Below are 72089 nucleotides of genomic sequence, written 5' to 3'. Positions count from 1 at the left end.
CAGCACATCCTGGACTATCCCAAACTGAAGCATCCATGTCAAAGGCACTTTCAACCTCTTCTCCCAACATTGTCCTCTCCACTTCCAATCTGACTACTAACACTACAACCTCTGATACCTCTCACCCGGTCCCTGTCAACAAGCCTTCTGTCTCCCTCCATCCCCCAACAACTTCAGTCATTTCTTCTGTAACTCATCTTGTCTCGTCCCGAGCCCGTTCAGCAACCCGTTGTCTTACTCCCACCTCCCGCTGTAAATATCCTACAATTCCTACCACCATCCTCCAAGATGCACCCTCCTCAATAACTGCCCAACTCATTGAATCACGCAACCCTCATGCTCTTGTACATGCACAAAACCCCACCAGCACCCCATCAAAACCTAAAAATTCATAAAGATCATACAGTTTAATGTGCGGGCATATTTCAACATTAGACACATGGTGTCAGATTTTATTGAGATCGAGAGACCTGATGTGCTATTATTAAATAGCACATACATCACGAACTCATATAAAATCAAACATTATGGCTACACCTCTTACCAGTCACCAGATGAAGCACATGAAGGAGTTGCAATACTCATCCGTTCTTCATACAAACACGAACTCTTACACACTCATTGGCTTCACAAACATTTCCTAGCCATTAAAGTTCATACACAAATGGGGTCTCTCATCATCTGCACAACCTACACCCGTCCTAACACCGACATTCCCATGCAAGATTTCATAACTCTCTTCAACAACTCTCACTTGCCTGTTTTTCTGCTTGCAGACCTCAATGCACAACACCCTACATTCCACCACAATACCACAAATCAGCATGGCAGACAGCTTCACCAAATATACACCCAAAAACATCTATTCTTTCTTGGCCCTGATTTCCCCACTTGTTTCACACATACAGGTTCTGGCCGGCCTGATCTCATATTCACCAACAGACACGGCAGCAACTTGCAACACTTCATTTCACCAGGGCCCATTACGGGCTCTGATCATATTCCCTTAATTCTCACAGTCTCCACAAATCCTATTCTCATCCCCAGCACTCCTCAATTCTCATACCATAGGGCAAACTGGGACATGTTCAAACAACACATTGATGACACTGATCTCACTTATGAATACAATGACAAACATCACACTGACATCGACACACAAGCACTCAACATACAAGACACCATCATTCATGCAGCAAACATCTCCATTCCTAAAACAGCACACAAACCACATTTCACTTTCACCCCCTCCATTCGCTCCAAACGCCTCTTAGCTTGCTATCACACTAGATTCTTACAAAACATACATCGACATGGACAAATACTATGGGACCTAACAGCATTAAAAAACCATATCCTTAACAGCCTAGATGAAGATCACACAAAACATTGGAAACACCTTATAGAACAAGCAGAACAATACAGAAAACTGACACCTCAAGAATTCTGGAAACGAATCAAACGATTACAAGGATCAACTCACACACCGTTTAAATACCTTCTACATAATAACAACAAAATCACTGATCCTGAAGCAGTTCTCAACATTTTTAAACACCACTGGGAACAAATCTTTCACCCACATCCTCCTGAACCATTTGCACGCCCCAACATTGAAATAGTCGAAGACTGGATACACCAAAATAGACAAGCAACTACACCAGACGACCTCATTCACCTTGAAAATCTCAATTCAAACACTGAACTACAGACTCCCCTAACTCTAGCTGATGTCAAGACAGCTCTCATGGGCACTCGTCGTAGAGCCCCTGGTGCGTCTGGCATTGGACATATCCTTCTTAGACAACTCCCTGCCTCTATCATTACTGCTATCACTAACCTATTCAACGCCTCCCTTGCCTCTGGATACTTTCCACTCAACTTTAAGTCTGCCACAGCCGTTCTTATTCCAAAACCTGGGAAACCCCACACTGACCCAAAGAACTATAGACCCATCAGCCTTCTAGAGACACTTGGCAAAGTCTTTGAAAGGCTGATCAACCAGAGACTTAGAACCCACCTTGAACACAATGACTTACTCACTAACAAACAGTTTGGATTTCGGCCTCACCGGTCCACTCACGACGCCTTAAACATCATGACTAACTACCTCAGTATCAATCAGCACCAAAGACTTAAGACTGCACTCATCACTAAGGACGTTGAGAAGGCCTTTGACACTGTTTGGCATGACGGCTTAAAATTCAAACTATGCAACAACTTTAATCTTCCTCTTATCACCACCAAACTTCTTTCGAACTACTTAGACAATAGGACAATGCGAATTAAGTTCCTCCAACAACACTCTGACTACTTCAACTTACACGCCGGTGTTCCCCAAGGTTCTGTTCTTGCCCCAACACTCTACATCCTATACATAAACGACATTCCTGACCCTGTTCATCACACTTCATTAACCATATGTTATGCTGATGATGTCTCTCACCTTGTCACCAGCAACACCATTGATACACTAACAAACAGAGCACAAACAGAACTTGATGTTGTCACTGAGTGGGAGTACAAATGGCGTATAAAAACCAACTCCAGCAAATCTAAAATCACCTACTTTTTCTGTAAAAGAACTATTCGCCCAATTCCTCTCAAACTCTATTCATACACTCAAAATCCTACTTACATCTCTGTATCTCCCTCCTCCACAGTCCTGGGACTCACATTTGATCGACAACTACTCTTTCACACACACATAACACAGAAACATGCAATAGCTCTTCAAGCCATGAAGAAACTATACAGACTTAGATTTGCAAAACCTGACACAAAAATGCACCTTTACAAAGCACTTATTAGACCTCTCCTAACATACGCTCCACTAGCTCTTTCTCTATCTGCACGCACTAACAAAATAAAACTTCAAAGAATACAGAACAGAGCACTAAGATGGGTACTCAACACCCGATGGCAAGAGTTAAATACCAGTCAAAGTCTCCATGAAAGTACTAACATTCCTGCCCTAAATACCTACTGGAAAACTCTATCAGACAAACAAATCGATAGACTACTCACTCATCATGAACAACACATTGATTTTCTCCTACACACTCTCAGACTACCACGAAACAATCATGACCTCTTCTCTACCATCCATGATCCTCTTCCTAACTCTGTATTTCGTTAAACTTTAGCTCTCAACACCCAGCATCCACTATCATTACATATTCAGCTCTCAACAACCAGCACAAACAATCCGTAAAAAAGTTCAGCCCTGACGCTCTTGAGCCAATCACTGTGATGTTGTGAGTTTGTGATGTCCCGTGTTGTCACTGAAAACACCCGACTGAGTCCCTGCCTCGAAAGCCGCAACCTAACGACACGCAGCTGGGTTTAGCCCTGGCACTTTTTCTCTTACAAATCTTCTTCCTCTCACCCCCCCTTATCTTCTTCTGTCCCCACTTCCAAGCTCGCCCCTATGGGCATCTTCTCCTGTATTATTCTGATTCTGATTCTGAGACTCGTCAGAGAGTACTTTGCTTTAAGAGGTCAGACCCCACCCTGATCCGGTGCATTAAACCGGTAAGAGACGGGAGACCTCTTAAGGAAAGTGCAACCCTCTAGATCAGGCTCTCCTGCACCCAGCACTGCCGGGTGGGTAAACATTAGGCAGCAACGATTAGAGCCATGATCTACCGAATCAAGGTACGATTCAGAGGGAACCAGGTTCCTACTCGATCAGAGATATCGGATTTGATCACCACTACAACCAATGTTGCACCCCTGGACGTCGTACTCAACGATGATGGACTCCCTCAACTGCTGTTCAGCAGTGCCGAGGCCGTACAACGCCTCTTTAACCCCATTCACCTCACTGCTCTCGAGGAGGCGCACATGTTCCTCACCCCACCACGACACTACCTCGCAGCCAGGACTGTTTTCGTAAGGAGAGTGAGCTCCCTCATCTCCGAAAAAGCTACCACCGACGTCGCCACCAGCATAACCGAAGACAACCCTTCCTTGACTGCAGTCACCGTAAAATTCATCCCTGTGCAGGACAGCCACCTCTCCACTATGAAGGTCACCTTCACCTCGCCTGAGGAAGCTACCTCTGCTACCACCAACGGCTTCCGGTGCTTCGGCCTCGCTTGTACACCCCGACAAATAACAAGAGAACATTACTACCAGCTACGACAGTGTTTTAAGTGCTATAGTTATGAGCACTTCACTAAAAATTGCCCATCTCAGGACCAACGGTGCAGCAAGTGCGCCGAGAGTCACCACTTCAAACAATGCACCAGCGACTTCCTCAAATGCCTTCTCTGCCAAGATCACCATACTGCCGTCTCTGCTGAGTGTCCAAAAAGACGTCAAGAAATACAGAAGATGACCGAAGCCAGGCAAGCCAACACCACACGACGAGAACCGTCAACATTCAACGTGCAAGCCGCCAACTTTCCTCTGCTTCCGGGAGGGGGCGGAGCTTCTGCACAGACTGCATCCCATTGGGGCCCTGGGTCCCAGCCCGCCAACCAATCATCGACGCAGCAGCAACAGCCACAACTTTACTCTGCTGAATCAACAAGCCAGCCCTCACCACACCAGATGCTGCTCCCTAACAGGAACCATAACGTCATAATGGGACTCATCCGCACTGCTGAAATGATTGCAGGCACGAACACCAAGGAATTTGTACGAATTCTGAACATTATGTACGCTGACAACGGTTTACCAACATTTACTGTTCGTGACGAGCTCTTCACAACAACAGCCTCAGCCAACACCAATACTACGACTTCAGCAACGAATACCACTTCTGCTTCTAACATCAACATCACCATCTCTTCAACTGCATTAGCAGATATCCTGTCTGCTGACGCCCACCCTGTGCAACCTGCTACAGACTCTGCAACATCCTTGCACACTGCTACTACTCCAGACGAACCATCTACTTCTCCAGTGGTACCTGAGACTGCACCAACTTCACCAGCTTCACCAGAAAATACACCAGCCGCACCCGAGACTACACCAGCTTCACAGGTACCTACACCTGATGCTTCTGAAAACCAACACTTGTTTTCCGATGATGACTCTACTGCCTCGATTGACGTTGAAACACAATCACCATCTCCAGCAACACAGGAGTCTCCAAGAGTCTCCGCACTATATGATCAACGTGAACAACTTACACTTGGAACTCCCGAATACAGACGCCTCTCCAGCAAAATACTCAACACAAGGTATGCGGAATGCCTGCTGAATGATCCAAACTCAAAGTACACACTAAGGAACGAAGTAATCTTCGTTGAATGCGACGAAACCACATTGTCAAAGGACCTTTTCCCACCAGACTACGCCGATTACAAACATCAAATGATTACTCGAAGCAAGAAGAAGAAGAAACACCAAATTGAAGAAGAAGAAGACACCACATGAAGACTGATTGTTTCCACCTTGAATGCTGAAGCACTGCCACCGCCGCCTTCCAGACCCGCCTCCAAGCCTAGCCAGTTGTTGGGTTGTTTGCAGCATCGACGTATTGCCACGCAGCTGGGTTTAGCCCTGGCACTTTTTCTTCAACTTCAGCATTTCCTCTCACCGACTACTCTTCAGCTGTCCCCACTTCAAGGCTCGCCCCAATGGGCATCTTCTCCTGTATTATTCAGTTCAGTTCAGACTCGTCGTAGAGCCCCTGGTGCGTCTGGCATTGGACATATCCTTCTTAGACAACTCCCTGCTTCTATCATTACTGCTATCACTAACCTATTCAACGCCTCCCTTGCCTCTGGATACTTTCCACTCAACTTTAAGTCTGCCACAGCCGTTCTTATTCCAAAACCTGGGAAACCCCACACTGACCCAAAGAACTATAGACCCATCAGCCTTCTAGAGACACTTGGCAAAGTCTTTGAAAGGCTGATCAACCAGAGACTTAGAACCCACCTTGAACACAATGACTTACTCACTAACAAACAGTTTGGATTTCGGCCTCACCGGTCCACTCACGACGCCTTAAACATCATGACTAACTACCTCAGTATCAATCAGCACCAAAGACTTAAGACTGCACTCATCACTAAGGACGTTGAGAAGGCCTTTGACACTGTTTGGCATGACGGCTTAAAATTCAAACTATGCAACAACTTTAATCTTCCTCTTATCACCACCAAACTTCTTTCGAACTACTTAGACAATAGGACAATGAGAATTAAGTTCCTCCAACAACACTCTGACTACTTCAACTTACACGCCGGTGTTCCCCAAGGCTCTGTTCTTGCCCCAACACTCTACATCCTATACATAAACGACATTCCTGACCCTGTTCATCACACTTCATTAACCATATGTTATGCTGATGATGTCTCTCACCTTGTCACCAGCAACACCATTGATACACTAACAAACAGAGCACAAACAGAACTTGATGTTGTCACTGAGTGGGAGTACAAATGGCGTATAAAAACCAACTCCAGCAAATCTAAAATCACCTACTTTTTCTGTAAAAGAACTATTCGCCCAATTCCTCTCAAACTCTATTCATACACTCAAAATCCTACTTATATCTCTGTATCTCCCTCCTCCACAGTCCTGGGACTCACATTTGATCGACAACTACTCTTTCACACACACATAACACAGAAACATGCAATAGCTCTTCAAGCCATGAAGAAACTATACAGACTTAGATTTGCAAAACCTGACACAAAAATGCACCTTTACAAAGCACTTATTAGACCTCTCCTAACATACGCTCCACTAGCTCTTTCTCTATCTGCACGCACTAACAAAATAAAACTTCAAAGAATACAGAACAGAGCACTAAGATGGGTACTCAACACCCGATGGCAAGAGTTAAATACCAGTCAAAGTCTCCATGAAAGTACTAACATTCCAGCCCTAAATACCTACTGGAAAACTCTATCAGACAAACAAATCGATAGACTACTCACTCATCATGAACAACACATTGATTTTCTCCTACACACTCTCAGACTACCACGAAACAATCATGACCTCTTCTCTACCATCCATGATCCTCTTCCTAACTCTGTATTTCGTTAAACTTTAGCTCTCAACACCCAGCATCCACAATCATTACATATTCAGCTCTCAACAACCAGCACAAACAATCCGTAAAAAAGTTCAGCCCTGACGCTCTTGAGCTAATCACTGTGATGTTGTGAGTTTGTGATGTCCCGATGTTGTCACTGAAAACACCCGACTGAGTCCCTGCCTCGAAAGCCGCAACCTAACGACACGCAGCTGGGTTTAGCCCTGGCACTTTTTCTCTTACAAATCTTCTTCCTCTCACCCCCCTTATCTTCTTCTGTCCCCACTTCCAAGCTCGCCCCTATGGGCATCTTCTCCTGTATTATTCTGATTCTTCTGATTCTGAGAGTACTTTGCTTTAAGAGGTCAGACCCACCCTGATCCGGTGCATTAAACCGGTAAGAGACGGGAGACCTCTTAAGGAAAGTGCAACCCTCTAGATCAGGCTCTCCTGCACCCAGCACTGCCGGGTGGGTAAACATTAGGCAGCAACGATTAGAGCCATGATCTACCGAATCAAGGTACGATTCAGAGGGAACCAGATCCCTACTCGATCAGAGATATCGGATTTGATCACCACTACAACCAATGTTGCACCCCTGGACGTCGTACTCAACGATGATGGACTCCCTCAACTACTGTTCAGAAGTGCCGAGGCCGTACAACGCCTCTTTAACCCCATTCACCTCACTGCTCTCGAGGAGGCGCACATGTTCCTCACCCCACCACGACACTACCTCGCAGCCAGGACTGTTTTCGTAAGGAGAGTGAGCTCCCTCATCTCCGAAAAAGCTACCACCGACGTCGCCACCAGCATAACCGAAGACAACCCTTCCTTGACTGCAGTCACCGTAAAATTCATCCCTGTGCAGGACAGCCACCTCTCCACTATGAAGGTCACCTTCACCTCGCCTGAGGAAGCTACCTCTGCTACCACCAACGGCTTCCGGTGCTTCGGCCTCGCTTGTACACCCCGACAAATAACAAGAGAACATTACTACCAGCTACGACAGTGTTTTAAGTGCTATAGTTATGAGCACTTCACTAAAAATTGCCCATCTCAGGACCAACGGTGCAGCAAGTGCGCCGAGAGTCACCACTTCAAACAATGCACCAGCGACTTCCTCAAATGCCTTCTCTGCCAAGGTCACCATACTGCCGTCTCTGCTGAGTGTACAAAAAGACGTCAAGAAATACAGAAGATGACCGAAGCCAGGCAAGCCAACACCACACGACGAGAACCGTCAACATTCAACGTGCAAGCCGCCAACTTTCCTCTGCTTCCGGGAGGGGGCGGAGCTTCTGCACAGACTGCATCCCATTGGGGCCCTGGGTCCCAGCCCGCCAACCAATCATCGACGCAGCAGCAACAGCCACAACTTTACTCTGCTGAATCAACAAGCCAGCCCTCACCACACCAGATGCTGCTCCCTAACAGAAACCATAACGTCATAATGGGACTCATCCGCACTGCTGAAATGATTGCAGGCACGAACACCAAGGAATTTGTACGAATTCTGAACATTATGTACGCTGACAACGGTTTACCAACATTTACTGTTCGTGACGAGCTCTTCACAACAACAGCCTCAGCCAACACCAATACTACGACTTCAGCAACAAATACCACTTCTGCTTCTAACATCAACATCACCATCTCTTCAACTGCATTGGCAGATATCCTGTCTGCTGACGCCCACCCTGTGCAACCTGCTACAGACTCTGCAACATCCTTGCACACTGCTACTACTCCAGACGAACCATCTACTTCTCCAGTGGTACCTGAGACTGCACCAACTTCACCAGCTTCACCAGAAAATACACCAGCCGCACCCGAGACTACACCAGCTTCACAGGTACCTACACCTGATGCTTCTGAAAACCAACACTTGTTTTCCGATGATGACTCTACTGCCTCGATTGACGTTGAAGCACAATCACCATCTCCAGCAACACAGGAGTCTCCAAGAGTCTCCGCACTATATGATCAACGTGAACAACTTACACTTGGAACTCCCGAATACAGACGCCTCTCCAGCAAAATACTCAACACAAGGTATGCGGAATGCCTGCTGAATGATCCAAACTCAAAGTACACACTAAGGAACGAAGTAATCTTCGTTGAATGCGACGAAACCACATTGTCAAAGGACCTTTTCCCACCAGACTACGCCGATTACAAACATCAAATGATTACTCGAAGCAAGAAGAAAGAAGAAACACCAAATTGAAGAAGAAGAAGAAGACACCACATGAAGACTGATTGTTTCCACCTTGAATGCTGAAGCACTGCCACCGCCGCCTTCCAGACCCGCCTCCAAGCCTAGCCAGTTGTTGGGATGTTTGCAGCATCGACGTATTGCCACGCAGCTGGGTTTAGCCCTGGCACTTTTTCTTCAACTTCAGCATTTCCTCTCACCGACTACTCTTCAGCTGTCCCCACTTCAAGGCTCGCCCCAATGGGCATCTTCTCCTGTATTATTCAGTTCAGTTCAGTTCAGTTCGCAAAAGCAATCAGCATCGTTGCAAGAGTAGCATCGTCTCGCTCGCAGTGTGACTTACGCGGCCCTCTCCTTGAGCGCTACGCACCTCACTCTACCAACGTCTGATTCCTTAGAGTGCGTGAGTGGATGGATCGATCAGCTCGCCAGCCATAAAGCAAGCCAGCATCGTCTCGCTGTCACTACAGCAGCTGTTATCTCCAGCCTCGACGAGCACTTCGGTGCAGCCAAAAACCAGTTCCAGCCAGCAGTTATTGGAGCAGAACCAGGCGCTTCCCAGCCAGCATCTAGTCCTAAGCAGTGACATCTTCCTCGTGGCATCTTCTGTGTGTTGTCCAATGTGCTTGTGTCCAGGTCGGACTGCATTTAGGTGAACAGCCCCACTTCGAGCCAGAACAGGCCCAGGTGAGAAGACGGAAGTTCACCTTTTGCAGTTGCGTCATGGCATAGGTGCATTCTTTTTCTCCTCTCCTAAAATTCTTCCGTTTCTGACACTGCCGAGCCAGTTGTGGAATCTCGTGATCGTGCGAGCCCACCATAACTGGGGGTGCAACCTTCCGGAACACGGTGTTTGTTCGTGGTGAGACCCTTAGGCCAGGTCCTTAGACCAGGCCTACACACTGACCCCCACTGAGCTATGGAATCACAGTGATTGGCACAAGACACGGGACTGTCAGTAGATAGTGAGTCACAATGGCTCACTGTCTACGGATGACCTACACTGGGAATACACCCATAGACACTATTGACTGCATCACCTACCTTCTACAATGCCACTGGCACACCAGCCACTAACCATATCAAACACGCCAACACAAACACCATCAAATTTCTCATTGCCTCATGAAGACGGCCTTTTTGCCTGTTTCAAGGAACCTACTTTCAGAAAACTCACACAAGCTTCACTTACTCCTGTTCTCACTATTGAACAAAAAACTAAATGCTCTGTACTTGTAAGAAATGTCGACAGCTCTGTCCTTTCAGCACCTAATACTATCAATCTCTCTCAAGACATCTCTCACAGGAATGCTATTACTGTAATGGAGATATACCCAGTGCCCAATACAAAACACCTCAAGATCCAATGTTCCTCCCCTACAGAAGCTCAAAAACTCTTGCACCATGGAATTAAAATCCTCAACACCAGCACTCCTCCCTATCTCATTAGTCCAGTTGACTATCTTCCTTTACTACAATGTTTCAAGTGTTATAAGTATAAGTCACGAAACCAGAAATGTAAAAGCCCACAAATTTGCTTCAAAATGCTCTGCTGAAGGTCATTTCTATACTCAGTGCTCTGCCCACTATCTTAAAATGCACCAATTGCCAAGGTGCTCACTCAGCAGTTGACAAATCTTGCCCTTTGAGAAAGCAAACCCTAAAATCTCTTCGCAATAACCAACCTCGCACTCAAGCACACCCTCATTCTTCTTCTTCAACCTCCCATAACCTATCTCATCATCAAACAGCATCAGCCACCTCAATGTCCTATGCCAGTGTCCTTAATGCTTCACCTTCACCAGCAACATCATCATAACACTGCACAACAAACTCAGTCCTCTCCACCTCTCTTCCCTCACCCACCACCTCCACCTTATTCTCCTCTTCAGAACCTTGCATATGAACGAGTCACTGCCTGTGTACAAGCTGCTTACTTGAAGGCCAAGGACGATGGCCGTGACTTTGCTGACTATCTTCCAATCTTTCTCACTCATAACGGCCTTCCTAGTATTTCTGTTCCTCCTACTCAACTATTGCGCTCTGCTCCATTCTCGCCTACAGTCCTCACTCCACAAAACACCATGACTTCAGCTGAAGAAAATACTACAGTTCCCCCACAATCTCCTACCAACCCACTCCTGACTGCTACAGAAAACGGTGCCACTGACCAAACAGCACATCCTGGACTATCCCAAACTGAAGCATCCATGTCAAAGGCACTTTCAACCTCTTCTCCCAACATTGTCCTCTCCACTTCCAATCTGACTACTAACACTACAACCTCTGATACCTCTCACCCGGTCCCTGTCAACAAGCCTTCTGTCCTCCCTCCATCCCCAACAACTTCAGTCATTTCTTCTGTAACTCATCTTCGTCTCGTCCCGAGCCCGTTCAGCAACCCGTTGTCTTACTCCCACCTCCCGCTGTAAATATCCTACAATTCCTACCACCATCCTCCAAGATGCACCCTCCTCAATAACTGCCCAACTCATTGAATCACGCAACCCTCATGCTCTTGTACATGCACAAAACCCCACCAGCACCCCATTAAAACCTAAAAATTCATAAAGATCATACAGTTTAATGTGCGGGCATATTTCAACATTAGACACATGGTGTCAGATTTTATTGAGATCGAGAGACCTGATGTGCTATTATTAATAGCACATACATTACGAACTCATATAAAATCAAACATTATGGCTACTCCTCTTACCAGTCACCAGATGAAGCACATGAAGGAGTTGCAATACTCATCCGTTCTTCATACAAACACGAACTCTTACACACTCATTGGCTTCACAAACATTTCCTAGCCATTAAAGTTCATACACAAATGGGGTCTCTCATCATCTGCACAACCTACACCCGTCCTAACACCGACATTCCCATGCAAGATTTCATAACTCTCTTCAACAACTCTCACTTGCCTGTTTTTCTGCTTGCAGACCTCAATGCACAACACCCTACATTCCACCACAATACCACAAATCAGCATGGCAGACAGCTTCACCAAATATACACCCAAAAACATCTATTCTTTCTTGGCCCTGATTTCCCCACTTGTTTCACACATACAGGTTCTGGCCGGCCTGATCTCATATTCACCAACAGACACGGCAGCAACTTGCAACACTTCATTTCACCAGGGCCCATTACGGGCTCTGATCATATTCCCTTAATTCTCACAGTCTCCACAAATCCTATTCTCATCCCCAGCACTCCTCAATTCTCATACCATAGGGCAAACTGGGACATGTTCAAACAACACATTGATGACACTGATCTCACTTATGAATACAATGACAAACATCACACTGACATCGACACACAAGCACGCAACATACAAGACACCATCATTCATGCAGCAAACATCTCCATTCCTAAAACAGCACACAAACCACTTTTCACTTTCACCCCCTCCATTCGCTCCAAACGCCTCTTAGCTTGCTATCACACTAGATTCTTACAAAACATACATCGTCATGGACAAATACTATGGGACCTAACAGCATTAAAAAACCATATCCTTAACAGCCTAGACTGAAGATCACACAAAACATTGGAAACACCTTATAGAACAAGCAGAACAATACAGAAAACTGACACCTCAAGAATTCTGGAAACGAATCAAACGATTACAAGGATCAACTACACACACCGTTTAAATACCTTCTACATAATAACAACAAAATCACTGATCCTGAAGCAGTTCTCAACATTTTTAAACACCACTGGGAACAAATCTTTCACCCACATCCTCCTGAACCATTTGCACGCCCCAACATTGAAATAGTCGAAGGATACACCAAAATAGACAAGCAACTACACCAGACGACCTCATTCACCTTGAAAATCTCAATTCAAACACTGAACTACAGACTCCCCTAACTCTAGCTGATGTCAAGACAGCTCTCATGGGCACTCGTCGTAGAGCCCCTGGTGCGTCTGGCATTGGACATATCCTTCTTAGACAACTCCCTGCTTCTATCATTACTGCTATCACTAACCTATTCAACGCCTCCCTTGCCTCTGGATACTTTCCACTCAACTTTAAGTCTGCCACAGCCGTTCTTATTCCAAAACCTGGGAAACCCCACACTGACCCAAAGAACTATAGACCCATCAGCCTTCTAGAGACACTTGGCAAAGTCTTTGAAAGGCTGATCAACCAGAGACTTAGAACCCACCTTGAACACAACGACTTACTCACTAACAAACAGTTTGGATTTCGGCCTCACCGGTCCACTCACGACGCCTTAAACATCATGACTAACTACCTCAGTATCAATCAGCACCAAAGACTTAAGGACTGCACTCATCACTAAGGACGTTGAGAAGGCCTTTGACACTGTTTGGCATGACGGCTTAAAATTCAAACTATGCAACAACTTTAATCTTCCTCTTATCACCACCAAACTTCTTTCGAACTACTTAGACAATAGGACAATGAGAATTAAGTTCCTCCAACAACACTCTAACTACTTCAACTTACACGCCGGTGTTCCCCAAGGTTCTGTTCTTGCCCCAACACTCTACATCCTATACATAAACGACATTCCTGACCCTGTTCATCACACTTCATTAACCATATGTTATGCTGATGATGTCTCTCACCTTGTCACCAGCAACACCATTGATACACTAACAAACAGAGCACAAACAGAACTTGATGTTGTCACTGAGTGGGAGTACAAATGGCGTATAAAAACCAACTCCAGCAAATCTAAAATCACCTACTTTTTCTGTAAAAGAACTATTCGCCCAATTCCTCTCAAACTCTATTCATACACTCAAAATCCTACTTATATCTCTGTATCTCCCTCCTCCACAGTCCTGGGACTCACATTTGATCGACAACTACTCTTTCACACACACATAACACAGAAACATGCAATAGCTCTACAAGCCATGAAGAAACTATACAGACTTAGATTTGCAAAACCTGACACAAAAATGCACCTTTACAAAGCACTTATTAGACCTCTCCTAACATACGCTCCACTAGCTCTTTCTCTATCTGCACGTACTAACAAAATAAAACTTCAAAGAATACAGAATAGAGCACTAAGATGGGTACTCAACACCCGATGGCAAGAGTTAAGTACCAGTCAAAGTCTCCATGAAAGTACTAACATTCCTGCCCTAAATACCTACTGGAAAACTCTATCAGACAAACAAATTGATAGACTACTCACTCATTATGAACAACACATTGATTTTCTCCTACACACTCTCAGACTACCACGAAACAATCATGACCTCTTCTCTACCATCCATGATCCTCTTCCTAACTCTGTATTTCGTTAAACTTTAGCTCTCAACACCCAGTATCCACTATCATTACATATTCAGCTCTCAACAACCAGCACAAACAATCCGTAAAAAGTTCAGCCCTGACGCTCTTGAGCCAATCACTGTGATGTTGTGAGTTTGTGATGTCCCGATGTTGTCACTGAAAACACCCGACTGAGTCCCTGCTCCAAAGCCGCAACCTAACGACACGCAGCTGGGTTTAGCCCTGGCACTTTTTCTCCTACAAATCTTCTTCCTCTCACCCCCCCTTATCTTCTTCTGTCCCCACTTCCAAGCTCGCCCCTATGGGCATCTTCTCCTGTATTATTCTGATTCTTCTGAAGCGCCCATCATCATCATTGGCAACGGAAGCAGTAGCACGTCGCGCTCGCAGTGAGATCTAGGCGATACGCTGTTTGAGCGCCCCCGCACCTGCAACCACCTGCCTCTGCATTATTGCAGTTACATGGGACCACCGTTTTGAGGCATCTGACATCACAACTACCACAGTGATCCAACAGCATCGGATTCAACAACAGCCAGAGATGCAGAGCGCTAGTAGCACCTGTTGCTAACTTGCAAGGTCAGGGCCGCTTGGTCGGCCCAGACGAGCATACTCTCGTGGTAACCCTACCTGGGGCCACATCCTTATCACAGCCATCTTCCATCCAAGGCAACACCCAGGCAAACTGGCACACACCTTCTTTCAGGCAACGACGGCTCTTCCTCTCGGCGTGTTCACGGTTTAGGTTACAGCTTTATCAGTGATATAGCGTGCAAAGATACATTACCCTAGTGGGCCAACCCGTACTGCCACCCTGAATAAAACCAGGGACAGCTGGATGGCCTAACTTACGTAATGTGTATTGCCGTGTATAGCACTCTTTCTCTCCTCTGCTAAACATTTCTTCCTCTTCAGGCCGGGACCTATCCCCTGTGCGGTGAAAGTGCAGTGGGGTATTCGTCCTTTCCTCCCAGGTGGGGTCCACAGCACGTGCTTGCGCCCTGTGTCTCCCTGCCTGGCTTGTTTGCTATGCCGATCCACTGCTAGAACCTCGTGATAGTGCGAGTCAACTAGCAGTGGGGGTTGCCCTTGAGTAACACCTTCAGGACTCACGAATACTTTGTATTTGTGCCGAACCGGGTTCAATTAGCCTGCTAGGACCCGGAATTACGCCTCTGACAACCGAGCTCCAACCCACAGCTCACGAGCACACTGACCCCCCCACTGAGCTTATGGAATCGCAGTGATTGGCACAAGACACGGGACTGTCAGTAGATCAGTGAGTCACAATGGCTCACTGTCTACGGATGACCTACACTGGGAATACACCCATAGACACTAGTTGACTGCATCACTACCTTTTACAATGCCACTGGCACACCAGCCACTAACCATATAAAACATGCCAACACAAACACCATCAAATTTCTCATTGCCTCAGAAGACGACCTTTTTGCCTGTTTCAGGGAACCTGCTTTATCAAAACTCTACACAAGCTTCACTGACTCCTGTCCTCACAATTGAACAAAAAACTAAATGCTCCATCCTTGTAAGAAATGTCGACAGCTCTGTCCTATCAGCACCTAACACTATCAATCTCTCCCAAGACATCTCACACAGGAATGCTATTACTGTCATGGAGATATACCCAGTGCCCAATACAAAACACCTTAAGATCCAGTGTTCCTCCCCTACAGAAGCTCAAAAACTCTTGCATCATGGGATAAAAATCCTCAACACCAGCACTCCTCCCTATCTCATTAGTCCAGTTGACTATCTTCCTTTGCTGCAATGCTTTAAATGCTACAAATACAGTCATGAAACCCGAAATGCAAAAGCCCACAAATTTGTTCAAAATGTTCTGCAGAAGGCCATTTTTACACTCAGTGCTCTGCCAACACTTTAAAATGCATCAATTGCCAAGGAGGTCATTCAGCAGTTGACAAATCTTGCCCTTTGAGAAAACAAACTCCTAAAATCTCTTCGCAATAACCTACCTCGCACTCAAGCACACCCTCATTCTCTTCTTCAACCTCCCATAACCTATCTCATCACCAAGCAGCATCAGCCACCTCCATGTCCTATGCCAGTGTCCTTAATACTTCACCACACCAGCAACATCATCTCCGCAATACTGCACAACAAACTCAGTCCTCTCCACCTCTCTTCCCTCACCCACCACCTCCACCTTATTCTCCTCTTCAGAACCTTGCATATGAACGAGTCACTGCCTGTGTACAAGCTGCTTACTTGAAGGCCAAGGATGATGGCCGTGACTTTGCTGACTATCTTCCAATCTTTCTCACTCATAACGGCTTCCTAGTATCTCTGTTCCTCCTACTCAACTATTGCGCTCTGCTCCATTCTCGCCTACAGTCCTCACTCCACAAAACTACCATGACTTCAGCTGAAGAAAATACTACAGTTCCCCCACAATCGTCCTACCAACCCACTCCTGACTGCTACAGAAAACGGATGCCACTGACCAAACAGCACATCCTGGACTATCCCAAACTGAAGCATCCATGTCAAAGGCACTTTCAACCTCTTCTCCCAACATTGTCCTCTCCACTTCCAATCTGACTACTAACACTACAACCTCTGATACCTCTCACCCGGTCCCTGTCAACAAGCCTTCTGTCCTCCCTCCATCCCCCAACAACTTCAGTCATTTCTTCTGTAACTCATCTCGTCTCGTCCCGAGCCCGTTCAGCAACCCGTTGTCTTACTCCCACCTCCCGCTGTAAATATCCTACAATTCCTACCACCATCCTCCAAGATGCACCCTCCTCAATAACTGCCCAACTCATTGAATCACGCAACCCTCATGCTCTTGTACATGCACAAAACCCCACCAGCACCCCATCAAAACCTAAAAATTCATAAAGATCATACAGTTTAATGTGCGGGCATATTTCAACATTAGACACATGGTGTCAGATTTTATTGAGATCGAGAGACCTGATGTGCTATTATTAAATAGCACATACATCACGAACTCATATAAAATCAAACATTATGGCTACACCTCTTACCAGTCACCAGATGAAGCACATGAAGGAGTTGCAATACTCATCCGTTCTTCATACAAACACGAACTCTTACACACTCATTGGCTTCACAAACATTTCCTAGCCATTAAAGTTCATACACAAATGGGGTCTCTCATCATCTGCACAACCTACACCCGTCCTAACACCGACATTCCCATGCAAGATTTCATAACTCTCTTCAACAACTCTCACTTGCCTGTTTTTCTGCTTGCAGACCTCAATGCACTAACACCCTACATTCCACCACAATACCACAAATCAGCATGGCAGACAGCTTCACCAAATATACACCCAAAAACATCTATTCTTTCTTGGCCCTGATTTCCCCACTTGTTTCACACATTACAGGTTCTGGCCGGCCTGATCTCATATTCACCAACAGACACGGCAGCAACCTTGCAACACTTCATTTCACCAGGGCCCATTACGGGCTCTGATCATATTCCCTTAATTCTCACAGTCTCCACAAATCCTATTCTCATCCCCAGCACTCCTCAATTCTCATACCATAGGGCAAACTGGGACATGTTCAAACAACACATTGATGACACTGATCTCACTTATGAATACAATGACAAACATCACACTGACATCGACACACAAGCACGCAACATACAAGACACCATCATTCATGCAGCAAACATCTCCATTCCTAAAACAGCACACAAACCACATTTCACTTTCACCCCCTCCATTCGCTCCAAACGCCTCTTAGCTTGCTATCACACTAGATTCTTACAAAACATACATCGTCATGGACAAATACTATGGGACCTAACAGCATTAAAAAACCATATCCTTAACAGCCTAGATGAAGATCACACAAAACATTGGAAACACCTTATAGAACAAGCAGAACAATACAGAAAACTGACACCTCAAGAATTCTGGAAACGAATCAAACGATTACAAGGATCAACTCACACACCGTTTAAATACCTTCTACATAATAACAACAAAATCACTGATCCTGAAGCAGTTCTCAACATTTTTAAACACCACTGGGAACAAATCTTTCACCCACATCCTCCTGAACCATTTGCACGCCCCAACATTGAAATAGTCGAAGACTGGATACACCAAAATAGACAAGCAACTACACCAGACGACCTCATTCACCTTGAAAATCTCAATTCAAACACTGAACTACAGACTCCCCTAACTCTAGCTGATGTCAAGACAGCTCTCATGGGCACTCGTCGTAGAGCCCCTGGTGCGTCTGGCATTGGACATATCCTTCTTAGACAACTCCCTGCTTCTATCATTACTGCTATCACTAACCTATTCAACGCCTCCCTTGCCTCTGGATACTTTCCACTCTAACTTTAAGTCTGCCACAGCCGTTCTTATTCCAAAACCTGGGAAACCCCACACTGACCCAAAGAACTATAGACCCATCAGCCTTCTAGAGACACTTGGCAAAGTCTTTGAAAGGCTGATCAACCAGAGACTTAGAACCCACCTTGAACACAATGACTTACTCACTAACAAACAGTTTGGATTTCGGCCTCACCGGTCCACTCACGACGCCTTAAACATCATGACTAACTACCTCAGTATCAATCAGCACCAAAGACTTAAGACTGCACTCATCACTAAGGACGTTGAGAAGGCCTTTGACACTGTTTGGCATGACGGCTTAAAATTCAAACTATGCAACAACTTTAATCTTCCTCTATCACCACCAAACTTCTTTCGAACTACTTAGACAATAGGACAATGAGAATTAAGTTCCTCCAACAACACTCTGACTACTTCAACTTACACGCCGGTGTTCCCCAAGGCTCTGTTCTTGCCCCAACACTCTACATCCTATACATAAACGACATTCCTGACCCTGTTCATCACACTTCATTAACCATATGTTATGCTGATGATGTCTCTCACCTTGTCACCAGCAACACCATTGATACACTAACAAACAGAGCACAAACAGAACTTGATGTTGTCACTGAGTGGGAGTACAAATGGCGTATAAAAACCAACTCCAGCAAATCTAAAATCACCTACTTTTTCTGTAAAAGAACTATTCGCCCAATTCCTCTCAAACTCTATTCATACACTCAAAATCCTACTTATATCTCTGTATCTCCCTCCTCCACAGTCCTGGGACTCACATTTGATCGACAACTACTCTTTCACACACACATAACACAGAAACATGCAATAGCTCTTCAAGCCATGAAGAAACTATACAGACTTAGATTTGCAAAACCTGACACAAAAATGCACCTTTACAAAGCACTTATTAGACCTCTCCTAACATACGCTCCACTAGCTCTTTCTCTATCTGCACGCACTAACAAAATAAAACTTCAAAGAATACAGAATAGAGCACTAAGATGGGTACTCAACACCCGATGGCAAGAGTTAAATACCAGTCAAAGTCTCCATGAAAGTACTAACATTCCTGCCCTAAATACCTACTGGAAAACTCTATCAGACAAACAAATCGATAGACTACTCACTCATCATGAACAACACATTGATTTTCTCCTACACACTCTCAGACTACCACGAAACAATCATGACCTCTTCTCTACCATCCATGATCCTCTTCCTAACTCTGTATTTCGTTAAACTTTAGCTCTCAACACCCAGCATCCACTATCATTACATATTCAGCTCTCAACAACCAGCACAAACAATCCGTAAAAAAGTTCAGCCCTGACGCTCTTGAGCCTAATCACTGTGATGTTGTGAGTTTGTGATGTCCCGATGTTGTCACTGAAAACACCCGACTGAGTCCCTGCCTCGAAAGCCGCAACCTAACGACACGCAGCTGGGTTTAGCCCTGGCACTTTTTCTCTTACAAATCTTCTTCCTCTCACCCCCCCTTATCTTCTTCTGTCCCCACTTCCAAACTCGCCCCTATGGGCATCTTCTCCTGTATTATTGTGATTCTGATTCGGCTACATCATACAGAGTACTTTGCTTTAAGAGGTCAGACCCCACCCTGATCCGGTGCATTAAACCGGTAAGAGACGGGAGACCTCTTAAGGAAAGTGCAACCCTCTAGATCAGGCTCTCCTGCACCCAGCACTGCCGGGTGGGTAAACATTAGGCAGCAACGATTAGAGCCATGATCTACCGAATCAAGGTACGATTCAGAGGGAACCAGACCCCTACTCGATCAGAGATATCGGATTTGATCACCACTACAACCAATGTTGCACCCCTGGACGTCGTACTCAACGATGATGGACTCCCTCAACTGCTGTTCAGCAGTGCCGAGGCCGTACAACGCCTCTTTAACCCCATTCACCTCACTGCTCTCGAGGAGGCGCACATGTTCCTCACCCCACCACGACACTACCTCGCAGCCAGGACTGTTTTCGTAAGGAGAGTGAGCTCCCTCATCTCCGAAAAAGCTACCACTGACGTCGCCACCAGCATAACCGAAGATAACCCTTCCTTGACTGCAGTCACCGTAAAATTCATCCCTGTGCAGGACAGCCACCTCTCCACTATGAAGGTCACCTTCACCTCGCCTGAGGAAGCTACCTCTGCTACCACCAACGGCTTCCGGTGCTTCGGCCTCGCTTGTACACCCCGACAAATAACAAGAGAACATTACTACCAGCTACGACAGTGTTTTAAGTGCTATAGTTATGAGCACTTCACTAAAAATTGCCCATCTCAGGACCAACGGTGCAGCAAGTGCGCCGAGAGTCACCACTTCAAACAATGCACCAGCGACTTCCTCAAATGCCTTCTCTGCCAAGGTCACCATACTGCCGTCTCTGCTGAGTGTCCACAAAGACGTCAAGAAATACAGAAGATGACCGAAGCCAGGCAAGCCAACACCACACGACGAGAACCGTCAACATTCAACGTGCAAGCCGCCAACTTTCCTCTGCTTCCGGGAGGGGGCGGAGCTTCTGCACAGACTGCATCCCATTGGGGCCCTGGGTCCCAGCCCGCCAACCAATCATCGACGCAGCAGCGACAGCCACAAGTTTACTCTGCTGAATCAACAAGCCAGCCCTCACCACACCAGATGCTGCTCCCTAACAGGAACCATAACGTCATAATGGGACTCATCCGCACTGCTGAAATGATTGCAGGCACGAACACCAAGGAATTTGTACGAATTCTGAACATTATGTACGCTGACAACGGTTTACCAACATTTACTGTTCGTGACGAGCTCTTCACAACAACAGCCTCAGCCAACACCAATGCTACGACTTCAGCAACAAATACCACTTCTGCTTCTAACATCAGCATCACCATCTCTTCAACTGCATTGGCAGATATCCTGTCTGCTGACGCCCACCCTGTGCAACCTGATACAGACTCTGCAACATCCTTGCACACTGCTACTACTCCAGACGAACCAGCTACTTCTCCAGTGGTACCTGAGAATGCACCAACTTCACCAGCTTCACCAGAAAATACACCAGCCGCACCTGAGACTACACCAGCTTCACAGGTACCTACACCTGATGCTTCTGAAAACCAACACTTGTTTTCCGATGATGACTCTACTGCCTCGATTGACGTTGAAGCACAATCACCATCTCCAGCAACACAGGAGTCTCCAAGAGTCTCCGCACTATATGATCAACGTGAACAACTTACACTTGGAACTCCCGAATACAGACGCCTCTCCAGCAAAATACTCAACACAAGGTATGCGGAATGCCTGCTAAATGATCCAAACTTAAAGTACACACTAAAGAACGAAGTAATCTTCGTTGAATGCGACGAAACCACATTGTCAAAGGACCTTTTCCCATCAGACTACGCCGATTACAAACATCAAATGATTACTCGAAGCAAGAAGAAAGAAGAAACACCAAATTGAAGAAGAAGAAGACACCACATGAAGAAAGATTGTTTCCACCTTGAATGCTGAAGCACTGCCACCGCCGCCTTCCAGACCCGCCTCCAAGCCTAGCCAGTTGTTGGGTTGTTTGCAGCATCGACGTATTGCCACGCAGCTGGGTTTAGCCCTGGCACTTTTTCTTCAACTTCAGCATTTCCTCTCACCGACTACTCTTCAGCTGTCCCCACTTCCAGGCTCGCCCCAATGGGCATCTTCTCCTGTATTATTCAGATTCAGCGCAAAAGTCAATCAGCATCGTTGCAAGAGTAGCATCGTCTCGCTCGCAGTGTGACTTAGGCGGCCCTCTGCTTGAGCGCTACGCACCTCACTCTACCAACGTCTGATTCCTTAGAGTGCGTGAGTGGATGGATCGATCAGCTCGCCAGCCATAAAGCAAGCCAGCATCGTCTCGCTGTCACTACAGCAGCTGTTATCTCCAGCCTCGACGAGTACTTCGGTGCAGCCAAAAACCAGTTCCAGCCAGCAGTTATTGGAGCAGAACCAGGCGCTTCCCAGCCAGCATCTAGTCCTAAGCAGTGACATCTTCCTCGTGGCATCTTCTGTGTGTTGTCCAATGTGCTTGTGTCCAGGTCGGACTGCATTTAGGTGAACAGCCCCACTTCGAGCCAGAACAGGCCCAGGTGAGAAGACGGAAGTTCACCTTTTGCAGTTGCGTCATGGCATAGGTGCATTCTTTTTCTCCTCTCCTAAAATTCTTCCGTTTCTGACACTGCCGAGCCAGTTGTGGAATCTCGTGATCGTGCGAGCCCACCATAACTGGGGGTGCAACCTTCCGGAACACGGTGTTTGTTCGTGGTGAGACCCTTAGGCCAGGTCTTAGACCTGGCCTACACACTGACCCCCACTGAGCTGATGGAATCACAGTGATTGGCACAAGACACGGGACTGTCAGTAGATAGTGAGTCACAATGGCTCACTGTCTACGGATGACCTACACTGGGAATACACCCATAGACACTATTGACTGCATCACTACCTTCTACAATGCCACTGGCACACCAGCCACTAACCATATCAAACACGCCAACACAAACACCATCAAATTTCTCATTGCCTCAGAAGACGGCCTTTTTGCCTGTTTCAAGGAACCTACTTTCAGAAAACTCACACAAGCTTCACTTACTCCTGTTCTCACTATTGAACAAAAAACTAAATGCTCTGTACTTGTAAGAAATGTCGACAGCTCTGTCCTTTCAGCACCTAATACTATCAATCTCTCTCAAGACATCTCTCACAGGAATGCTATTACTGTAATGGAGATATACCCAGTGCCCAATACAAAACACCTCAAGATCCAATGTTCCTCCCCTACAGAAGCTCAAAAACTCTTGCACCATGGAATTAAAATCCTCAACACCAGCACTCCTCCCTATCTCATTAGTCCAGTTGACTATCTTCCTTTACTACAATGTTTCAAGTGTTATAAGTATAATCACGAAACAAGAAAATGTAAAAGCCCACAAATTTGCTCAAAATGCTCTGCTGAAGGTCATTTCTATACTCAGTGCTCTGCCCCTATCTTAAAATGCACCAATTGCCAAGGTGCTCACTCAGCAGTTGACAAATCTTGCCCTTTGAGAAAGCAAACCCTAAAATCTCTTCGAAATAACCAACCTCGCACTCAAGCACACCCTCATTCCTCTTCTTCAACCTCCCATAACCTATCTCATCATCAAACAGCATCAGCCACCTCAATGTCCTATGCCAGTGTCCTTAATGCTTCACTTCACCAGCAACATCATCATAACACTGCACAACAAACTCAGTCCTCTCCACCTCTCTTCCCTCACCCACCACCTCCACCTTATTCTCCTCTTCAGAACCTTGCATATGAACGAGTCACTGCCTGTGTACAAGCTGCTTACTTGAAGGCCAAGGACGATGGCCGTGACTTTGCTGACTATCTTCCAATCTTTCTCACTCATAACGGCCTTCCTAGTATTTCTGTTCCTCCTACTCAACTATTGCGCTCTGCTCCATTCTCGCCTACAGTCCTCACTCCACAAAACACCATGACTTCAGCTGAAGAAAATACTACAGTTCCCCCACAATCTCCTACCAACCCACTCCTGACTGCTACAGAAAACGGTGCCACTGACCAAACAGCACATCCTGGACTATCCCAAACTGAAGCATCCATGTCAAAGGCACTTTCAACCTCTTCTCCCAACATTGTCCTCTCCACTTCCAATCTGACTACTAACACTACAACCTCTGATACCTCTCACCCGGTCCCTGTCAACAAGCCTTCTGCCTCCCTCCATCCCCCAACAACTTCAGTCATTTCTTCTGTAACTCATCTCGTCTCGTCCCGAGCCCGTTCAGCAACCCGTTGTCTTACTCCCACCTCCCGCTGTAAATATCCTACAATTCCTACCACCCTCCTCCAAGATGCACCCTCCTCAATAACTGCCCAACTCATTGAATCACGCAACCCTCATGCTCTTGTACATGCACAAAACCCCACCAGCACCCCATTAAAACCTAAAAATTCATAAAGATCATACAGTTTAATGTGCGGGCATATTTCAACATTAGACACATGGTGTCAGATTTTATTGAGATCGAGAGACCTGATGTGCTATTAATAAATAGCACATACATTACGAACTCATATAAAATCAAACATTATGGCTACTCCTCTTACCAGTCACCAGATGAAGCACATGAAGGAGTTGCAATACTCATCCGTTCTTCATACAAACACGAACTCTTACACACTCATTGGCTTCACAAACATTTCCTAGCCATTAAAGTTCATACACAAATGGGGTCTCTCATCATCTGCACAACCTACACCCGTCCAAACACCGACATTCCCATGCAAGATTTCATAACTCTCTTCAACAACTCTCACTTGCCTGTTTTTCTGCTTGCAGACCTCAATGCACAACACCCTACATTCCACCACAATACCACAAATCAGCATGGCAGACAGCTTCACCAAATATACACCCAAAAACATCTATTCTTTCTTGGCCCTGATTTCCCCACTTGTTTCACACATACAGGTTCTGGCCGGCCTGATCTCATATTCACCAACAGACACGGCAGCAACTTGCAACACTTCATTTCACCAGGGCCCATTACGGGCTCTGATCATATTCCCTTAATTCTCACAGTCTCCACAAATCCTATTCTCATCCCCAGCACTCCTCAATTCTCATACCATAGGGCAAACTGGGACATGTTCAAACAACACATTGATGACACTGATCTCACTTATGAATACAATGACAAACATCACACTGACATCGACACACAAGCACGCAACATACAAGACACCATCATTCATGCAGCAAACATCTCCATTCCTAAAACAGCACACAAACCACATTTCACTTTCACCCCCTCCATTCGCTCCAAACGCCTCTTAGCTTGCTATCACACTAGATTCTTACAAAACATACATCGTCATGGACAAATACTATGGGACCTAACAGCATTAAAAAACCATATCCTTAACAGCCTAGACGAAGATCACACAAAACATTGGAAACACCTTATAGAACAAGCAGAACAATACAGAAAACTGACACCTCAAGAATTCTGGAAACGAATCAAACGATTACAAGGATCAACTAACACACCGTTTAAATACCTTCTACATAATAACAACAAAATCACTGATCCTGAAGCAGTTCTCAACATTTTTAAACACCACTGGGAACAAATCTTTCACCCACATCCTCCTGAACCATTTGCCCGCCCCAACATTGAAATAGTCGAAGGATACACCAAAATAGACAAGCAACTACACCAGACGACCTCATTCACCTTGAAAATCTCAATTCAAACACTGAACTACAGACTCCCCTAACTCTAGCTGATGTCAAGACAGCTCTCATGGGCACTCGTCGTAGAGCCCCTGGTGCGTCTGGCATTGGACATATCCTTCTTAGACAACTCCCTGCTTCTATCATTACTGCTATCACTAACCTATTCAACGCCTCCCTTTCCTCTGGATACTTTCCACTCAACGTTAAGTCTGCCACAGCCGTTCTTATTCCAAAACCTGGGAAACCCCACACTGACCCAAAGAACTATAGACCCATCAGCCTTCTAGAGACACTTGGCAAAGTCTTTGAAAGGCTGATCAACCAGAGACTTAGAACCCACCTTGAACACAACGACTTACTCACTAACAAACAGTTTGGATTTCGGCCTCACCGGTCCACTCACGACGCCTTAAACATCATGACTAACTACCTCAGTATCAATCAGCACCAAAGACTTAAGACTGCACTCATCACTAAGGACGTTGAGAAGGCCTTTGACACTGTTTGGCATGACGGCTTAAAATTCAAACTATGCAACAACTTTAATCTTCCTCTTATCACCACCAAACTTCTTTCGAACTACTTAGACAATAGGACAATGAGAATTAAGTTCCTCCAACAACACTCTAACTACTTCAACTTACACGCCGGTGTTCCCCAAGGTTCTGTTCTTGCCCCAACACTCTACATCCTATACATAAACGACATTCCTGACCCTGTTCATCACACTTCATTAACCATATGTTATGCTGATGATGTCTCTCACCTTGTCACCAGCAACACCATTGATACACTAACAAACAGAGCACAAACAGAACTTGATGTTGTCACTGAGTGGGAGTACAAATGGCGTATAAAAGCCAACTCCAGCAAATCTAAAATCACCTACTTTTTCTGTAAAAGAACTATTCGCCCAATTCCTCTCAAACTCTATTCATACACTCAAAATCCTACTTATATCTCTGTATCTCCCTCCTCCACAGTCCTGGGACTCACATTTGATCGACAACTACTCTTTCACACACACATAACACAGAAACATGCAATAGCTCTACAAGCCATGAAGAAACTATACAGACTTAGATTTGCAAAACCTGACACAAAAATGCACCTTTACAAAGCACTTATTAGACCTCTCCTAACATACGCTCCACTAGCTCTTTCTCTATCTGCACGTACTAACAAAATAAAACTTCAAAGAATACAGAATAGAGCACTAAGATGGGTACTCAACACCCGATGGCAAGAGTTAAATACCAGTCAAAGTCTCCATGAAAGTACTAACATTCCTGCCCTAAATACCTACTGGAAAACTCTATCAGACAAACAAATTGATAGACTACTCACTCATCATGAACAACACATTGATTTTCTCCTACACACTCTCAGACTACCACGAAACAATCATGACCTCTTCTCTACCATCCATGATCCTCTTCCTAACTCTGTATTTCGTTAAACTTTAGCTCTCAACACCCAGTATCCACTATCATTACATATTCAGCTCTCAACAACCAGCACAAACAATCCGTAAAAAGTTCAGCCCTGACGCTCTTGAGCCAATCACTGTGATGTTGTGAGTTTGTGATGTCCCGATGTTGTCACTGAAAACACCCGACTGAGTCCCTGCTCCAAAGCCGCAACCTAACGACACGCAGCTGGGTTTAGCCCTGGCACTTTTTCTCCTACAAATCTTCTTCCTCTCACCCCCCCTTATCTTCTTCTGTCCCCACTTCCAAGCTCGCCCCTATGGCATCTTCTCCTGTATTATTCTGATTCTGATTCGCAAAAGCACTCATTGGTTTCACAAACATTTCCTAGCCATTAAAGTTCATACAAAAATGGGGTCTCTCATCATCTGCACAACCTACACCCGTCCTAACACAGACATTCCCATGCAAGATTTCATAACTCTCTTCAACAACTCTCACTTGCCTGTTTTTCTGCTTGCAGACCTCAATGCACAACACCCTACATTCCACCACAATACCACAAATCAGCATGGCAGACAGCTTCACCAAATATACACCCAAAAACATCTATTCTTTCTTAGGCCCTGATTTCCCCACTTGTTTCACACATACAGGTTCTGGCCGGCCTGATCTCATATTCACCAACAGACACGGCAGCAACTTGCAACACTTCATTTCACCAGGGCCCATTACGGGCTCTGATCATATTCCCTTAATTCTCACAGTCTCCACAAATCCTATTCTCATCCCCAGCACTCCTCAATTCTCATACCATAGGGCAAACTGGGACATGTTCAAACAACACATTGATGACACTGATCTCACTTATGAATACAATGACAAACATCACACTGACATCGACACACAAGCACGCAACATACAAGACACCATCATTCATGCAGCAAACATCTCCATTCCTAAAACAGCACACAAACCACATTTCACTTTCACCCCCTCCATTCGCTCCAAACGCCTCTTAGCTTGCTATCACACTAGATTCTTACAAAACATACATCGTCATGGACAAATACTATGGGACCTAACAGCATTAAAAAAACCATATCCTTAACAGCCTAGATGAAGATCACACAAAACATTGGAAACACCTTATAGAACAAGCAGAACAATACAGAAAACTGACACCTCAAGAATTCTGGAAACGAATCAAACGATTACAAGGATCAACTCACACACCGTTTAAATACCTTCTACATAATAACAACAAAATCACTGATCCTGAAGCAGTTCTCAACATTTTTAAACACCACTGGGAACAAATCTTTCACCCACATCCTCCTGAACCATTTGCACGCCCCAACATTGAAATAGTCGAAGACTGGATACACCAAAATAGACAAGCAACTACACCAGACGACCTCATTCACCTTGAAAATCTCAATTCAAACACTGAACTACAGACTCCCCTAACTCTAGCTGATGTCAAGACAGCTCTCATGGGCACTCGTCGTAGAGCCCCTGGTGCGTCTGGCATTGGACATATCCTTCTTAGACAACTCCCTGCTTCTATCATTACTGCTATCACTAACCTATTCAACGCCTCCCTTGCCTCTGGATACTTTCCACTCAACTTTAAGTCTGCCACAGCCGTTCTTATTCCAAAACCTGGGAAACCCCACACTGACCCAAAGAACTATAGACCCATCAGCCTTCTAGAGACACTTGGCAAAGTCTTTGAAAGGCTGATCAACCAGAGACTTAGAACCCACCTTGAACACAATGACTTACTCACTAACAAACAGTTTGGATTTCGGCCTCACCGGTCCACTCACGACGCCTTAAACATCATGACTAACTACCTCAGTATCAATCAGCACCAAAGACTTAAGACTGCACTCATCACTAAGGACGTTGAGAAGGCCTTTGACACTGTTTGGCATGACGGCTTAAAATTCAAACTATGCAACAACTTTAATCTTCCTCTTATCACCACCAAACTTCTTTCGAACTACTTAGACAATAGGACAATGAGAATTAAGTTCCTCCAACAACACTCTGACTACTTCAACTTACACGCCGGTGTTCCCCAAGGTTCTGTTCTTGCCCCAACACTCTACATCCTATACATAAACGACATTCCTGACCCTGTTCATCACACTTCATTAACCATATGTTATGCTGATGATGTCTCTCACCTTGTCACCAGCAACACCATTGATACACTAACAAACAGAGCACAAACAGAACTTGATGTTGTCACTGAGTGGGAGTACAAATGGCGTATAAAAACCAACTCCAGCAAATCTAAAATCACCTACTTTTTCTGTAAAAGAACTATTCGCCCAATTCCTCTCAAACTCTATTCATACACTCAAAATCCTACTTATATCTCTGTATCTCCCTCCTCCACAGTCCTGGGACTCACATTTGATCGACAACTACTCTTTCACACACACATAACACAGAAACATGCAATAGCTCTTCAAGCCATGAAGAAACTATACAGACTTAGATTTGCAAAACCTGACACAAAAATGCACCTTTACAAAGCACTTATTAGACCTCTCCTAACATACGCTCCACTAGCTCTTTCTCTATCTGCACGTACTAACAAAATAAAACTTCAAAGAATACAGAATAGAGCACTAAGATGGGTACTCAACACCCGATGGCAAGAGTTAAATACCAGTCAAAGTCTCCATGAAAGTACTAACATTCCTGCCCTAAATACCTACTGGAAAACTCTATCAGACAAACAAATTGATAGACTACTCACTCATCATGAACAACACATTGATTTTCTCCTACACACTCTCAGACTACCACGAAACAATCATGACCTCTTCTCTACCATCCATGATCCTCTTCCTAACTCTGTATTTCGTTAAACTTTAGCTCTCAACACCCAGTATCCACTATCATTACATATTCAGCTCTCAACAACCAGCACAAACAATCCGTAAAAAGTTCAGCCCTGACGCTCTTGAGCCAATCACTGTGATGTTGTGAGTTTGTGATGTCCCGATGTTGTCACTGAAAACACCCGACTGAGTCCCTGCCTCGAAAGCCGCAACCTAACGACACGCAGCTGGGTTTAGCCCTGGCACTTTTTCTCTTACAAATCTTCTTCCTCTCACCCCCCCTTATCTTCTTCTGTCCCCACTTCCAAGCTCGCCCCTATGGGCATCTTCTCCTGTATTATTCTGATTCTTCTGAAAGCGCCCATCATTCATTCATTGGCAACGGAAGCAGTAGCACGTCGCGCTCGCAGTGAGATCTAGGCGATACGCTGTTTGAGCGCCCCCGCACCTGCAACCACCTGCCTCTGCATTATTGCAGTTACATGGGACCACCGTTTTGAGGCATCTGACATCACAACTACCACAGTGATCCAACAGCATGGATTCAACAACAGCCAGAGATGCAGAGCGCTAGTAGCACCTGTTGCTAACTTGCAAGGTCAGGGCCGCTTGGTCGGCCCAGACGAGCATACTCTCGTGGTAACCCTACCTGGGGCCACATCCTTATCACAGCCATCTTCCATCCAAGGCAACACCCAGGCAAACTGGCACACACCTTCTTTCAGGCAACGACGGCTCTTCCTCTCGGCGTGTTCACGGTTTATGTTACAGCTTTATCAGTGATATAGCGTGCAAAGATACATTACCCTAGTGGGCCAACCCGTACTGCCACCCTGAATAAAACCAGGGACAGCTGGATGGCCTAACTTACGTAATGTGTATTGCCGTGTATAGCACTCTTTCTCTCCTCTGCTAAACATTTCTTCCTCTTCAGGCCGGGACCTATCCCCTGTGCGGTGAAAGTGCAGTGGGGTATTCGTCCTTTCCTCCCAGGTGGGGCCACAGCACGTGCTTGCGCCCTGTGTCTCCCTGCCTGGCTTGTTTGCTATGCCGATCCACTGCTAGAACCTCGTGATAGTGCGAGTCAACTAGCAGTGGGGGTTGCCCTTGAGTAACACCTTCAGGACTCACGAATACTTTGTATTTGTGCCGAACCGGGTTCAATTAGCCTGCTAGGACCCGGAATTACGCCTCTGACAACCGAGCTCCAACCCACAGCTCACGAGCACACTGACCCCCCACTGAGCTTATGGAATCGCAGTGATTGGCACAAGACACGGGACTGTCAGTAGATAGTGAGTCACAATGGCTCACTGTCTACGGATGACCTACACTGGGAATACACCCATAGACACTATTGACTGCATCACTACCTTTTACAATGCCACTGGCACACCAGCCACTAACCATATCAAACATGCCAACACAAACACCATCAAATTTCTCATTGCCTCAGAAGACGACCTTTTTGCCTGTTTCAGGGAACCTGCTTTATCAAAACTCTCACAAGCTTCACTGACTCCTGTCCTCACAATTGAACAAAAAACTAAATGCTCCATCCTTGTAAGAAATGTCGACAGCTCTGTCCTATCAGCACCTAACACTATCAATCTCTCCCAAGACATCTCACACAGGAATGCTATTACTGTCATGGAGATATACCTAGTGCCCAATACAAAACACTTAAGATCCAGTGTTCCTCCCCTACAGAAGCTCAAAAACTCTTGCATCATGGGATAAAAATCCTCAACACCAGCACTCCTCCCTATCTCATTAGTCCAGTTGACTATCTTCCTTTGCTGCAATGCTTTAAATGCTACAAATACAGTCATGAAACCCGAAAATGCAAAAGCCCACAAATTTGTTCAAAATGTTCTGCAGAAGGCCATTTTTACACTCAGTGCTCTGCCAACACTTTAAAATGCATCAATTGCCAAGGAGGTCATTCAGCAGTTGACAAATCTTGCCCTTTGAGAAAACAAACCCTAAAATCTCTTCGCAATAACCAACCTCGCACTCAAGCACACCCTCATTCTTCTTCAACCTCCCATAACTTATCTCATCACCAAGCAGCATCAGCCTCCTCCATGTCCTATGCCAGTGTCCTTAATACTTCACCACACCAGCAACATCATCTCCGCAATACTGCACAACAAACTCAGTCCTCTCCACCTCTCTTCCCTCACCCACCACCTCCACCTTATTCTCCTCTTCAGAACCTTTCATATGAACGAGTAACTGCCTGTGTACAAGCTGCTTACTTGAAGGCCAAGGATGATGGCCGTGACTTTGCTGACTATCTTCCAATCTTTCTCACTCATAACGGCCTTCCTAGTATCTCTGTTCCTCCTACTCAACTATTGCGCTCTGCTCCATTCTCGCCTACAGTCCTCACTCCACAAAACACCATGACTTCAGCTGAAGAAAATACTACAGTTCCCCCACAATCTCCTACCAACCCACTCCTGACTGCTACAGAAAACGGAGCCACTGACCAAACAGCACATCCTGGACTATCCCAAACTGAAGCATCCATGTCAAAGGCACTTTCAACCTCTTCTCCCAACATTGTCCTCTCCACTTCCAATCTGACTACTAACACTACAACCTCTGATACCTCTCACCCGGTCCCTGTCAACAAGCCTTCTGCCTCCCTCCATCCCCCAACAACTTCAGTCATTTCTTCTGTAACTCATCTCGTCTCGTCCCGAGCCCGTTCAGCAACCCGTTGTCTTACTCCCACCTCCCGCTGTAAATATCCTACAATTCCTACCACCCTCCTCCAAGATGCACCCTCCTCAATAACTGCCCAACTCATTGAATCACGCAACCCTCATGCTCTTGTACATGCACAAAACCCCACCAGCACCCCATCTAAAACCTAAAAATTCATAAAGATCATACAGTTTAATGTGCGGGCATATTTCAACATTAGACACATGGTGTCAGATTTTATTGAGATCGAGAGACCTGATGTGCTATTATTAAATAGCACATACATTACGAACTCATATAAAATCAAACATTATGGCTACTCCTCTTACCAGTCACCAGATGAAGCACATGAAGGAGTTGCAATACTCATCCGTTCTTCATACAAACACGAACTCTTACACACTCATTGGCTTCACAAACATTTCCTAGCCATCAAAGTTCACACACAAATGGGTTCTCTCATCATCTGCACAACCTACACCCGTCCTAACACCGGCATTCCCATGCAAGATTTCATAACTCTCTTCAACCACACTCACTTGCCTGTTTTTCTGCTTGCAGACCTCAATGCACTTCATCCCACATTCCATCACAATACCTCAAATCAGCATGGCACACAGCTTCAGCAAATATGCACTCAAAAACATCTATTCTTTCTTGGCCCTGACTTTCCCACTTTTTTCAATCATTTAGGTTCTGGCAGACCTGATCTCATATTCACCAACAGACATGGCAGCAACCTGCAACACTTCATTTCACCAGGGCCCATTACGGGCTCTGATCATATTCCCTTAATTCTCACAGTCTCCACAAATCCTATTCCCATCCCCAGTACTCCTCAATTCTCATACCTTAGGGCAAACTGGGACATGTTCAAACAACACATAGATGACACTGATCTCACTTATGAATACAATGACAAAATCACACTGACATCGATACACAAGCACGCAACATACAAGACACCATCATTCATGCAGCAAATATCTCCATTCCTAAAACAACACACAAACCGCATATCACTTTCACCCCCTCCATTCGCTCTAAACGCCTCTTAGCTTGCTATCACACTAGATTCCTACAAAATATGCATCGTCATGGACAAATACTATGGGACCTAACAACATTAAAAAACCACATCCTTAACAGCCTAGATGAAGATCACTCAAAACATTGGAAACATCCTCATAGTACAAGCAGAACAATACAGAAAACTGACACCTCAAGAATTTTGGAAAAAAATCAAACGCTTACAAGGATCAACTCACACACCGTTTAATTACCTTCTTCATAATAACAGCAAAATCACTGATCCTGATGAAGTACTCAACATTTTTAAACACCACTGGGAACAAATCTTTCACCCACATCCTCCTGAACCATTTGCCCGCCCCAACATTGAAGTAGTCGAAGACTGGATACACCAAAATAGACAAGCAACTACACCAGACGACCTCATTCACCTTGACAATCTCAACTCAAACACTGAACTACAGACTCCCCTAACTCTAGTTGATGTCAAGACAGCTCTCATGGGCACTCGTCGTAGAGCCCCTGGTGCGTCAGGCATTGGACATATCCTTCTTAGACAACTCCCTGCCTCTATCATTACTGCTATCACTAACCTATTCAACGCCTCCCTTGCCTCTGGATACTTCCCTCTTAACTTTAAGTCTGCCACAGCTGTTCTTATTCCAAAACCTGGGAAACCCCACACTGACCCAAAGAACTACAGACCCATCAGCCTTCTAGAGACACTTGGCAAAGTCTTTGAAAGGCTGATCAACCAGAGACTTAGAACCCACCTAGAAAATAATGACTTACTCACTAACAAACAGTTTGGATTTCGGCCTCACCGGTCCACTCACGACGCCTTAAACATCATGACTAACTACCTCAGTATCAATCAGCACCAAAGACTTAAGACTGCACTCATCACTAAGGACGTTGAGAAGGCCTTTGACACTGTTTGGCATGACGGCTTAAAATTCAAACTATGCAACAACTTTAATCTTCCTCTTATCACCACCAAACTTCTTTCGAACTACTTAGACAATAGGACAATGAGAATTAAGTTCCTCCAACAACACTCTGACTACTTCAACTTACACGCCGGTGTTCCCCAAGGCTCTGTTCTTGCCCCAACACTCTACATCCTATACATAAACGACATTCCTGACCCTGTTCATCACACTTCATTAACCATATGTTATGCTGATGATGTCTCTCACCTTGTCACCAGCAACACCATTGATACACTAACAAACAGAGCACAAACAGAACTTGATGTTGTCACTGAGTGGGAGTACAAATGGCGTATAAAAACCAACTCCAGCAAATCTAAAATCACCTACTTTTTCTGTAAAAGAACTATTCGCCCAATTCCTCTCAAACTCTATTCATACACTCAAAATCCTACTTATATCTCTGTATCTCCCTCCTCCACAGTCCTGGGACTCACATTTGATCGACAACTACTCTTTCACACACACATAACACAGAAACATGCAATAGCTCTTCAAGCCATGAAGAAACTATACAGACTTAGATTTGCAAAACCTGACACAAAAATGCACCTTTACAAAGCACTTATTAGACCTCTCCTAACATACGCTCCACTAGCTCTTTCTCTATCTGCACGCACTAACAAAATAAAACTTCAAAGAATACAGAACAGAGCACTAAGATGGGTACTCAACACCCGATGGCAAGAGTTAAATACCAGTCAAAGTCTCCATGAAAGTACTAACATTCCTGCCCTAAATACCTACTGGAAAACTCTATCAGACAAACAAATCGATAGACTACTCACTCATCATGAACAACACATTGATTTTCTCCTACACACTCTCAGACTACCACGAAACAATCATGACCTCTTCTCTACCATCCATGATCCTCTTCCTAACTCTGTATTTCGTTAAACTTTAGCTCTCAACACCCAGCATCCACTATCATTACATATTCAGCTCTCAACAACCAGCACAAACAATCCGTAAAAAAGTTCAGCCCTGACGCTCTTGAGCTAATCACTGTGATGTTGTGAGTTTGTGATGTCCCGATGTTGTCACTGAAAACACCCGACTGAGTCCCTGCCTCGAAAGCCGCAACCTAACGACACGCAGCTGGGTTTAGCCCTGGCACTTTTTCTCTTACAAATCTTCTTCCTCTCACCCCCCCTTATCTTCTTCTGTCCCCACTTCCAAGCTCGCCCCTATGGGCATCTTCTCCTGTATTATTCTGATTCTGATTCTGAGACTCGTCAGAGAGTACTTTGCTTTAAGAGGTCAGACCCCACCCTGATCCGGTGCATTAAACCGGTAAGAGACGGGAGACCTCTTAAGGAAAGTGCAACCCTCTAGATCAGGCTCTCCTGCACCCAGCACTGCCGGGTGGGTAAACATTAGGCAGCAACGATTAGAGCCATGATCTACCGAATCAAGGTACGATTCAGAGGGAACCAGATCCCTACTCGATCAGAGATATCGGATTTGATCACCACTACAACCAATGTTGCACCCCTGGACGTCGTACTCAACGATGATGGACTCCCTCAACTACTGTTCAGCAGTGCCGAGGCCGTACAACGCCTCTTTAACCCCATTCACCTCACTGCTCTCGAGGAGGCGCACATGTTCCTCACCCCACCACGACACTACCTCGCAGCCAGGACTGTTTTCGTAAGGAGAGTGAGCTCCCTCATCTCCGAAAAAGCTACCACCGACGTCGCCACCAGCATAACCGAAGACAACCCTTCCTTGACTGCAGTCACCGTAAAATTCATCCCTGTGCAGGACAGCCACCTCTCCACTATGAAGGTCACCTTCACCTCGCCTGAGGAAGCTACCTCTGCTACCACCAACGGCTTCCGATGCTTCGGCCTCGCTTGTACACCCCGACAAATAACAAGAGAACATTACTACCAGCTACGACAGTGTTTTAAGTGCTATAGTTAGGAGCACTTCACTAAAAATTGCCCATCTCAGGACCAACGGTGCAGCAAGTGCGCCGAGAGTCACCACTTCAAACAATGCACCAGCGACTTCCTCAAATGCCTTCTCTGCCAAGGTCACCATACTGCCGTCTCTGCTGAGTGTACAAAAAGACGTCAAGAAATACAGAAGATGACCGAAGCCAGGCAAGCCAACACCACACGACGAGAACCGTCAACATTCAACGTGCAAGCCGCCAACTTTCCTCTGCTTCCGGGAGGGGGCGGAGCTTCTGCACAGACTGCATCCCATTGGGGCCCTGGGTCCCAGCCCGCCAACCAATCATCGACGCAGCAGCAACAGCCACAACTTTACTCTGCTGAATCAACAAGCCAGCCCTCACCACACCAGATGCTGCTCCCTAACAGAAACCATAACGTCATAATGGGACTCATCCGCACTGCTGAAATGATTGCAGGCACGAACACCAAGGAATTTGTACGAATTCTGAACATTATGTACGCTGACAACGGTTTACCAACATTTACTGTTCGTGACGAGCTCTTCACAACAACAGCCTCAGCCAACACCAATACTACGACTTCAGCAACAAATACCACTTCTGCTTCTAACATCAACATCACCATCTCTTCAACTGCATTGGCAGATATCCTGTCTGCTGACGCCCACCCTGTGCAACCTGCTACAGACTCTGCAACATCCTTGCACACTGCTACTACTCCAGACGAACCATCTACTTCTCCAGTGGTACCTGAGACTGCACCAACTTCACCAGCTTCACCAGAAAATACACCAGCCGCACCCGAGACTACACCAGCTTCACAGGTACCTACACCTGATGCTTCTGAAAACCAACACTTGTTTTCCGATGATGACTCTACTGCCTCGATTGACGTTGAAACACAATCACCATCTCCAGCAACACAGGAGTCTCCAAGAGTCTCCGCACTATATGATCAACGTGAACAACTTACACTTGGAACTCCCGAATACAGACGCCTCTCCAGCAAAATACTCAACACAAGGTATGCGGAATGCCTGCTGAATGATCCAAACTCAAAGTACACACTAAGGAACGAAGTAATCTTCGTTGAATGCGACGAAACCACATTGTCAAAGGACCTTTTCCCACCAGACTACGCCGATTACAAACATCAAATGATTACTCGAAGCAAGAAGAAAGAAGAAACACCAAATTGAAGAAGAAGAAGAAGAAGACACCACATGAAGACTGATTGTTTCCACCTTGAATGCTGAAGCACTGCCACCGCCGCCTTCCAGACCCGCCTCCAAGCCTAGCCAGTTGTTGGGATGTTTGCAGCATCGACGTATTGCCACGCAGCTGGGTTTAGCCCTGGCACTTTTTCTTCAACTTCAGCATTTCCTCTCACCGACTACTCTTCAGCTGTCCCCACTTCAAGGCTCGCCCCAATGGGCATCTTCTCCTGTATTATTCAGTTCAGTTCAGTTCAGTTCGCAAAAGCAATCAGCATCGTTGCAAGAGTAGCATCGTCTCGCTCGCAGTGTGACTTAGGCGGCCCTCTGCTTGAGCGCTACGCACCTCACTCTACCAACGTCTGATTCCTTAGAGTGCGTGAGTGGATGGATCGATCAGCTCGCCAGCCATAAAGCAAGCCAGCATCGTCTCGCTGTCACTACAGCAGCTGTTATCTCCAGCCTCGACGAGTACTTCGGTGCAGCCAAAAACCAGTTCCAGCCAGCAGTTATTGGAGCAGAACCAGGCGCTTCCCAGCCAGCATCTAGTCCTAAGCAGTGACATCTTCCTCGTGGCATCTTCTGTGTGTTGTCCAATGTGCTTGTGTCCAGGTCGGACTGCATTTAGGTGAACAGCCCCACTTCGAGCCAGAACAGGCCCAGGTGAGAAGACGGAAGTTCACCTTTTGCAGTTGCGTCATGGCATAGGTGCATTCTTTTTCTCCTCTCCTAAAATTCTTCCGTTTCTGACACTGCCGAGCCAGTTGTGGAATCTCGTGATCGTGCGAGCCCACCATAACTGGGGGTGCAACCTTCCGGAACACGGTGTTTGTTCGTGGTGAGACCCTTAGGCCAGGTCTTAGACCTGGCCTACACACTGACCCCCACTGAGCTGATGGAATCACAGTGATTGGCACAAGACACGGGACTGTCAGTAGATAGTGAGTCACAATGGCTCACTGTCTACGGATGACCTACACTGGGAATACACCCATAGACACTATTGACTGCATCACTACCTTCTACAATGCCACTGGCACACCAGCCACTAACCATATCAAACACGCCAACACAAACACCATCAAATTTCTCATTGCCTCATGAAGACGACCTTTTTGCCTGTTTCAAGGAACCTACTTTCAGAAAACTCACACAAGCTTCACTTACTCCTGTTCTCACTATTGAACAAAAAACTAAATGCTCTGTACTTGTAAGAAATGTCGACAGCTCTGTCCTTTCAGCACCTAATACTATCAATCTCTCTCAAGACATCTCTCACAGGAATGCTATTACTGTAATGGAGATATACCCAGTGCCCAATACAAAACACCTCAAGATCCAATGTTCCTCCCCTACAGAAGCTCAAAAACTCTTGCACCATGGAATTAAAATCCTCAACACCAGCACTCCTCCCTATCTCATTAGTCCAGTTGACTATCTTCCTTTACTACAATGTTTCAAGTGTTATAAGTATAATCACGAAACAAGAAAATGTAAAAGCCCACAAATTTGCTCAAAATGCTCTGCTGAAGGTCATTTCTATACTCAGTGCTCTGCCCCTATCTTAAAATGCACCAATTGCCAAGGTGCTCACTCAGCAGTTGACAAATCTTGCCCTTTGAGAAAGCAAACCCTAAAATCTCTTCGAAATAACCAACCTCGCACTCAAGCACACCCTCATTCCTCTTCTTCAACCTCCCATAACCTATCTCATCATCAAACAGCATCAGCCACCTCAATGTCCTATGCCAGTGTCCTTAATGCTTCACTTCACCAGCAACATCATCATAATACTGCACAACAAACTCAGTCCTCTCCACCTCTCTTCCCTCACCCACCACCTCCACCTTATTCTCCTCTTCAGAACCTTGCATATGAACGAGTCACTGCCTGTGTACAAGCTGCTTACTTGAAGGCCAAGGACGATGGCCGTGACTTTGCTGACTATCTTCCAATCTTTCTCACTCATAACGGCCTTCCTAGTATTTCTGTTCCTCCTACTCAACTATTGCGCTCTGCTCCATTCTCGCCTACAGTCCTCACTCCACAAAACACCATGACTTCAGCTGAAGAAAATACTACAGTTCCCCCACAATCTCCTACCAACCCACTCCTGACTGCTACAGAAAACGGTGCCACTGACCAAACAGCACATCCTGGACTATCCCAAACTGAAGCATCCATGTCAAAGGCACTTTCAACCTCTTCTCCCAACATTGTCCTCTCCACTTCCAATCTGACTACTAACACTACAACCTCTGATACCTCTCACCCGGTCCCTGTCAACAAGCCTTCTGTCCTCCCTCCATCCCCCAACAACTTCAGTCATTTCTTCTGTAACTCATCTCGTCTCGTCCCGAGCCCGTTCAGCAACCCGTTGTCTTACTCCCACCTCCCGCTGTAAATATCCTACAATTCCTACCACCATCCTCCAAGATGCACCCTCCTCAATAACTGCCCAACTCATTGAATCACGCAACCCTCATGCTCTTGTACATGCACAAAACCCCACCAGCACCCCATTCAAAACCTAAAAATTCATAAAGATCATACAGTTTAATGTGCGGGCATATTTCAACATTAGACACATGGTGTCAGATTTTATTGAGATCGAGAGACCTGATGTGCTATTAATTAAATAGCACATACATTACGAACTCATATAAAATCAAACATTATGGCTACTCCTCTTACCAGTCACCAGATGAAGCACATGAAGGAGTTGCAATACTCATCCGTTCTTCATACAAACACGAACTCTTACACACTCATTGGCTTCACAAACATTTCCTAGCCATTAAAGTTCATACACAAATGGGGTCTCTCATCATCTGCACAACCTACACCCGTCCTAAACACCGACATTCCCATGCAAGATTTCATAACTCTCTTCAACAACTCTCACTTGCCTGTTTTTCTGCTTGCAGACCTCAATGCACAACACCCTACATTCCACCACAATACCACAAATCAGCATGGCAGACAGCTTCACCAAATATACACCCAAAAACATCTATTCTTTCTTGGCCCTGATTTCCCCACTTGTTTCACACATACAGGTTCTGGCCGGCCTGATCTCATATTCACCAACAGACACGGCAGCAACTTGCAACACTTCATTTCACCAGGGCCCATTACGGGCTCTGATCATATTCCCTTAATTCTCACAGTCTCCACAAATCCTATTCTCATCCCCAGCACTCCTCAATTCTCATACCATAGGGCAAACTGGGACATGTTCAAACAACACATTGATGACACTGATCTCACTTATGAATACAATGACAAACATCACACTGACATCGACACACAAGCACGCAACATACAAGACACCATCATTCATGCAGCAAACATCTCCATTCCTAAAACAGCACACAAACCACATTTCACTTTCACCCCCTCCATTCGCTCCAAACGCCTCTTAGCTTGCTATCACACTAGATTCTTACAAAACATACATCGTCATGGACAAATACTATGGGACCTAACAGCATTAAAAAACCATATCCTTAACAGCCTAGACGAAGATCACACAAAACATTGGAAACACCTTATAGAACAAGCAGAACAATACAGAAAACTGACACCTCAAGAATTCTGGAAACGAATCAAACGATTACAAGGATCAACTAACACACCGTTTAAATACCTTCTACATAATAACAACAAAATCACTGATCCTGAAGCAGTTCTCAACATTTTTAAACACCACTGGGAACAAATCTTTCACCCACATCCTCCTGAACCATTTGCCCGCCCCAACATTGAAATAGTCGAAGACTGGATACACCAAAATAGACAAGCAACTACACCAGACGACCTCATTCACCTTGAAAATCTCAATTCAAACACTGAACTACAGACTCCCCTAACTCTAGCTGATGTCAAGACAGCTCTCATGGGCACTCGTCGTAGAGCCCCTGGTGCGTCTGGCATTGGACATATCCTTCTTAGACAACTCCCTGCTTCTATCATTACTGCTATCACTAACCTATTCAACGCCTCCCTTTCCTCTGGATACTTTCCACTCAACGTTAAGTCTGCCACAGCCGTTCTTATTCCAAAACCTGGGAAACCCCACACTGACCCAAAGAACTATAGACCCATCAGCCTTCTAGAGACACTTGGCAAAGTCTTTGAAAGGCTGATCAACCAGAGACTTAGAACCCACCTTGAACACAACGACTTACTCACTAACAAACAGTTTGGATTTCGGCCTCACCGGTCCACTCACGACGCCTTAAACATCATGACTAACTACCTCAGTATCAATCAGCACCAAAGACTTAAGACTGCACTCATCACTAAGGACGTTGAGAAGGCCTTTGACACTGTTTGGCATGACGGCTTAAAATTCAAACTATGCAACAACTTTAATCTTCCTCTTATCACCACCAAACTTCTTTCGAACTACTTAGACAATAGGACAATGAGAATTAAGTTCCTCCAACAACACTCTAACTACTTCAACTTACACGCCGGTGTTCCCCAAGGTTCTGTTCTTGCCCCAACACTCTACATCCTATACATAAACGACATTCCTGACCCTGTTCATCACACTTCATTAACCATATGTTATGCTGATGATGTCTCTCACCTTGTCACCAGCAACACCATTGATACACTAACAAACAGAGCACAAACAGAACTTGATGTTGTCACTGAGTGGGAGTACAAATGGCGTATAAAAGCCAACTCCAGCAAATCTAAAATCACCTACTTTTTCTGTAAAAGAACTATTCGCCCAATTCCTCTCAAACTCTATTCATACACTCAAAATCCTACTTATATCTCTGTATCTCCCTCCTCCACAGTCCTGGGACTCACATTTGATCGACAACTACTCTTTCACACACACATAACACAGAAACATGCAATAGCTCTACAAGCCATGAAGAAACTATACAGACTTAGATTTGCAAAACCTGACACAAAAATGCACCTTTACAAAGCACTTATTAGACCTCTCCTAACATACGCTCCACTAGCTCTTTCTCTATCTGCACGTACTAACAAAATAAAACTTCAAAGAATACAGAATAGAGCACTAAGATGGGTACTCAACACCCGATGGCAAGAGTTAAATACCAGTCAAAGTCTCCATGAAAGTACTAACATTCCTGCCCTAAATACCTACTGGAAAACTCTATCAGACAAACAAATTGATAGACTACTCACTCATCATGAACAACACATTGATTTTCTCCTACACACTCTCAGACTACCACGAAACAATCATGACCTCTTCTCTACCATCCATGATCCTCTTCCTAACTCTGTATTTCGTTAAACTTTAGCTCTCAACACCCAGTATCCACTATCATTACATATTCAGCTCTCAACAACCAGCACAAACAATCCGTAAAAAGTTCAGCCCTGACGCTCTTGAGCCAATCACTGTGATGTTGTGAGTTTGTGATGTCCCGATGTTGTCACTGAAAACACCCGACTGAGTCCCTGCTCCAAAGCCGCAACCTAACGACACGCAGCTGGGTTTAGCCCTGGCACTTTTTCTCCTACAAATCTTCTTCCTCTCACCCCCCCTTATCTTCTTCTGTCCCCACTTCCAAGCTCGCCCCTATGGGCATCTTCTCCTGTATTATTCTGATTCTGATTCGCAAAAGCACTCATTGGTTTCACAAACATTTCCTAGCCATTAAAGTTCATACAAAAATGGGGTCTCTCATCATCTGCACAACCTACACCCGTCCTAACACAGACATTCCCATGCAAGATTTCATAACTCTCTTCAACAACTCTCACTTGCCTGTTTTTCTGCTTGCAGACCTCAATGCACAACACCCTACATTCCACCACAATACCACAAATCAGCATGGCAGACAGCTTCACCAAATATACACCCAAAAACATCTATTCTTTCTTAGCCCTGATTTCCCCACTTGTTTCACACATACAGGTTCTGGCCGGCCTGATCTCATATTCACCAACAGACACGGCAGCAACTTGCAACACTTCATTTCACCAGGGCCCATTACGGGCTCTGATCATATTCCCTTAATTCTCACAGTCTCCACAAATCCTATTCTCATCCCCAGCACTCCTCAATTCTCATACCATAGGGCAAACTGGGACATGTTCAAACAACACATTGATGACACTGATCTCACTTATGAATACAATGACAAACATCACACTGACATCGACACACAAGCACGCAACATACAAGACACCATCATTCATGCAGCAAACATCTCCATTCCTAAAACAGCACACAAACCACATTTCACTTTCACCCCCTCCATTCGCTCCAAACGCCTCTTAGCTTGCTATCACACTAGATTCTTACAAAACATACATCGTCATGGACAAATACTATGGGACCGAACAGCATTAAAAAAACATATCCTTAACAGCCTAGATGAAGATCACACAAAACATTGGAAACACCTTATAGAACAAGCAGAACAATACAGAAAACTGACACCTCAAGAATTCTGGAAACGAATCAAACGATTACAAGGATCAACTCACACACCGTTTAAATACCTTCTACATAATAACAACAAAATCACTGATCCTGAAGCAGTTCTCAACATTTTTAAACACCACTGGGAACAAATCTTTCACCCACATCCTCCTGAACCATTTGCACGCCCCAACATTGAAATAGTCGAAGACTGGATACACCAAAATAGACAAGCAACTACACCAGACGACCTCATCCACCTTGAAAATCTCAATTCAAACACTGAACTACAGACTCCCCTAACTCTAGCTGATGTCAAGACAGCTCTCATGGGCACTCGTCGTAGAGCCCCTGGTGCGTCTGGCATTGGACATATCCTTCTTAGACAACTCCCTGCTTCTATCATTACTGCTATCACTAACCTATTCAACGCCTCCCTTGCCTCTGGATACTTTCCACTCAACTTTAAGTCTGCCACAGCCGTTCTTATTCCAAAACCTGGGAAACCCCACACTGACCCAAAGAACTATAGACCCATCAGCCTTCTAGAGACACTTGGCAAAGTCTTTGAAAGGCTGATCAACCAGAGACTTAGAACCCACCTTGAACACAATGACTTACTCACTAACAAACAGTTTGGATTTCGGCCTCACCGGTCCACTCACGACGCCTTAAACATCATGACTAACTACCTCAGTATCAATCAGCACCAAAGACTTAAGACTGCACTCATCACTAAGGACGTTGAGAAGGCCTTTGACACTGTTTGGCATGACGGCTTAAAATTCAAACTATGCAACAACTTTAATCTTCCTCTTATCACCACCAAACTTCTTTCGAACTACTTAGACAATAGGACAATGAGAATTAAGTTCCTCCAACAACACTCTGACTACTTCAACTTACACGCCGGTGTTCCCCAAGGTTCTGTTCTTGCCCCAACACTCTACATCCTATACATAAACGACATTCCTGACCCTGTTCATCACACTTCATTAACCATATGTTATGCTGATGATGTCTCTCACCTTGTCACCAGCAACACCATTGATACACTAACAAACAGAGCACAAACAGAACTTGATGTTGTCACTGAGTGGGAGTACAAATGGCGTATAAAAACCAACTCCAGCAAATCTAAAATCACCTACTTTTTCTGTAAAAGAACTATTCGCCCAATTCCTCTCAAACTCTATTCATTCACTCCAAATCCTACTTATATCTCTGTATCTCCCTCCTCCACAGTCCTGGGACTCACATTTGATCGACAACTACTCTTTCACACACATAATACAGAAACATGCAATAGCTCTTCAAGCCATGAAGAAACTATACAGACTTAGATTTGCAAAACCTGACACAAAAATGCATTTTTACAAAGCACTTATTAGACCTCTCCTAACATACGCTCCACTAGCTCTTTCTCTATCTGCACGTACTAACAAAATAAAACTTCAAAGAATACAGAATAGAGCACTAAGATGGGTACTCAACACCCGATGGCAAGAGTTAAATACCAGTCAAAGTCTCCATGAAAGTACTAACATTCCTGCCCTAAATACCTACTGGAAAACTCTATCAGACAAACAAATTGATAGACTACTCACTCATCATGAACAACACATTGATTTTCTCCTACACACTCTCAGACTACCACGAAACAATCATGACCTCTTCTCTACCATCCATGATCCTCTTCCTAACTCTGTATTTCGTTAAACTTTAGCTCTCAACACCCAGTATCCACTATCATTACATATTCAGCTCTCAACAACCAGCACAAACAATCCGTAAAAAGTTCAGCCCTGACGCTCTTGAGCCAATCACTGTGATGTTGTGAGTTTGTGATGTCCCGATGTTGTCACTGAAAACACCCGACTGAGTCCCTGCCTCGAAAGCCGCAACCTAACGACACGCAGCTGGGTTTAGCCCTGGCACTTTTTCTCTTACAAATCTTCTTCCTCTCACCCCCCCTTATCTTCTTCTGTCCCCACTTCCAAGCTCGCCCCTATGGGCATCTTCTCCTGTATTATTCTGATTCTTCTGAAAGCGCCCATCATCATCATTGGCAACGGAAGCAGTAGCACGTCGCGCTCGCAGTGAGATCTAGGCGATACGCTGTTTGAGCGCCCCCGCACCTGCAACCACCTGCCTCTGCATTATTGCAGTTACATGGGACCACCGTTTTGAGGCATCTGACATCACAACTACCACAGTGATCCAACAGCATGGATTCAACAACAGCCAGAGATGCAGAGCGCTAGTAGCACCTGTTGCTAACTTGCAAGGTCAGGGCCGCTTGGTCGGCCCAGACGAGCATACTCTCGTGGTAACCCTACCTGGGGCCACATCCTTATCACAGCCATCTTCCATCCAAGGCAACACCCAGGCAAACTGGCACACACTTCTTTCAGGCAACGACGGCTCTTCCTCTCGGCGTGTTCACGGTTTAGGTTACAGCTTTATCAGTGATATAGCGTGCAAAGATACATTACCCTAGTGGGCCAACCCGTACTGCCACCCTGAATAAAACCAGGGACAGCTGGATGGCCTAACTTACGTAATGTGTATTGCCGTGTATAGCACTCTTTCTCTCCTCTGCTAAACATTTCTTCCTCTTCAGGCCGGGACCTATCCCCTGTGCGGTGAAAGTGCAGTGGGGTATTCGTCCTTTCCTCCCAGGTGGGGCCACAGCACGTGCTTGCGCCCTGTGTCTCCCTGCCTGGCTTGTTTGCTATGCCGATCCACTGCTAGAACCTCGTGATAGTGCGAGTCAACTAGCAGTGGGGGTTGCCCTTGAGTAACACCTTCAGGACTCACGAATACTTTGTATTTGTGCCGAACCGGGTTCAATTAGCCTGCTAGGACCCGGAATTACGCCTCTGACAACCGAGCTCCAACCCACAGCTCACGAGCACACTGACCCCCCACTGAGCTTATGGAATCGCAGTGATTGGCACAAGACACGGGACTGTCAGTAGATAGTGAGTCACAATGGCTCACTGTCTACGGATGACCTACACTGGGAATACACCCATAGACACTATTGACTGCATCACTACCTTTTACAATGCCACTGGCACACCAGCCACTAACCATATCAAACATGCCAACACAAACACCATCAAATTTCTCATTGCCTCAGAAGACGACCTTTTTGCCTGTTTCAGGGAACCTGCTTTATCAAAACTCTCACAAGCTTCACTGACTCCTGTCCTCACAATTGAACAAAAAACTAAATGCTCCATCCTTGTAAGAAATGTCGACAGCTCTGTCCTATCAGCACCTAACACTATCAATCTCTCCCAAGACATCTCACACAGGAATGCTATTACTGTCATGGAGATATACCTAGTGCCCAATACAAAACACTTTAAGATCCAGTGTTCCTCCCCTACAGAAGCTCAAAAACTCTTGCATCATGGGATAAAAATCCTCAACACCAGCACTCCTCCCTATCTCATTAGTCCAGTTGACTATCTTCCTTTGCTGCAATGCTTTAAATGCTACAAATACAGTCATGAAACCCGAAAATGCAAAAGCCCACAAATTTGTTCAAAATGTTCTGCAGAAGGCCATTTTTACACTCAGTGCTCTGCCAACACTTTAAAATGCATCAATTGCCAAGGAGGTCATTCAGCAGTTGACAAATCTTGCCCTTTGAGAAAACAAACCCTAAAATCTCTTCGCAATAACCAACCTCGCACTCAAGCACACCCTCATTCTTCTTCAACCTCCCATAACTTATCTCATCACCAAGCAGCATCAGCCTCCTCCATGTCCTATGCCAGTGTCCTTAATACTTCACCACACCAGCAACATCATCTCCGCAATACTGCACAACAAACTCAGTCCTCTCCACCTCTCTTCCCTCACCCACCACCTCCACCTTATTCTCCTCTTCAGAACCTTTCATATGAACGAGTAACTGCCTGTGTACAAGCTGCTTACTTGAAGGCCAAGGATGATGGCCGTGACTTTGCTGACTATCTTCCAATCTTTCTCACTCATAACGGCCTTCCTAGTATCTCTGTTCCTCCTACTCAACTATTGCGCTCTGCTCCATTCTCGCCTACAGTCCTCACTCCACAAAACACCATGACTTCAGCTGAAGAAAATACTACAGTTCCCCCACAATCTCCTACCAACCCACTCCTGACTGCTACAGAAAACGGAGCCACTGACCAAACAGCACATCCTGGACTATCCCAAACTGAAGCATCCATGTCAAAGGCACTTTCAACCTCTTCTCCCAACATTGTCCTCTCCACTTCCAATCTGACTACTAACACTACAACCTCTGATACCTCTCACCCGGTCCCTGTCAACAAGCCTTCTGCCTCCCTCCATCCCCCAACAACTTCAGTCATTTCTTCTGTAACTCATCTCGTCTCGTCCCGAGCCCGTTCAGCAACCCGTTGTCTTACTCCCACCTCCCGCTGTAAATATCCTACAATTCCTACCACCCTCCTCCAAGATGCACCCTCCTCAATAACTGCCCAACTCATTGAATCACGCAACCCTCATGCTCTTGTACATGCACAAAACCCCACCAGCACCCCATTAAAACCTAAAAATTCATAAAGATCATACAGTTTAATGTGCGGGCATATTTCAACATTAGACACATGGTGTCAGATTTTATTGAGATCGAGAGACCTGATGTGCTATTATTAAATAGCACATACATTACGAACTCATATAAAATCAAACATTATGGCTACTCCTCTTACCAGTCACCAGATGAAGCACATGAAGGAGTTGCAATACTCATCCGTTCTTCATACAAACACGAACTCTTACACACTCATTGGCTTCACAAACATTTCCTAGCCATCAAAGTTCACACACAAATGGGTTCTCTCATCATCTGCACAACCTACACCCGTCCTAACACCGGCATTCCCATGCAAGATTTCATAACTCTCTTCAACAACTCTCACTTGCCTGTTTTTCTGCTTGCAGACCTCAATGCACTTCATCCCACATTCCATCACAATACCTCAAATCAGCATGGCACACAGCTTCACCAAATATGCACTCAAAAACATCTATTCTTTCTTGGCCCTGACTTTCCCACTTTTTTCAATCATTTAGGTTCTGGCAGACCTGATCTCATATTCACCAACAGACATGGCAGCAACCTGCAACACTTCATTTCACCAGGGCCCATTACGGGCTCTGATCATATTCCCTTAATTCTCACAGTCTCCACAAATCCTATTCCCATCCCCAGTACTCCTCAATTCTCATACCTTAGGGCAAACTGGGACATGTTCAAACAACACATAGATGACACTGATCTCACTTATGAATACAATGACAAAATCACACTGACATCGATACACAAGCACGCAACATACAAGACACCATCATTCATGCAGCAAATATCTCCATTCCTAAAACAACACACAAACCGCATATCACTTTCACCCCCTCCATTCGCTCTAAACGCCTCTTAGCTTGCTATCACACTAGATTCCTACAAAATATGCATCGTCATGGACAAATACTATGGGACCTAACAGCATTAAAAAACCACATCCTTAACAGCCTAGATGAAGATCACTCAAAACATTGGAAACACCTCATAGTACAAGCAGAACAATACAGAAAACTGACACCTCAAGAATTTTGGAAAAAAATCAAACGCTTACAAGGATCAACTCACACACCGTTTAATTACCTTCTTCATAATAACAGCAAAATCACTGATCCTGATGAAGTACTCAACATTTTTAAACACCACTGGGAACAAATCTTTCACCCACATCCTCCTGAACCATTTGCCCGCCCCAACATTGAAGTAGTCGAAGACTGGATACACCAAAATAGACATGCAACTACACCAGACGACCTCATTCACCTTGACAATCTCAACTCAAACACTGAACTACAGACTCCCCTTACTCTAGTTGATGTCAAGACAGCTCTCATGGGCACTCGTCGTAGAGCCCCTGGTGCGTCAGGCATTGGACATATCCTTCTTAGACAACTCCCTGCTTCTATCATTACTGCTATCACTAACCTATTCAACGCCTCCCTTGCCTCTGGATACTTCCCTCTTAACTTTAAGTCTGCCACAGCTGTTCTTATTCCAAAACCTGGGAAACCCCACACTGACCCAAAGAACTACAGACCCATCAGCCTTCTAGAGACACTTGGCAAAGTCTTTGAAAGGCTGATCAACCAGAGACTTAGAACCCACCTAGAAAATAATGACTTACTCACTAACAAACAGTTTGGATTTCGGCCTCACCGGTCCACTCATGACGCCTTAAACATCATGACCAACTACCTCAGTATCAATCAGCACCAAAGACTTAAGACTGCACTCATCACTAAGGATGTTGAGAAGGCCTTTGACACTGTTTGGCATGACGGCCTAAAATTCAAACTATGCAACAACTTCAATCTTCCTCTTATCACCACCAAACTTCTTTCTAACTACTTAGACAATAGGACAATGAGAATTAAGTTCCTCCGACAACACTCTGACTACTTCAACTTACATGCCGGTGTTCCCCAAGGCTCTGTTCTTGCCCCAACACTCTACATCCTATACATCAATGACATTCCTGATCCTGTTCATCACACTTCATTAACCATATGCTACGCCGATGATGTCTCTCACCTTGTCACCAGCAACACCATTGATACACTAACAAACAGAGCACAAACAGAACTTGATGTTGTCACTGAATGGGAGTATAAATGGCGTATAAAAACCAACTCCACCAAATCCAAAATCACCTACTTTTTCTGTAAAAGAACTATTCGCCCTATTCCTCTTAAACTCTATTCATACACTCAAAATCCTACTTATATCTCTGTGTATCCCTCCTCCACAGTCCTTGGACTCACATTTGATCGACAACTACTCTTTCACACACACATTACACAGAAACATGCAACAGCTCTTCTAGCAATGAAAAAACTGTACAGACTTAGATTTGCAAAACCTGACACAAAAATGCACCTTTACAAAGCACTTATTAGACCTCTCCTAACATATGCTCCACTAGCTCTTTCTCTATCTGCACGTACTAACAAAATAAAACTTCAAAGAATACAGAATAGAGCACTAAGATGGGTACTCAACACCAGATGGCAAGAGTTAAATACCAGTCAAAGTCTCCATGAAAGTATGAACATTCCTGCCCTAAATACCTACTGGAAAACTCTATCAGACAAACAAATTGATAGACTACTCACTCATCATGAACAACACATTGATTTTCTCCTACACACTCTCAGACTACCACGAAACAATCATGACCTCTTCTCTACCATCCATGATCCTCTTCCTAACTCTGTATTTCGTTAAACTTTAGCTCTCAACACCCAGCATCCACTATCATTACATATTCAGCTCTCAACAACCAGCACAAACAATCCGTAAAAAGTTCAGCCCTGACGCTCTTGAGCCAATCACTGTGATGTTGTGAGTTTGTGATGTCCCGATGTTGTCACTGAAAACACCCGACTGAGACCCTGCCTCGAAAGCCGCAACCTAACGACACGCAGCTGGGTTTAGCCCTGGCACTTTTTCTCCTACAAATCTTCTTCCTCTCACCCCCCCTTATCTTCTTCTGTCCCCACTTCCAAGCTCGCCCCTATGGGCATCTTCTCCTGTATTATTCTGATTCTGATTCCGTCATTTGGAAGAGAGTACTTTGCTTTAAGAGGTCAGACCCCACCCTGATCCGGTGCATTAAACCGGTAAGAGACGGGAGACCTCTTAAGGAAAGTGCAACCCTCTAGATCAGGCTTTCCTGCACCCAGCACTGCCGGGTGGGTAAACATTAGGCAGCAACGATTAGAGCCATGATCTACCGAATCAAGGTACGATTCAGAGGGATTCAGACCCCTACTCGATCAGAGATATCGGATTTGATCACCACTACAACCAATGTTGCACCCCTGGACGTCGTACTCAACGATGATGGACTCCCTCAACTGCTGTTCAGCAGTGCCGAGGCCGTACAACGCCTCTTTAACCCCATTCACCTCACTGCTCTCGAGGAGGCGCACATGTTCCTCACCCCACCACGACACTACCTCGCAGCCAGGACTGTTTTCGTAAGGAGAGTGAGCTCCCTCATCTCCGAAAAAGCTACCACCGACGTCGCCACCAGCATAACCGAAGATAACCCTTCCTTGACTGCAGTCACCGTAAAATTCATCCCTGTGCAAGACAGCCACCTCTCCACTATGAAGGTCACCTTCACCTCGCCTGAGGAAGCTACCTCTGCTACCACCAACGGCTTCCGGTGCTTCGGCCTCGCTTGTACACCCCGACAAATAACAAGAGAACATTACTACCAGCTACGACAGTGTTTTAAGTGCTATAGTTATGAGCACTTCACTAAAAATTGCCCATCTCAGGACCAACGGTGCAGCAAGTGCGCCGAGAATCACCACTTCAAACAATGCACCAGCGACTTCCTCAAATGCCTTCTCTGCCAAGGTCACCATACTGCCGTCTCTGCTGAGTGTCCAAAAAGACGTCAAGAAATACAGAAGATGACCGAAGCCAGGCAAGCCAACACCACACGACGAGAACCGTCAACATTCAACGTGCAAGCCGCCAACTTTCCTCTGCTTCCGGGAGGGGGCGGAGCTTCTGCACAGACTGCATCCCATTGGGGCCCTGGGTCCCAGCCCGCCAACCAATCATCGACGCAGCAGCGACAGCCACAACTTTACTCTGCTGAATCAACAAGCCAGCCCTCACCACACCAGATGCTGCTCCCTAACAGGAACCATAACGTCATAATGGGACTCATCCGCACTGCTGAAATGATTGCAGGCACGAACACCAAGGAATTTGTACGAATTCTGAACATTATGTACTCTGACAACGGTTTACCAACATTTACTGTTCGTGACGAGCTCTTCACAACAACAGCCTCAGCCAACACCAATGCTACGACTTCAGCAACAAATACCACTTCTGCTTCTAACATCAACATCACCATCTCTTCAACTGCATTGGCAGATATCCTGTCTGCTGACGGCCACCCTGTGCAACCTGATACAGACTCTGCAACATCCTTGCACACTGCTACTACTCCAGACGAACCATCTACTTCTCCAGTGGTACCTGAGACTGCACCAACTTCACCAGCTTCACCAGAAAATACACCAGCCGCACCTGAGACTACACCAGCTTCACAGGTACCTACACCTGATGCTTCTGCAAACCAACACTTGTTTTCCGATGATGACTCTACTGCCTCGATTGACGTTGTAACACAATCACCATCTCCAGCAACACACGAGTCTCCAAGAGTCTCCGCACTATATGATCAACGTCAACAACTTACACTTGGAACTCCCGAATACAGACGCCTCTCCAGCAAAATACTCAACACAAGGTATGCGGAATGCCTGCTGAATGATCCAAACTTAAAGTACACACTAAAGAACGAAGTAATCTTCGTTGAATGCGACGAAACCACATTGTCAAAGGACCTTTTCCCACCAGACTACGCCGATTACGAACATCAAATGATTACTCGAAGCAAGAAGAAAGAAGAAACACCAAATTGAAGAAGAAGACACCACATGAAGACTGATTGTTTCCACCTTGAATGCTGAAGCACTGCCACCGCCGCCTTCCAGACCCGCCTCCAAGCCTAGCCAGTTCTTGGGTTGTTTGCAGCATCGACGTATTGCCACGCAGCTGGGTTTAGCCCTGGCACTTTTTCTTCAACTTCAGCATTTCCTCTCACCGACTACTCTTCAGCTGTCCCCACTTCAAGGCTCGCCCCAATGGGCATCTTCTCCTGTATTATTCAGATTCAGATTCCGAAATTTGCAACGGAAGCAGTAGCACGTCGCGCTCACAGTGAGATTTAGGCGATACGCTGTTTGAGCGCCCCCGCACCTGCAACCACCTGCCTCTGCATTATTGCAGTTACATGGGACCACCGTTTTGAGGCATCTGACATCACAACCACCACAGTGATCCAACAACATGTATTCAACAACAGCCAGAGATGCAGAGCGCTAGTAGCACCTGTTGCTAACTTGCAAGGTCAGGGCCGCTTAGTCGGCCCAGACGAGCATACTCTCGTGGTAACCCTACCTGGGGCCACATCCTTATAGTGGTAACCCTATCTGGGGCCACAGCCATCTTCCATCCAAGGCAACACCCAGGCAAACTGGCACACACCTCTTTTTCAGGCAACGACGGCTCTTCCTCTCGGCGTGTTCACGGTTTAGGTTACAGCTTTATCAGTGATATAGCGTGCAAAGATACATTACCCTAGTGGGCCAACCCGTACTGCCGCCCTGAATAAAACCAGGGACAGCTGGATGGCCTAACTTACGTAATGTGTATTGCCGTGTATAGCACTCTTTCTCTCCTCTGCTAAACATTTCTTCCTCTTCAGGCCGGAACCTACCCCCTGTGCGGTGAAAGTGCAGTGGGGTATTCGTCCTTTCCTCCCAGGTGGGGCCACAGCACGTGCTTGCGCCCTGTGTCTCCCTGCCTGGCTTGTTTGCTATGGCGATCCACTGCTAGAACCTCGTGATAGTGCGAGTCAACTAGCAGTGGGGGTTGCCCTTGAGTAACACCTTCAGGGCTCACGAATACTTTGTATTTGTGCCGAACCGGGTTCAATTAGCCTGCTAGGAACCCGGAATTACGCCTCTGACAACCGAGCTCCAACCCACAGCTCACGAGCCTAAGATCCACAGCTCCACGGAGATCGCAGCTACCCAGCTGAGTCAACCCACCACCACTTCCTCCACCAGACCACTACCTCACCTAAAATGCACTGCCTTCGCCTCCTCTATGCTCTTGATCCTCCCCTTGACCCTGACGGAATAGGACAGAAAATCTACATGATCACCCAGACTCCTTACACCTCCATCACCCCCATTGACAAAGGAATAAAGCTCTTTCTACCCTCTGAATCTGACCTCTATGCTTGCCTCACCCCCAAAGCCCGAACAGGACTACAGACACTTGGACTCACCCCTGCACTGACACTGGAACAGAAACATAATTGCACTGCTGTTGCCTTCAACGTAGACACCACCCTCCTCTCCACGATTACAACTTTAGACAAACAACGTACTGCCGACATCGGAAAAGCCAACAACATCATCATAGAAGATCTCTTCCACCCACCAAACACAAAGATCCTCAGAATCCGATGCTCCTCCCCCACTGAAGCTAAATCCCTCCTCACACATGGCTTTAAAGCAGACCACATTTCCATCCCACATTATAACCTCAAGATGAGCACATACCAATCCATTACACAATGCTTCAAGTGCTATGGATTCAACCATATCACCAGGCAATGCAAGGAAAAGGAACAAGCCTGCTCCTTATGCGCCAACAAAGGACATTTCTGGAAAGATTGCACAGAAGGTTCACGATGCTGTATAAATTGTGGTGAAAACCATCCTGCCACCCACCACAATTGCAAAATCAGGGTGCAACTCATCAAGGCAATGAAGAATAAGACCCAAAACACACTACCCCAATATCAGGCCCAGACAGCACGCCAGCTCTACCCCCAAAACCTCACTAACCAGCTTCACCGCCCCAACACACTTCCCCAAAATGCTCAAACAATACCCATCAACCCTCAAGGTAGAGGTGCCCTGCTCCCCACCCCCCCCAGGTTTCCCACCTCTCCAAACCCACACCACCAGCGGACACCATCTCGCACACCACCATACTCAGGCCCCCCCTCCCCCCCCTCACCCACCAACAGACGACACCCCGAGAATAGTGGCAGCTATCATAATAGCGCAGATATCAGCACAAGGAGACACGAGGAAGGCAATTTCCAACATCCAACAAATCCTACTAGCAAACAACCTCCCTCCAATAGTCATCCCTCCCAGCTTGGCGTCACAACCAGTACAACCCCTAACACCTCCCCCCATCACCCCACAAGCACTTACACCACCACCACCACCACCCCTTATTACTCCCTAGACATCAAACCCAGTATCACCCCCACCCCCTATCACACTCCAGGCATCAAACCCAGTACCACCCCCACCCCTCATCACCTCCCAGACAAAAAACCCAGCACCACCCTCACCCTCTTCCCCACCCCCTATCACAACCCAAGCAACAAACCCAGTACAACCCCCACCTCTCATCACCTCCCAGACAAAAACCCCAGCACCACCCCCACTCTCTTCCCCACCCCCAAGGCATCAAACCCAGTACCACCCCTACACTCGCCCCCACCCCCCACCACCCCCCAGGCATCAAACCCAGTACCACCCCTACACTCGCCCCCACCCCTCACCACCTCCCAGACAACAAACCCAACACCACCCCCTCCCCCCACCACCCCCCAAACACCAAACCCAGAACCATCTACACCCTCCCCTGACACCCAGGCCTCTAACTGCTTCTCACAGACCATGCTCCCCATGACAGCTACCCCTCTCCAGTCAAAAAGGTCAAGCTCACCAAAACACAAAAGAACTTTCCAAGTGAAAAGAACAAACTCACCAAAACAAAACAAAAAATATCTGCATGCAAGACGAACAACCCCAATACACAAGAAAACCGACCCATCATACCAGAAACCATGCAAAACGGATGTCATACATATCTCCTACCCAAATCTATAATTACCAAATCTATCTACACAACGAATCAATCCACAAAGGAGAACCCCTCCAGTTCAAACGCCACAAACACTCCCCCATCAAGTCAGTAAATATGAAAATCACACAATTTAACGTTAGAGCATATTACAACATCAGACACCTAATTGCTAACTTTGTGGAGAATGAAAGACCGGATGTGCTGCTACTGAACAGCACATGCGTGACGAACTCTCACAAAATTAGACATTTTGGCTTCACAACATACCAATCTCCTGATGAAGCTTACGAAGGGGTTGCTATTCTAATAAAGAACACCTATAAACATGACCTCTTCACTACCAACTGGCAGCACAAACACTTCCTAGCAGTCCGCATTCACACTCAACACGGGCAGATGATCATTGGTACCACATACATTCGTCCAAACTTAGGTCTCCCCCTCCAGGACCTAAACACTCTCTTCAACCACACACACATACCAGTCTTCCTCCTAGCAGACCTAAATGCAAAACACCAAACATTCAACCATCGCCAACACAACATGCACGGTCAACAACTACACCAACTCCACCAAAACAAACACCTCACCTTCCTTGGCCCTGACTTCCAAACAACCTACACACACAATGGAACTGGGAGACCAGATCTAATCCTCACCAACAGAGCAGGCACCCACCTACAACACTACATCACACCCGGACCCCTCACTGGCTCAGATCACATACCCATATCACTCACACTCTCCAGCAACCCCATACTCATCCCAGCCACCCCACAATATGACTATCAAAATGCAGACTGGGAAGCCTTCAAACAACACCTAACTGCCAGCACACAGCCCTACAACTTCCAAGACAAACCACACACAGACATAGATTCCCAAGTCCTCACCATCCAGAATAACATCATACAAGCAGCTGATGCTACCATTCCAAAAACAACCCACAAAACCAGATACTCCTTTTTTCCTTCGATCAGAACAAAAAGGCTACTCTAATCCAGAGGCCGCGGGTTCGAATCCCGCTGGGGATGCCAATTATGTTACGGCCCTCTCGGGACGCAACGGGGTTCTTACTCTGATGTCGTTTGAGGAAGATATATATCCGACCCCAAGCCAGTAGAGGCTTTCAAGGGATGAGATCCGTGACGCAAGTAACTTAAAGGGAGTAGGGAAAGAAAGCTAAGAACTTAATATAATATAATGTTCACCTTCACCGTTTAATATATATAATAAAAGAGTACACAAGGGGGAGGGGTATTAACACTTTACAAAGGGGATCAACACTGTAGTCTTCTGCTGGAGACTATGGATCCTCGAAGCTAGGTGCTGAGTCCGCGGTGCTTACTTCGTGGCCTCAAGACGTGTCCTCTGAGAACGCCGAGTCTACCCTGGCCACAGGTCAGCCACAACACAGGTCCACTGGGGGCACCGTCGTGGAGGCCGTCAACCACACGTCCAGCAGGTCTGCTGGCAGGTACTGAGCCACCAAGGCTGGCACGGCCACTCCACGAACGATAAAAGGGGTACGCCCTCGACAGGAGTCTCGTGTGATATCACCAATCACCCTCCTGTCCTCAATACCCCAGTGGATTATCGTCTCCAACCGTCGGTCCCGGGTAAATCCTTTAACTGCCACTCCAATGGCAGGCTAACACACCACAGTGTTCTTCCGGGGGGGGGGGGCGACGTCACAAAAGCTGCAGCAAACTTCACTGTATGGAGACTGGCTGCCTCGGGTAGACTGCCTTCACCTTCAACACCATGGTCCCAGGTCGGCTCTGTAAGCAGACACGTCATCAATAACAGGGACACTAAAACACCACACTTACAGGCTCAGACACAAACGCCCGACATATCCACTCCATAGACGGCGTTGTAGTCTGAGCACCACCTCACCAGAGGTCAGCGGCGGCGGCGTTGAGCGCTGAACGGGGCTGGAAACTGGCCCTCGTAGCTAGTACACGTCGTCGGTTTGGAGGGGGTTTCGGGAGCTGACACACAGATGGCGCGGCCGTCACTGTTTAGAGATTGGACGCTGGATCAGGGTCCGTAACACCTGCTATCACAACAGATTCACCCACAACCTTCACAGATACAATCAAGTAAACACAGACCTCACTATACTCAAAAACCACATACTCAACAGCCTTGACCAAGACCATGCTAACCACTGGGAGAAACTCATACAAAAAGCTGAAATACAAAGAAAAACAACTCCACAACAATTCTGGAACTTCATAAAGAGGATCAGAGGAAACTCCTCCTCTTCTGCCTTTACATACATCACTCACAACAATCAAAACTACACCGATCCCTCAGAAGTAGTAGGCATATTCAAACAACACTGGCAGGACATCTTCAATCCCCACCCCCCACAGCCAACAGCAATACAAAACATAAACAGAGTAGAAACATGGATACGACACAACCCTCATGCCATCACACACTACCCTACCATTGACCTCACGACACTAGACGACTTGGAAAGTGACCTCACAGAATCAATACTACCTGAAGAAGTTAAACTCATGCTCAAGAACACCAGACGTAAAGCCCCAGGAGCCTCTGGCATTGGCCAAGCTCTCCTCAAGCAACTTCCAGACCCCCTAATCTTTGCACTCACAGACGTCTACAACGCCTCACTAGCATCAGGATATTTCCCAAGCCCATTCAAAGAAGCCACAGCAATCCTCATTCCAAAACCCCAAAAATCCCCGACAGACCCTAAGAACTACAGACCGATCAGCTTACTAGAGACATTAGGGAAAGTATACGAAAAACTCATTAATCATAAACTCAGGAATCACCTAGAACACAAAAACATATTGACAGACAAACAATTTGGCTTCAGACAACACCGCTCAACACAAGACGCACTGAACATAATAACAAACTACCTCTCCATAAATAAACACCAGAGGGCCAAGACGGCCCTCATTGCAAAGGACGTCGAAAAAGCTTTTGACACTGTATGGCACGACGGCCTACGTTACAAACTCTGCACTCTGTTTCAACTATCTGACAACATGCAGAGGCTACTTTGCAGCTTTCTAACAAATAGAAAGATGCAGATCAAGTTCCTCAGCAAGCTGTCAGGTTATTTCAACCTAAATGCAGGTGTCCCTCAGGGCTCAGTTCTTTCACCAACCTTATACATACTCTATATAAACGACATCCCTGACCCAATATACTGGACATCAATGACCCTTTGCTACGCTGACGACGTAACCCAACTGATCACAGACTATACGATTAACGCCCTCACACGGAAAGCACAACAAGAAATAGACAAAGTCACCCTCTGGGAACACGACTGGCGAATAAAAACAAACCCCAACAAGTCAAAAATTACATACTTTTTCTACAACAAACGACGTAACCCTGACCCAGTAAAACTCTACTCTCAATCACCAGATGCAACCCAGATCCCAAGAGTCAACAAAACCACAGTACTTGGACTCACACTAGACTTCAACCTTCGCTTTCACACACACACATAACACCCAAGAAAGCTATAGCCTCAAACGCTCTATCAAAACTCTACCCACTCAAACATGCCTCCCAAGCCACCAAGCTCTATTTATACAAAACACTTATTCTCCCACTCCTAACATATGCACCGATCCCTCTCACACTTGCAGCACCAACAAATAGGAAGAAACTCCAGCGTACCCAGAACAGGGCTCTGAGATGGGTGTTCGATACCCATTGGCAGGACCTCACCACCAGTGAGGCCCTGCATGAGTGGGCGAACATCCCACCTCTGAACATAACCTGGGATACTATGGGGAAGAAACAGATTGACAGAATTTTCACCTATCATGACAACTACGACACGTTCCTCAGAAACGTCCTAAGCAGACCCAGACATACGCACAACCTCTTTAACCTGATCGACGATCCACCTCCTGCTCCGTCCTTTACATAACCCCTCTCCTATAATATCACTACTCAAATCACCAAACTTCCAACTATAGCCTCCTAACTCTTCTCCCCCCTCTTTAGGGAGGGACCAACTAGCTCCCGTTTTCTGGTGCCTTGGGTGGGGCGCGATGATGATTAACAGATCTAAGACCACATCTGGAGTGAGCCTCCAGGGCACACCCAGCTGAGGGCTGCTGTCTCCGTGGGTGCTCAGAAAAGACGAAATGTTGTCACAGAGATCCGATTCCTTGCCTTCACTGCCTAGTCTGGTCATAACGATTTCAATGCCATGCAGCTGGGTCTAGCCCTGGCACTTTACCTCATACTGAAAACCCTTCCTCTCACCCCCACTAATTCTTCCCCTATCCCCACTTCCACGCTCACCCATTAGAGTATCTTGACCTATATTTAATTGATTGATTGATTGAATTTTTAATCACTTCACACAACAACTTCAACACCATGACTGGACGCGGCAAGGGAGGCAAGGGACTCGGAAAGGGTGGCGCCAAGCGTCATCGTAAGGTGCTACGTGACAACATCCAGGGCATCACCAAGCCCGCTATTCGTCGCTTAGCTCGTCGTGGCGGCGTCAAGCGTATTTCGGGTCTCATCTACGAAGAGACCCGTGGCGTCCTGAAGGTGTTCCTCGAGAACGTCATCCGTGATGCTGTAACCTACACGGAACACGCCAAGAGGAAGACCGTCACTGCCATGGACGTGGTGTACGCTCTGAAGCGCCAGGGTCGTACCCTCTACGGATTCGGCGGATAAGAGCTTGGCTAATCCATCGATTCCACCCACCACCACCTCAAAACGGGACCTAATTAGGTCCCTATACTTTTTTACTGAAGGGCTTAATAGACGATAACATAAATTGTTTTGATATCAGCTAGCACATTGGGTCTTATAAAATCTATTTTTTATCCTCGCATGCTTAAAGGGATTCTGATTGGGGAGGGAATGGGGGGGGGGAAGGTTTGTTACGTTATATACTAGCAGAGCAGGATCATTGGTGGTGGTGGGGGGGGGGGGGTGAGGGAGAGAGAGAGAGAGAGAGAGAACTTTCCCAACTCTTCCTTTTTACATGAGTGAGCTACCCGTTTTATTCATTTCATCCTTCTCAGAGCTGTTTTGATAGTATCCAAATGATGGTAAATGAAAAGGGAGGAAACGAATATCTACCCAGAATTCAGGACTGGCAATCGATATGCATGTTTGAGTGCGAATCTTTTTCTCTCTCAACTTAGGTATACGTTTATGTCGTACCTAAAAGCGAGAACCACACTATTGGGACAAGTATGCAAGGCCCAATTTTCCTAACAGGCACAGTTAATTTTGTTATTTTCGAACATTTCTTTCCAAATTGGTTTATCCAATTAACAGTATTATATTAAGATCATGAATTGCTGGGTTAGGTTAGGTTAGCTTAACTTAGGTTAGGTTAGGTTAGGTTAGGTTAGCTTAGCTTATCTTAGCTTAGGTTAGGTTAGGTTAGGTTAGCTTAGCTTGGGTTAGCTTAGGTTAGGTTAGGTTAGCTTAGCTTGGGTTAGCATAGGTTAGGTTAGGTTTGTTTACATTTCTATGTTAGATTTAACTCAAATTCAAAACAATTGCAGTTATTCGGCGTGTTAGTCAACTTGCCTCTAATAGGGGCAATTTGTCTAACAAGACTATTTAGTTTTGTGATATATAATATATATATATATATATATATATATATATATATATATATATATATATATTATAGCTTCAAGACTCCGAACCAATATAGAAGCATCAAGAGGAAGTGCTTGTGTTATGGGCCAATAGGCCTTCTGCAGTTACTTCCATTCTTATGTTTTTATTCCCATTGGTTCGTGTTTTATCTTGTGTAAATGTCAATCACCTAACCCAAAACTTTGGTACCATATCACCTCACCCATGTGTATATATATATATATATATATATATATATATATATATATATATATATATATATATATATATATATATATATATATATATATATATATATATATATATATATATATATATATGTATGTATATATATATATATATATATATATATATATATATATATATATATATATATATATATATATATATATATATATATATAATATACAGAGTAAATCTACCCCAAAAGTAATGATTTATTTGTCTACAAAACTAAACTCTTTTTGGAATCATATGAGGCCCCTCCACTGAGGGGGAGGCCTGGATGTTTATTGTCATGTGTATTCATGCTGCTTGCATGTTGTCGTTTATTTTGCCTTTGTTGTTTTCTTGACAGCTTTCTTTGCCTTGGGTGGTTTGGGAGATTTTGAAGCTCTCTTTATTTTGGGCTTTTTGTTCCCAACAACAAGCTGCTGCTGCTTCTTTTTCAAGGCTGTAGGTGGTTTGTTGCTTATGGCGGCTTTCTTGGGAGTTACCACGGCCTTCTTTGCTGCTGTAGATGGTTTCTTGGTTGTGGTGGCTTCCTTGGGAGTTAGAACGGCCCTCTTCTCTGCTACGGCCAGCTTGAATGATCCACTAGCTCCACTTCCCTTGGTCTGAACTAGAATGCCGTCAGCCACTGCTTTCTTGAGAAATCTTCGGATGTAAATGGCGATCTTGGCAGCCTCGACTTTGTTGTTGGCAACAACGTACTTCTTGATTGCTTGTAGAGACGAGCCCTTACGGTCTTTGAGTGCTGCGACCGCGGCTAGAACCATTTGACTAGTTTTCGGGTGAGCAACCTGGACGCGAGGTTTCCTGTTGGTGGCCACCACAGCAGCAGCAGCCGCAGCCTTCTTGGTAGGCTTTGCTTCTACCATGATGATGATGAACCAACCAAGGTGATGAGAGACGCTCAGACAGTCACGGGGGAATGATGCTGCCGCCGAATCAGAATCAGAATAATACAGGAGAAGATGCCCATAGGGGCGAGCTTGGAAGTGGGGATAGAAGAAGATAAGGGGGGGTGAGAGGAAGAAGATTTGTAGGAGAAAAAGTGCCAGGGCTAAACCCAGCTGCGTGTCGTTAGGTTGCGGCATTCGAGGCAGGGTCTCAGTCGGGTGTTTTCAGTGACAACATCGGGACATCACAAACTCACAACATCACAGTGATTGGCTCAAGAGCGTCAGGGCTGAACTTTTTACGGATTGTTTGTGCTGGTTGTTGAGAGCTGAATATGTAAATGATAGTGGATGCTGGGTGTTGAGAGCTAAAGTTTAACGAAATACAGAGTTAGGAAGAGGATCATGGATGGTAGAGAAGAGGTCATGATTGTTTCGTGGTAGTCTGAGAGTGTGTAGGAGAAAATCAATGTGTTGTTCATGATGAGTGAGTAGTCTATCAATTTGTTTGTCTGATAGAGTTTTCCAGTAGGTATTTAGGGCAGGAATGTTAGTACTTTCATGGAGACTTTGACTGGTATTTAACTCTTGCCATCTGGTGTTGAGTACCCATCTTAGTGCTCTATTCTGTATTCTTTGAAGTTTTATTTTGTTAGTACGTGCAGATAGAGAAAGAGCTAGTGGAGCGTATGTTAGGAGAGGTCTAATAAGTGCTTTGTAAAGGTGCATTTTTGTGTCAGGTTTTGCAAATCTAAGTCTGTATTGTTTCTTCATGGCTTGAAGAGCTATTGCATGTTTCTGTGTTATGTGTGTGAAAGAGTAGTTGTCGATCAAATGTGAGTCCCAGGACTGTGGAGGAGGGAGATACAGAGATATAAGTAGGATTTTGAGTGTATGAATAGAGTTTGAGAGGAATTGGGCGAATAGTTCTTTTACAGAAAAAGTAGGTGATTTTAGATTTGCTGGAGTTGGTTTTTATACGCCATTTGTACTCCCACTCAGTGACAACATCAAGTTCTGTTTGTGCTCTGTTTGTTAGTGTATCAATGGTGTTGCTGGTGACAAGGTGAGAGACATCATCAGCATAACATATGGTTAATGAAGTGTGATGAACAGGGTCAGGAATGTCGTTTATGTATAGGATGTAGAGTGTTGGGGCAAGAACAGAACCTTGGGGAACACCGGCGTGTAAGTTGAAGTAGTCAGAGTGTTGTTGGAGGAACTTAATTCTCATTGTCCTATTGTCTAAGTAGTTCGAAAGAAGTTTGGTGGTGATAAGAGGAAGATTAAAGTTGTTGCATAGTTTGAATTTTAAGCAGTCATGCCAAACAGTGTCAAAGGCCTTCTCAACGTCCTTAGTGATGAGTGCAGTCTTAAGTCTTTGGTGCTGATTGATACTGAGGTAGTTAGTCATGATGTTTAAGGCGTCGTGAGTGGACCAGTGAGGCCGAAATCCAAACTGTTTGTTAGTGAGTAAGTCATTGTGTTCAAGGTGGGTTCTAAGTCTCTGGTTGATCAGCCTTTCAAAGACTTTGCCGATTGTCTCTAGAAGGCTGATGGGTCTATAGTTCTTTGGGTCAGTGTGGGGTTTCCCAGGTTTTGGAATAAGAACGGCTGTGGCAGACTTAAAGTTGAGTGGAAAGTATCCAGAGGCAAGGGAGGCGTTGAATAGGTTAGTGATAGCAGTAATGATAGAAGCAGGGAGTTGTCTAAGAAGGATATGTCCAATGCCAGACGCACCAGGGGCTCTACGACGAGTCCCCATGAGAGCTGTCTTGACATCAGCTAGAGTTAGGGGAGTCTGTAGTTCAGTGTTTGAATTGAGATTTTCAAGGTGGATGAGGTCGTCTGGTGTAGTTGCTTGTCTATTTTGGTGTATCCAGTCTTCGACTATTTCAATGTTGGGGCGTGCAAATGGTTCAGGAGGATGTGGGTGAAAGATTTGTTCCCAGTGGTGTTTAAAAATGTTGAGAACTGCTTCAGGATCAGTGATTTTGTTGTTATTATGTAGAAGGTATTTAAACGGTGTGTGAGTTGATCCTTGTAATCGTTTGATTCGTTTCCAGAATTCTTGAGGTGTCAGTTTTCTGTATTGTTCTGCTTGTTCTATAAGGTGTTTCCAATGTTTTGTGTGATCTTCATCTAGGCTGTTAAGGATATGGTTTTTTAATGCTGTTAGGTCCCATAGTATTTGTCCATGACGATGTATGTTTTGTAAGAATCTAGTGTGATAGCAAGCTAAGAGGCGTTTGGAGCGAATGGAGGGGGTGAAAATGAAATGTGGTTTGTGTGCTATTTTAGGAATGGAGATGTTTGCTGCATGAATGATGGTGTCTTGTATGTTGCGTGCTTGTGTGTCGATGTCAGTGTGATGTTTGTCATTGTATTCATAAGTGAGATCAGTGTCATCAATGTGTTGTTTGAACATGTCCCAGTTTGCCCTATGGTATGAGAATTGTGGAGTGCTGGGGATGAGAATAGGATTTGTGGAGACTGTGAGTGTTACGACCCTGGGTTCTCCAGTAGAAACCAGAGGTCAAAATTGAGCTATTAAACTTTCTAGTAGTACAGTTAAGTGCATCTTGAACGGCAATTGTTTGTATCTTCCCTGCCAGACGTAAGACTATTATTGTTTCTCAAAGAGCATTTAAAGACTGAGCTGGGGGTTGATTATTAAATAATAACATAGGCACCAACTTTGCTTACTAATACTTTCTAATCATTCATAAAGTAACAATACGTTGCATAGGGGAAGATCTTTAATGTGCTTAGCTGCACGATCAATTAGGCTCCTTCCGGCACCACAACATGAGGGAGGCCAGCTGGTCGCGAGGAGCTCTCTCTTCTCTGGCTGGTGTTCGTGCTGATAAGACCTACTCTGTGGCTGCACCCCTACTCTTCTCCCTTCTCCTCTTACTTATTTCCCTTACCTGAAGTTCCTGTATCCTTAAGTTAAGTACGGGGCATTATTAAGTGTACCTACTCTGGTAGTAACGATTGTTGAGACCTGGGGGTAGTATTTGCCAGTGTTTTGGGTACCCCTAAGTGTTGTGTTTTGTATTAGGGTCCCACGTGGTTTCCCTACCCTAAGCTGCATCCAGCTTCAGTGCTTATCCAGTAGTACTTGACCCTAGCTTGTTTAGTGTAAACCTTGTATCCTGCCTACGTGGACCAAGGCTTTTAACGTAAGATAGTGTGGTAAAGTTATTATTATTATTGTTATTGGTGTGAGTGTATATGGGGGGTTGTTAAGGGGTTAATAAATAAGTACATGAATTGCAGAGTATCCCTTTTTCCTATGTGGGAGCGCATTGATCAACTCTTAGACTAACATATATGGTCTAGTAGCAAGTTATTACTACTGTGGATAGTTTATTTTGGGGGCCGGGCCTTTTAGCTCTCCCATATTTGATACTCTTGTCTTCTAACTACCCTTACCCCTTAATAGTACCAGTACCCCATAGCCCCACACATCTATTTATATAACAAGTGGGGGCCTGTCTGGGATGAACATTATAAGTGTAAAAAATTAGATTCTTGAGTGCCAAAACTAAAATTTTTTATTTCCGCAGAACGGTTGTGTGCTAGCCTAGGGTCCAGCTCATCTAGCAAAGGACATTCTTGCACTGACTGGACACCCAGCTGGATCCCTTCACGATTAAGGTTAGTGTGGCCTTGTGTTAGGGGCCGTGCAAATTTTTGTTTTTTTCCAATTTTTATTTTTTAATTTTTTCTTTGGCTGGGAGCTAAAATTATTAGTGATGTCTTCTGAAATGCAGAAACTGGCAAGGGAGCCTTCAGTGGTAGAGATAAAGAAACTTAAAAAGTCTAATTTAGTATTGTTAGGCCAGGAATTTGGCCTAGAATTAAATGTCGCAGATAAAAAGTGGACTTTGGTGAATGAAATATTACAACATTGTATTGATGAAGAACTATTGGCAAGTGATACACCTTTATGCCAGCCTAGCCAAGCAGAAAGTGCAACTCATAGGGAGAGAGAATTAGCTTTAGAGTTAGCAAAAATAAAATTAGAGGAGCAAAGACTCAAAACCGAGGAGGCTAGAATTAGAGTGAATGCCACTGGACCTCCACCTGCCGGGGATTCAAACCCCAGGCATTATGAGAAAAAGCATAATTTGCCTGAATTTTCTGAGTCAGACCCTGAAAGGTTTTTCAACCATTTTCAGAGATTGGCCATGTCCATGAACTGGCCAAAGGAAGAGTGGGTGAAAATCCTACAGGGAAGACTTAGGGGTAAAGCACAAGATATTTTCATAAACATGCCTGACGACGAGTGTTTCGAATATGATAAAGTCAGGGAATGTATTTTGCGGGCATATGAAATTACTCCTGAAGCTCACCGCCAAGTTTATCGTAACCTTAGGCCTACTCACAACCAACCACTCACTGAATTTGTTAGTGATCAAATTAGATTATTTGATAGATGGATTCGCTCGGCGAAAGCCGAAACATACGAGGCTCTCAGGAACTTAGTTTTAATGGAGCATTTTATAGATATTATGCCAGAGAACGTATCACAGTACATTAAAGGAAGGATAGAGTTAAATTCTAAAATAGGGGATTTGGCCAAGTTGGCAGAAAACTACCAATTGGCGGGCAAAAGGCCCAATAAAAATAATTATACCCCACAGAGTAGCAAAACTTATACCCACAGCCAGTCCAGACCAGCTCATTCTAACCCTTTACCTAATGCACCTTCTGTTTCAGACATAACTAACCCTGTTAAAGTGTCTAGCCCAACGGCACCTAAAGGTGAACCGAAGGGTAATTCTGTTAGTAATGTCTCTTCTCCCCGACGTTTTTGTGGTCACTGTAATCGTTCAAACCACAATATTAGCCGTTGTTGGCAACTGTACCCAGAAAAAAGACCCAGTACTCTAGTTGTGACACAGGGCTTGAGGCCTTCGGAAGGGTTAGGGAGTAAGACCTCCAACCCACAGTGGTTGGACTTGTTTACCCCATTCTTATCGAAAGGGAGACTACTTTTGTCTGAGGGTTCTTCCTGGAAGGACGTGGTGATCTTCCGAGACACCGGTGCCATCCAGACTTTAATTTTAGAGAGTGCATTGCAAGGTGCCAACACTCTCGACACTGGAGAGGTGGTACTGGTCGAGGGTGTCACTAGTGATACTCGAGCAGTACCCCTCCATAAGGTTACCCTGGAATCTGATTTCCACAAGGGTGTTTGTACAGTCGGAGTCACTTCATACCTACCTTTCCCTAATGTTGATGTAATAGTTGGTAATGATTTAGCAGGGGATAAGGTAGGGGACTCCAGACTGCCTATTATGTTGCCTACCCCTAAGGTTTGCCTGGATCCACCCGCCGCAGAGGATAATGTTGTGTACCCTGCGTGCGCGGTGACCAGGTCTATGGGACTTAAATGTAAGGGCAGCCCTGTGCTTGCCAAGGTGGTAAATCCCGAGGTCACGAGGAGCTTTCCGAGTGGTGAAAACCAAGTGGACCTCGAGGACACATTCATGGCCCGACTCGATGACGTGGCCGAGGACATTGTGGAGAGCCTGCCACCGCCATCTACAGAGAGTAGTGGGGAGGTGGAGGAGAACACTGTTGAGCCTCGGCCAATGGCATCTGACCAAGGCCTAGACGCCTCCTTGAGTGAGTTACAGAAAGCTGACCCCACTCTTGCAGATTGTCATGAAACAGCCGTCTGTATGGAGGAAATTGTAGACGCAGCAACTGGGTACTACTACAATGATCGGATTTTGACGAGAAAATGGAGACCACAGACCCTTGTCAAATGAGTGGGAGGTAGTCCACCAGGTTATGTTGCCGACCTGCTATAGAGAAAGAGTTTTGGCAGCTGCTCATGATCCTATGGGGGGACATCAAGGTATTAATATTACGTATCACAAAATTTTAAAGTATTTTTTCTGGCCCAAGCTGAAAAGCGATGTGGCAAAATTTTGCAATGCGTGTATTGTTTGTCAACTGGTTGGGAAACCAAACCAGACTCCACCTAAAGCTCCTCTAAGGCCTATTGTCGTGCCAGAGGAACCATTTTCTCATGTGGTAATGGACTGTGTTGGACCATTACCTAGAACTAAGTCGGGTAATATTTACCTAATCACGATGATGTGTATCACTACTCGTTACCCAGAGGCTTTTGCTGTAAGGAACATCCGAGCAAAAACTGTTGTTGCTCGTATGTTGCAATTTTTTTCCACTTTTGGACTGCCTCGGGTCGTGCAAACTGACAACCCAGCAAACACAAATCATCTACACAACGTTCGCATATCTCTTCCCATAGGTGTGGGAATGATTTGCATTGAGAATGGTGCAGGAGAGCCTTTGAGAAACTTTTACTCAAAAAATCCAAACACAAAGGTTTAATTATAAATTGTTTTTCTACAATTATTTTCTTCCAAATGTAAAACAAATAGTTTTTACATGTTTAAATATAAAATTTATGGTGTTTTTTTGTAAAATTCATTAATAAATTGTGAATGATATATATTGGCTGAGTGAAACCTTTAAAATCCATTTAGTTATAATATGAACAGAAAAAAGTAGTTTTCCAAATTTTCTAAAAATCGCTCTTTTTAACACAATTTGACTCCTTATGCATTCCACTAAACACTAATATCATGTTTAAATATATAATTTATGTATTATTCCCTAAGATAATTTATATAAATTATAAAAGTTGCTGGAAAGTGGTGAGAACGAATCTGAAAACGTTTTGTTGTCTTATATTGGCGTGTTCTTATTAACTAGAGTGAGTAAGAGTGAGCGAGAGTGGGTAAGAGTGAGTATGAGTGAATGAAGGTGAGTGAGAGTGCCAGAGAGTGTGTAAGTGTGAGTAAGAGTGAGTATAAGTAAGAGTGACTGAGAGTGAGTAAGAGTGACAGAGTGAGTAAGAGTGAGAGTAAGAGTGACAGAATGAGTAAGAGTGAGAGTAAAGTGATTGAGAGTAAGGGTGAGTATGAGAGTAAGAGTGATTGAGAGTTAGAGTGAGAGTAAGAGTGATTGAGAGTTAGTGAGAGTAAGAGTGATTGAGAGTAAGAGTGATTGAGAGTAAGAGTGATTGAGAGTAAGAGTGATTGAGAGTAAGAGTGATTGGGAGTAAGAGTGATTGAGAGTAAGAGTGATTGGGAGTAAGAGTGATTGGGAGTAGGAGTTAGAGTGAGAGTAGGAGTAAGAATGAGAATAAGAGTGATTGAGAGTAAGAGTGAGTAAGAGTAAGAATGAGAGTAAGAGTGATTGAGAGTAAGAGTGATTGAGAGTAAGAGTGATTGAGAGTAAGAGTGATTGGGAGTAAGAGTGATTGGGAGTAAGAGTAAGAGTGAGAGTAAGAATGAGAATAAGAGTGATTGAGAGTAAGAGTGATTGGGAGTAAGAGTAAGAGTAAGAATGAGAGTAGGAGTGATTGAGAGTAGGAGTGATTGGGAGTAGGAGTGATTGGGAGTAAGAGTGATTGAGAGTAAGAGTAATTGAGAGTAAGAGTATGAGAGTAAGAGTGAGAGAGTGAGTATGAATGGGTAAGGGTGATTGAGAGTGAGTAAGAATGACAGAGTAAGAGTGACAGAGAGTAAGAGTGACAGAGAGTAAGAGTGACAGAGAGTAAGAGTGACAGAGAGTAAGAGTGACAGAGTAAGAGTGACAGAGAGTAAGAGTGACAGAGAGTAAGAGTGACAGAGAGTAAGAGTGACAGAGTAAGAGTGACAGAGTAAGAGTGACAGAGAGTAAGAGTGACAGAGTAAGAGTGACAGAGAGTAAGAGTGACAGAGAGTAAGAGTGACAGAGTAAGAGTGACAGAGAGTAAGAGTGACAGAGAGTAAGAGTGACAGTAAGAGTGACAGAGAGTAAGAGTGACAGAGAGTAAGAGTGACAGAGAGTAAGAGTGACAGAGTAAGAGTGACAGAGAGTAAGAGTGA

Source organism: Procambarus clarkii, unplaced genomic scaffold, assembly GCF_040958095.1.
Source record: "Procambarus clarkii isolate CNS0578487 unplaced genomic scaffold, FALCON_Pclarkii_2.0 HiC_scaffold_113, whole genome shotgun sequence".
NCBI classification, from domain to species: Eukaryota; Metazoa; Arthropoda; class Malacostraca; order Decapoda; family Cambaridae; genus Procambarus; species Procambarus clarkii.
The sequence above is the reverse complement of the archived record's forward strand: the minus strand, read 5'-3'. Positions refer to the sequence as shown.